We start from the raw sequence: 72,089 nt of genomic DNA, 5'->3' as shown, positions 1-72,089 counted from the left end.
ATTATGCTACACCTTCTTTGTGTTAAATTTCAATTCGTCATTTCTCTTTGTATATAGATGTATATCTGTATCATAATTGGAAATCTATGTATTGATGTATTACAGGTTTATACGACATACATAAATGTTTTTGTTTATGTTATCATTGTATATATTTTAAAACAAAATATCCATGCCAAATGAATGAAGTTTGTTAATAAATTCAAATTCATGCATTCTAATTTCCTTACACAATAGGAGTCAAGAATAAAAAGGTACATTATTTAGATTGACATTTCTTCAGGACGGCATTCTTAATTCAAAATGATTAAGCAAAGTTAAGCAATTGATTTTGCAAGCCCAAAATGTGTTAGCCCTTTGTTCCCTGAGTTTGCTTGGCAGATATAATTCTTCTAGAGAAGATTTGAAATCTTAATCACAGAGAGCACATGAAAATTAGACCACTTGTAGAATATATTATATATGGTTGAATTCCGGTGGGTGGGGGGGGGGGGGGCACTACTGTGGTGGACACAATGCTCAAAGTGGGCCCTAAACAATTAATCATATGATCTCAGAGTACCCAGTAGAAAATCATGTTATTCGTTCCTGGAAACCCTTCATATCATGAAGATAACTTTACAAGTCATCATGTCGGAGCAAGAACGCCCTTTGCAACACTTTGTGCGCACCCCATCATTGCAGAAACTCCCTAATGCACTAGTGCATGAGCTCTAAGGGCGTATTTACGCACATACGATGCGCTGCGTATGTAATTGCGGTTTAATTTTTCGGACCCATCGAGGTCAAGAAAACACATGTTTAGATGGAAATAACTGGCCCGGATGATTTAGGTTATCCATGGTTCGTAACAGGGGTTTGCCTTCTCCAACGATGGTTTTGCCTCATGGGCACACAATTTTCATTCCAGCCTAACTTGCTAGTTTGTTGGTGAATTTTCTTTGTTGAAGGTCAAGTCCACCCCAGCAAAATGCTGACTTGAATAAACAGAGAAAAATCATATTAGCATAGTGCTGAAAATTTCATAAAAATCGGATGTAAAATAAGAAAGTTATGATATTTTAAAGTTTCGCTTATTTTTCACAAAACAGTGATATGCACAACTAGGTGAGTCAGTCGATGATGTCCATCACTCACTATTGTTTGAATTATACAATATTTCATTTTTTATAGATTTGACAATAAGGACCAACTTGACTAAACCACATAGTATTAAACAATACTAATGCCACATGACCAGGGAGGAATTAATAGTTTTATCACTTGACAATGAGGAGAAAATTAGAATATTTCATATTTCATATAATAAAATACAAAAGAAATAATGAGTGGATGACGTCATAGTCTCCTCATTTGCATACCAGCCAGGATGTGCATATAACTGTTTTGTGAAATTAAGCAAAACTTTAAAATATCACAACTTTCTTATTTTACATCCGATTTTGATGAAATTTTCAGTGCTATGCTTGTTCGGTTTTTCTATATTTATTCAAATCAACTTTTTCTTGGGGTGGACTTGTCCTTTAAATATATAATACAATCATACAAAGGAAAGATAATTACAAATTAGTAGAAAATTAGTTTCTTAGACACACCAAAATAATAGTGAGATCCTTCTCTAGAAAGACTAGTTTCAGATGACTGAGATTGTTGAGAAGCTGTAACAAATACACACAAGACAAGGATGAAAATAAATATGTACCGCATGGGTACTAGTATTCAACCCGGCATAATTCAAAGATTTTGACATATTCCCCAAAATATTTAGAATTAGGGAATTTATCTTAATTTCACACCTTTGTTATTTCCAGGGTAATCTGTTGTCGATATTTTCTTTGTCAATCTGTCGACTGTATGCGCGGAGGATCGAATTATGCGGCGATGGCCTTTTGCACTGAATGGTACTAGTATTCAACCTAGTGAGGATTGATAGCAAATCTCAAAAGGGTTTAGATTGCTAAATTAGATCTAGATCTATGTAAATCTCTGGCTTTGATTAATTCCCTGTTTGGTCTCATCTCAAATGGTCTAGTCCATAGTCGGATGGGACAAGGGCAGATTGAGAGATAGGGCCATCTTTCATCGCTAGGTTGAATACTAGTACCAAAATCCGTCGCCGTATAATACGATCGCCCGCGCACACAGTCGACTGGTTGAAGAAAAAAATAACGGAAAAAGAATAACCAGCATTTGCTCTTGGAAATAAGACGGGTCTGAAATTCAGGTAAATTCTATATTTCTATATATTTGAGGAAACTCTCCAAACGGGTTGAATACTAGTGCCCTTACGGTATGCACAATCATTTTTGGACGAAGCAGTACACAAATATGAAGGATGGGACACAAAATATAAATTTGTCTGGATGAAAGCAGGACACAGATATGCATGGGAACAAATAAAAGAAATTTCTTGAGATGCCCTGATGAAAACAGAACACAGATTTGTATGCATGGGAACAAAAAAAAACAAGTACTTGTTTGAGATGCCCTGATGAAAATGTACAGAGAAATACATGTACCTGTAGTCATTAAGCACAATAATTAATATTGTTTGATGTGATTGAGGAAAATACATATATGGAAATGAATGTATAAGACCATATACTTTTCTGTAAGAGATAGAAAGTACAAATATATACAAGCATGGGACCAGAGAGACTATTTCGATAAGAATAAGATCAAAATCAACATTACGTGTAGGATCAAAGCAAAATTACTAGCTTTTGACAGGTATAAAGATATATTACTCATGCTATGGAAACACAAGATTGAGAGGAAAACAATGCCTGCTGTCATTCTTAAGTAGAGAGTAAATAAATAAATTCCAATGGAATCTTGTGAAGTTTTCGTTAAAATTTTTTACAAATAATTAGAGCGACCATCGATCCATACAGAATTTAAGCATTCTGTAAGGTAGTAATATACTACATGTTATGACTAGCTGGTGGCTCATTTAATAAGCAATTGAAAGAGCTCTAGCAAACAGTACATGCTCGGTGAAAGATTGCTTAATTATTGATATTTTTCTGCATGCCCATTAATTTTAAAAGCTTATTTTGCTATCTGGTACATGTAGTCATGGTCTTGCCGCTAACTAGCTTGAAATTTATTTGAGGGAATGAATTCACTATGACCTCTCTCTGAAAATTTTCATGAAACTTGTTAGTCTTTATCCTTTGCACATAATATCGTAAAGAGTCTGCAAGCTTGAAATTTATTTGAGGGAATGAATTCACTATGACCTCTGAAAATGTTCATGAAACTTGTTAGTCTTTATCCTTTGCACATAATATCATAAAGAGTATATTCATTGATTTGTCGGTTGTAATGTTTTACTGGCTTGAAAGATTTTCATGGTTCCATGCTAATATGGAGTGCAAAATATCACATAAGTCCTTCTTGTGAGGAATCACCCATCCATGAAAAATTATACTGAATCGGGACACCTACATGTACATGCAGATAGACTTTGCACTGGAGGCACTCTGCCCCCCCTGACGAGCCACAACCCATGTATACAAAATACATATCACTGCCCCCCCTGACGAGCTTGAAAGACCTTTTATGCCCCCCCCTGACGAGCTTGAAGACCTTTATTGCCCCCCCTGACGAGCTTGAAGACCTTTTTTTTTTTTTTTTTTTGCTTGTCAATTTTTTTTCTGGTACAATAACCTTCATTTTTTATTGAAGACCTTTTTTTTTTTTTTTTGGCCCCCCCTGTGGAAAATCCTAGGTACGCCACTGACAGTGGGTATGGAACCCCCCCCCCCAAGATATGAACAGATTAACCAAGAAAAAATAATTTCAATTGCAAGAGATGAGGCAAATATCATTATTTAAAAGCAAATCTTTCATTTTAGATATAAACCTAAATAATTGATATTTTATCCTTACCACCACCATCACTTTCTGGCTGAAAACCAGCGAGATGATTGTATTTATGTTCCTCTTCTACCGGTAGTGAGATGGGATACAACACGAGATGAGCGATGGAGAAGGATAAATAGATGGTTATGGTGTATACAACGTTGGATGGAAAAGGAAAACAAAGAGTAAATTACGGTAATATTAATGAATGATTATTGTAAAAGGTGGAGTGAAAAAATAATTGTAGGAAGGGGATAAAGAGAAAGAGAAAGAGAGGGAAGAGGAGGAAGGGAAGGAGGGGGAGGAAGAAGTGAGGGTAAAGAAAATAGAGGAGAATGAAGAGGAAGAGAAGAAGGAAGATGAAGAAGAGGAAGATAAGGAGGAGGAGGAGGAAGGAGAGGAGGAGGAAAAGTAGACAAGGAGGATGAATAAGAGGAAGAGGAGAAAGAAAGGTAGATGAGGATGAATAAGAGGAAGAGGAGAAAGAAAGGTAGATGAGGATGAATAAGAGGAAGAGGAGGAAAGGTAGACAAGGGGGAAGAAAAAGAGGAGAAGGAGAAGAAGGAAGAAGTGGAAAGGAAGAGGAGGTGGATGAATAAACGGAAAAGGAGGAAAGGATGGAGACAGAGATTATCAAAATGAGGAATGGGGAAAGAGGAGGAGGGGGTGGGAGAAGAATAGAGGAGAATGAGACCTGTCAAGAATAAATAGGAAAAGAGGAAACTAAAAAGGTAGTAAGAAAAGAAAGTGGAGCTAAACAAAGATCAATATGACACAAAGGATGTAAAATATTAAATCTGTTGATGAGTAACAAAGAAACTTAGCACAAGAAATCGAATAATAAAAAGCGATAATCATGCAAATCTATGAGCAAATTCTAGAAAAGGCCAAACATCCGTTTCAAAGAAAAATACATCACATATTAATGATATGAATATATATCAATTGTAAGTTGCCGAACCTTGGTTTTGGGGTTTTAACACAGTTTGTCAAACTTAGGTCAGAAATTTAATGCTTTTTAGCATGCAATAGAATGTATGGATGATACATGTATGAGAAATTAGCAATTTATAAGGATTTAAGCAGAAAATATATGAATAAATGAAGTCCTTCCTTAAAATGTACATGTACATGTACATACATACATGTATGTAGTGCACGTACAGTGACAGAGTTGCACCAGTTATGTATACCATGTGTCAACAAATGTATAAACTATAAAAAAAAATGGTGAAAAATTGGTTTCTGGTTTGGTTTAATAAATTATGATATCACAAACACCTGCATTGGTAATCTAATTAGAATAAAACAAGTGGAAAACCACAACTTCCTGTAAAATTTATAATTTATAAAAGGGAAATTCCAGATTTTGTTTTAATATTTGCTTTCAAGCAGTTTTATAACAGGTATGTAGGAAGAGCACTGTTGACAGCGCAAACAACTCATAAAGTAAAAATGGTCATAGTATAATATGTGGCCATACTTATGTACATATAGTTTTTTTCTGTGCCATTTTTAATTGTATTCTTTTATTGAAAAGGGATACATGTAATTACAGTCTATCATCATCATCATCATCATCATCATCGTCGTCATCATCATCATCATCATCATCATCACCACCACCATCACCACCACCACCATCATCATCATAATAGTTTTTAACTTGTTAAAAGTTTATTGTAATGGGTATGAGTAATTAGTACATAGAAAAAGTTATGTTGATGGAACACTTCACACAGACAGAAAGCTAGAATGCACTCGGACAATGAAAAGGTTATCTCACCATCTGCTTGGGTGACAGCAAGACCTGACGTTGTTGATCCCAAGGGTTGATAAATGCCATATCTGTAGAGTGAATATAATAAGGATATGATAAACAAGGAAAGGCATGCATTAATGAAGGGAAAGGAAGAAAAGTAAAGGTCGGGGAGGAGAAGAGAAAAGAAATAAGAAGCAAGAAAATAAAGAGGCAAAAGAAAGAAAAACAAAGAGAAGTAGAAGGGAGAAAATAAAATTCTAAAGAAATGGAAACATACAAATATTTACGGGTTGTGTGGTCCAGTGGTTAGAGCATTGGACTCATAATCGCAAGGTTGTGAGTTCAAATCCCCACTCTGCCATTGTCTCTACTTTGATAAAAAGGCCCAAGAGTGATATCCGTCGTCTATAAGGTCAGCCACTATGACTGATTAACCTAGACTTAAAATGTTTCCTACATGTAGGTAATTGGTTATATACCAGCTTGGCGTTTACCAGCAAAACCCTGTCCTGCCAAGTTCCTACTGGAGTTACCATAAACAGGACAGAAACAGAAAAATGAGAGGGGGAATTGTAAAGTACATGTATATGATGAGAAAAGCATTTGCAAATAGGAATAATTTATACTTCAGCTTCAGATTTAAATGTCTGAACATGTGTAAAAAAATCTAGACAATCGATAGAATAAAAGGAGTGCGGGCAGTTTGAAACTCTGAAAGGAAGTTCAGGAAACAAAAGCCATAAAATAAGTGAAACTAATACTGTAATCGTGGAGTGTTGTGGCCCAGTGGATTAGTCTCCGGACTTTGTAACAGAGGGTCGTGGGTTCAAATCCCAGCCATGGCATAGTTTCCTTCAGCAAGAAATTAATCCACATTGTGCTGCACTCAACCCAGGTGAGGTGAATGGGTACCTGGCAGGAATTTACTCCTTGAAATGCTGAACGCGTAAAAGCTGCTTGAGCTACAGCCAGGGTAATAATATCCAAGTCCGATTGGAAGCGCATAGAGATGTTAGTCATAATGTGTTATGCGCTATACAAGAACTGACTATTTTTATAATTGATCTTTGACTTCCTGAAACTGGGGTGATTATTGTTTGTTAACTTACTGTGCTTGGAGATCAGCAGCCGTTATCTCTTCCGAGTCGGATCCAACATCGGTGAAAATGTGGGAGGATCCAAAATCCATTGTAATGCTTTGCTATTTTCTCCCTTATTTGATGAATATTGATTTGTTTTCTGCAGAAACATAAAGAAAGGAAATTTTGACAAATGGACTGATCATGCCTTCATGGAACTGCAGGTATTACACCACTAAAACTTTGAGCCACAGATAAAGTATTGAGATTCCAAAAAAAGTCCAGATGCTGGGCGTTAAGTTAACATGGCTAATTTTTTAGAGCAAAGGTATACAGCTAAATATATAAATAAATAAATCATACACTTCATTTATAAAGCGTCTTTTCATCAGATACAAAGCGCATAACACCATGCTGCTTGTGGCCGGATTAGTATTAATTACCTAATTGCTCTTTTTAGAAATTTTACACTGCATCAAGTAATGACATGGGTTTGAATACCGCTCAGATACGAATTGATAACAATAGTGTTTATTCAGTTGAAATTGACCTATTATAAAATAGTGCAAAAGTTGGCAAGAATTAGAAAACTTGACTTTTCATAAACACTATATAATATCTAGGTCTAGCGGATCATACATGTACTACATAACGGTAGATTATCACAAAAACTTCAGTCTATAAATCTTTCTTCAATAGGCTAACTAGTAAATACACCTGCCAATCCTCAAATTGGCAAGAATTCTACCTAAGGCTAAGATATTAAAAACATAAACTGGAATATTGAAAAGGTACATGTATAGACTTTGGTTTTAAACGAAGGCTAATTTATCTCTATGCTGCAATGCTGTGTAGCAATGGCACAGGTCCGAAACCTGCTCTTTATGGCTTATAAGAACATGAATAATAATATTTTTAGTTATAAACTGATAACAATAAATAGCGTTTATTCTGTTAAAATTATCATGAATTAATTTCGAAAAAAAAAAAAAAAGAAACCTGACCATTAAGACCAAGTAAAAAAATGTATGTGTTCCTCGACCCCGCCCACTTCTATTTTTTAGGCCGCCTCAATTTATTTTTTTTATTAAAAAAAATTCAACATTGAAAAATCCCTGAAGTCATTAGGGAAACATTCATTCTATTCAGCCCATGTACGTACGAGCTAGCCAGCGTTAAAAATACATAGGAGTGAAGAGCGATTTCGCTTTCTGATGTTTAACTGAGTGGACTTTTTAAAATCAGGGGCACGGTGCTTCAGAAAAATATGTATAGAGTTTCAAACTCCGATATCCAGGGTTACTATCTTTCAAAACACTGCGCAGCACCAGTCTCGCTGTAACTTCGATACAGCAAAATTTGCTTTTTAAATGTCATTCTGAAGATACAATCCTAAATTTGCAAGAAAATTAGTTCGCGAACTTGGAACAAAATCACAGATTTTCTTCATTTTAGCGCATTTTTCGGTAACTCAGTGGCTCAGCTGGCTTTGTGAAATAAGTTGACATGTTGACGTTGACAGTTGACAGACCGCGACGCATTCAATATTTCACAAAATAATTTTCAAATAAGTTTTTAAAAATTATGAAAAGGATTCCTCTAAACTAAAGCTTCTGTTTAAATTTGATAAACTTCATCATCCTTCAAGGCTTAAGCTAAAGTATTCAATTTGATGGACAAAATTGTAAGTTAGAACGTCAAGTTAAGTTAATTCACAAGATAGGCCCACAAACAATTAACAATAAATGAACAACGATAAATTAAAACGGTCTAACGTTAGTCAGAGACTGATTCTTGATCCAATAAACTCCGAAGGCGAAGCCAACGGAGGAAGAAGAAGATCGATAGCAATTATGAATTAAATAAACAATTTTATTTTTATTTTTAAATTTTAAACATCAAATTAATTTGTAAACAAGCAGGACAAACTGCGATCAGAAACCATGCATCAGTTTTATATTCTATTAACTTGATAGGGTTTTGTAATTAAAAACATTGTAGATTTCTTAATATGTTCAAGGCTTCTCCCGAACCTCGCATGTTGTGTGATAGACCAAAAGCTTCAGTCTCTGTATTTTGGTTGTTCCGCTGAACTACGTTGGCGCCTTGGCTCCACTCACCATACATAGACTGAAGGGGATGGGGCCCCGTACCTACAGCCAACGTATAGTGAACTAGCGTTTTATAGATCGCGATTTAAAACTGTTTTTTAAGCAAAATTGAAAGTTTCATGGTTTCCATTATCAGGGAAATATAAATAACTTAAGTAATTGCATACCTTGGGCCGGAGTTATTGAAAAAAATCCTCTGGATGATTGAGAAATCTGTCATCTAAGACATTTTCACCTGACCTGACGGTTTTTCTTGCAAGTTGCCATCTTGAATGACGTCATTATCGTTATTAACTTAATGTCTCGAATCGATATATCGCGATTATAACTAGTACTAGTACTAGTATAACTAGTATCGTTTATCTTCGGTTTCGTAATATCGAAAGCAATATCGATATCACATTCGTGATTGTTGACGTTCGTTTGTAAATATTTTATAGTTTGGCTGCCATTTTGACCATTTTTATCGTGTTCAACCCAATTAAACATCGGTAAAGTATATTTTTCATGCCTTTTTCATCTATATCGTTTAAAGTATTTAAACATTGAAATGTCAAGGTTTAAAAGTTTGTTGTTTATACATCCTTAGATTGTAAATTCGATGTGTAAAATTACATCAAACTTTGGACTGACTGTGAATTGACAAAAGGGAGGGAATGAGAACACATGCGAGCCCACACGTACACCCTACCGTCGGTAAATGGGGATTACAGTAAAATGTCAGAAATTGTTGAATAAATCCCCAGAAACGACGGTTATTCCTGTCTAGTTGTGTGAGTGCTCCCGAGTCACACAATATTGAATTAAGATCCAACACAGTTAGGCAATCATTCAATTACTTACACAAATATGAAGATGTGGGACCGATATATTTCCCCCGTCACAATCGTGAGCAGCGTGTTTCGTTTCTGCTTTCTAATTAATTCCCATGAGATGTCTCCGAATGAAACCTATAAAACATCACAGCGATATTAATCACTCTTAAATAAATAACTTGTCATCATCATATGGCCTTGTTCTGCTTGAACTTCCAATGTCAATGAGTTGAATTCTCCGGGTGTGTGCGGTCCGCTTCCTGAAGTTCAAGCTAATGCATATTCATGACACGACACTCCCAAAATAGCGCATGACGCCACGTTGGAGCGTATTCTTAGGCAAATATTGTATACTCATGAATATTCATATTTGCCCGAGAGCACATGTTGGTTACTCGTAGCAACACAACACACAGATCGCTTCCGTATTGACGGAGCTTGTGTTGTGGTGTTTTGTGTAGTGAAAGAACTCGATCATAAGGAATTTGCTGGATGTTTCTCCTTAATATTTGCCTTTTCTGCCAATCCAGGGACTTTTAGGGAACAACTGAGCAATTTTCCAGGTAAAGTAGTGAAAATACTTGTGTGGTTTCATTAGCCGTTCGTGTAAAAGATATTATTTAATGAAATTCATAATTTTAATTTTTATTCATTTTTTTAGCCCGATTGCAAAAGGCGTTTTTGCATTGGACTTTGGAGCTTAGGTCATATTCTCATATATATTTTCCCATGTGTTGTGAATATGATAATGTAGTGAGCCTTAGTGGGTGTTTTTCTATATCAAAGCTCATAGTGGGTTAAATAGCTAGGCCCCCCATTAATAATATTATCATCATGCAGTTTAGGATGTTTCAGGTTTTTTTAAAACTATTATAACTTAGCTCAAGATGCTGTGCAGTGGATTGTCAGTGTTGTTAAATTCATTATTGATTTGATATTGAACAGTGGTATCTTGATAACCGTGGTGTAAGCTAGGCTTTTGACTTGAAAAAAAATCCCAAAATTAAAGAGAATGAAAATGAGAATAACAAGAGTGAGTGCACGACAACAGGAATTAAGAGAAAGAAAATCTGAAGAGCTAGACAAAGAAGAAAAGGGATGGGAAGTATTAATGATGGTGATGATGATGTTACAGTCAGATGTTATGATGATCATGGTGATAATATTAATGAAGATGATGATGAAGATGATGATGGTGATGATGATGGTGGTGGTGGTGGTGATGATAAGTGATGATGATGATAATGATGACATAATGTTGATAATGATGGCATTATGATGTTGATGAGTAGTATTTTGATATTTCATGATAAAGATGATTATATTTTATGATAATAGGCTAGTAATGATTGATGATCATCATTAAATTGATCATCATGAAGATCTAATTTCATCCGAAAGGACATAAGATAATATTCATACATTATACTAGCAGTGGTGATTCATGTTAGGCAGATAAGGATGCAATTTATTAATATTCTCAATATAATATTCTATTTTTTTCTCTCTCTTACATCCACAGATCAACTTCACCCCTCTCCTTCGTCATCCATCCATCCACTATCTAGCCACCATGGGTAGGTTGCCTGTCGGTCAGCCTACTGCCCACGTCTCCGCCACCCAGGGGCCGGACGCTGACATCATGAAGTTCTATTCCACTTCGTACGCCACCTCCTACGGGGCCAAGCACGAGCCGTTCGTGCCTCGGACAACGAGGCACGTCGGGACTGGATATCAGTCAAACTTCAGGCCGGGAGTCTACTACAGTCAACGTCTTGATGAGGTCGATAACCCTGCTATGGGGTAAGTTTGAAGGCTTGTTGGGGTTAAAGTTAATATCATTCTAGGGAATTACTACATGTATTTAAGTATTTATATCAAAATCAGCTTTGATAGAAGAATGGAGCCATAGATATTTAGAAATTCTATTCAAAGGCTAGTATTGTTTTGTTTCCAAATGAGTGTGAATATTATTGCAGATTGATCATGTGCATAAAAAGGAAATTAACAAAAAATTTTAATGCATTTCCATGACAATATATTTTGTTGCTGAAATGGTTTCAATTGGTGATAAAGTGAGAATATAACCAATATTTCTACAAAGAAATTGACAATTTTTTTCATGAAATTTACCTCTGCCCTATACTACATTATTTGGCTATCCATTATCGGTTTCTCCATTGGACTTTTAAGTATTAGAATAATAAGTTGTGTGATGATTTGAGAATGGCTGAAAATATAAGCATTGAAAATGGTTGGGTACTCCTATAAGTTTGTAAAATTCAGCATTGTTACCCGTGAATATAGTATATGCTATGGATAGCTTCATGTTTCCATGGTAACACCATGTTTGGTTGTGCGTTTCTGAGTTACCATTATTTGTATGTTTTATACAGTAGGGCTCTATAGGTATAAGTGGATCCATTTCACAATTGATTATTCATACATGTGTAAAGCCATGATCGTGAGGTTTGATATACTCAAAATTTGAACAAGCGCAGCTGAATATATCCATATAAAAGCTGCGCTATATAAATTAATGCTTATTATATACTCCAAAATTTTGATTAGATTCGGTTTGGCAAACATGAAAATGGAATCTAATTTCAATCACAGTAAAACGAATATCACAGTGAACACTTGATTTTGAATATTGTGCAATGCTTATGAACCCTGTACAAAAATGATCATTTCTTTTTTTAGGTTCTCTTACTGTTATGCATCTGGATTATTGTATTAAACAATTTTTATTCATATTCTATGCATAAATATATTTTGAAAATATATCTTCATTGTGCAATTGAATTTTGAAAAAAATTGAAATCATCAAAATTAATACCTCGGTCACATTTGGTCTACGGCGACCATACAGCAAGTCGAGAACACCCGTTTTATTCATTTTTATTCAAACCACCTATATTTAGCTGGTTTTCGACTCGCCGTACGGCCGCCATAGAACAAATATGACCGAGGTATAACCAATTTTTTATAACTTCATTTGTGCACTTATTTTTTTGGTTATTTGATAGGTCATTATGAACTGATGTTATGTTTTAATTACAAATCTGTTCCCTTTTCTTCAAATTTATCAGGAGACTCGTTGGTGACAACTATCACTCCATCACAACAAAGCATTTTCAGCCGTCGATACGATCAGACGGCAAAGATCGATTCCCTGAGAATCTAAACCAAGTCAAGAGCGGTTTCACCCAACAGGATCCTATCACATACCCAACAGTTGGACAAGTAAGTATACGAAATGATACCACTCTATTATTACACTACCAAACATACTACTTTATTATGTTGTTTTTTAGTAAGGGGAATCATGTTTTCTCCAGAGAGTATATATTTTTCAAGGGATACATGTTTTTTCAGGGAATATATAATTCCCAGTGAAACATATATGTTTCTCAAGGAAGTATATATTTTTTCCAGGGAAACATATGTTTCTCATGGGAGTATATATTTTATCAGGGAAAATATATATGTTTCTCACGGGAGTATATATTTTATCAGGGAAACATATATATGTTTCTCATGGGAGTATATATTTTATCAGGGAAACATATATATGTTTCTCATGGGAGTGTATATTTTATCAGGGAAACATATATATGTTTCTCATGGGAGTATATATTTTTCAGGGAAACATATATAAATATGTTTCTCCAGGGAGTATACATTTTCCAGGGAAACATACATGTACATCTGTTTATCTAGGGAGACATTTCCCTAGGGAAAGATATACATATTCATGTTTCTCCAGGGAAAGATATTTTTATACTTTATAGTATCTTTTTCCAGAGAAACAGATATATCTTTCTATGTAAAACAGTTATAATATGTTTCTCTCTGGCTGGGATTAGACCCTTATTTAATTGAATTTTTATTGAATAAAACCCATATAATACATCATTCTTTACCTTGACTAAAATCATATGAAATATTGATTGATGATATACATGTACAACATTGAATCGCAATGACAGGTTAAGAAAGTATTTGTCAACACACGGGACCACGGACTTGCCCTCAAGATAAATGGCGTTTTACCCAAACACCGCCCTCTCTTGTACAAGCTGCAAGCGAAGGATCCGGTCTCCCTGGAGAACGCAGGACACGGGCCAAACTTCATGAGTACAGAGGGTAGGACCAGATTCACAGGAAGACCCTCAGAGAGAAGTAAGAAAATTCTTCTAAACCTTTCTTCAGTTTTTGTAATTTCCCCAAAAGTATGGTTCACTGTTCCAGTTGTTAAAGGACAAGTCCACCCCCAAAAAATTGATTTGAATAAAAAGAGAAAAATCCAACAAACACAGCACTGAAAACTTCATCAAAATCGGATGTAAAATAAGAAAGTTATGACATTTTAAAGTTTTGCTTAATTTCACAAAACAGTTATATGCGCATCCTGGTTGGTATGCAAATGAGGAGAGTGATGACGTCATCCTCTCACTATTTCTTTTGTATTTTACATAAAATATGAAATATTCTAATTATCTCCTCATTGTCAAGTGAAACAGTGATTAATTCCTCCCTGAACATGTGGAATTAGCATTGTTTAATTCTATATGATTCAGTAAAGTCGATCCCTATGGTCAAATCTGTAAAAAAATGAAATATTGTATAATTCAAACAATAAAAAACAAAAGAAATAGTGAGTGATGAACATCATCGACTGACTCATTTGCATGTCACTGAGTTGTGCATATCACTGTTTTGTGAAAAATAAGCGAAACTTTAAAACGCCATAACTTTTTTATTTTACATCCGATTTTGATGAAATTTTCAGTGTTACGCTAGTTTGATTTTTCTCTATTTATTCAAATCAACATTTTGCTGGGGTGGACTTGACCTTTAAGTATATCATATGAAAGAAACTGTCCTAAAACTGGACACCTCGGAAGAACAGCCTGTGGCTAAAGAGGGCCATCCAGCCCACGAGTGGAGAAGAAATTAATAAAATAAAGAATAAAAATAAAATGTAAGGCCTTATTTCCTGGAAATAATAAAATAAAAACATTAAAGTGAGATGATAAGAAAATTTTGATTGCCACATGTATTCTTTTTCGAAAGGAGAGCACAGTTAAAAGCCAAACAACAAGGACATGTTGTGGTGTGGCAGAAAAAAACAAACTTGTATTGATCAATTGATGTACTTTGCAATTTTACATGAAAATCTAAAAGAATAATATAAACATCACTGAGAGATTGACCGGCATATATTCAAATGTAGAATCAATATTTTTATAAAGAATCAATGGTTGAAATAATTTGACAGCGAGATGCAGATAAATCTAGCATACGGTAACCATGTGTGATAATATTCCATTCTTGTAAAGCATACACCATATACTACTTTATCATCTAGATGCACATCCAAAGGGATTTAGATATAATTACCCTGGCTTTAGCCCAGCACCTAATCTTAAATGCATAAGTCAACTTGCACAAGTTTGAATTTTTACCAATTATTTTTAATATTTTGTCTCTTTTTTCAGAGGATTGTTCTACTCTGACCGTTGGTCCGAAGGAAGGGTCTGGCTACACTCATGCTTACAATGTAGAACCAGTCTCATTCCATCCTGGCTCACCATTCAAAAATGACATACCTGTAAGTTCAGTACAATGCGTATGTGAAATTTATATAGGAAATAATTGCATAAGTCAAAATATATATGCCAAAATACATAAGGTTGAAATGCCTAAGCAAGTTGCATAAGTCAGAATTTCACTCTTACCTCTGATGTAGAACATTATCTCACTTAATCCTGGCTCACCCTTCAAAAATGACATGGCTGTGAGCTATAAGTACTCTGCATATAGTAAAATTGATATAAGTACTTAATGCATAAGTAAAATATGCATAAGGAAAAGAGTATGAGTCAAATTGCATAAGGCAAACTGTATATGTAAAACAAAACATAAAATCAAAGATGCATAAGTAAAATTCATATGAGAAATAATTGCATAAGTCAAAATCCATATGTCAAAATTCTGAAGTCAACTTGCATAGGCCAGAATTTCACTTATACCTACAATGTAGAACCTATTTCATCTTGGCTCACCCTTCAAAAGCATGCCTGTAGGTTCATTATAGTGCAAATCTAAAATGCATATAAGAATTAATTGCATAAGTCAAAATGCATATGTAAAAAAGCCTAAGTCGAAAATGAATAAGTAAATTTAATGTAAGAAATAATTGTATAAGTTAGTATGCATATAACAAAAATTCATAAGTCAACAATGCACATGTCATAAGATAAAGTTATATTGTAATTTATGTCAGTGCACATGTAGAACTTATATTTATACAATTCAACAAAGATTCAAGGAAGATGAAAAAGAATGCTTAAGTCATGTGGTATATTGTAAATCTTTTTAGCGAGCCAAAATCAAGTGAATTTCCTCTTATATTCAATCTCAAAGCAGTATTAGATAAGTTTGCAAATATTCACAGTATGTAACAACATGACAAATAAAATCAATTCTCTGAGTGTCGTTCTAGATATTGTACTTTAATAAAATTACTTTTTGTGGTAGAATTTTATCATAACAGCTCGATGAGATAGATCTAATGATATGTTTAATTTGCAATGAAAGTTTTTGTTGGCATATATGCACAAAAATATCAGTTCACTGGTCTTAGGATACAATAAGGATGTAGTATGTTTATGAACATGATTATTTAGCATTATGACTGTCTATTTATACAGGGAACCTGGACTGGCAGACCAACGGGAACTAGCGTCATGAAGACAAGCTTCCTACCATCACAACGACCAGCGGTAATTACAAATTGCCTTCACTCATTTCTATGATAAACATTATTTATGAAGAAATTTACATTTACGAAAAGTTACACAATTCTTACTCCTGGTGCTTTCGCAAAGAGTTGAGCCCACACACTTGATATGTAACGTGCAATCTTATTGATATGCGGTAGTGCGCGTCCCTTGTGCATGATCCGACCAATGCGGCAATGTGTTATATACGTCAGCAATGTAATATATATAAGTCATCAGTACGATAATGTACTTGACAGTCATGTTTTACTTGATAGTTATCCTCCTTATGGCAATTGGATAGTATTTTTGTTCTTTCTCTTTTTTGGGAGATCAAAAGACAATAAATTATATATTTTATTCTACTCTGTTTAAGAAGTAAAATAAACACATTTTTCCCAATAAGCTAGATCTATGTTTTCATTAATGATAGGATTTTTACTTCGATCCATTCAATTAACAGGGAGATGAAAGACTACCCATCATCACGAACCGTTCAGATCACGAGACCGGCTTCACCCACGAGAAGGCTAAACCCCTGTACGTCAATCGCGTCATGACGGACGCCTACACGAAATGGGACCAGGTTCCGAGCCGGGTCGAGGACCGCATCAAAAAGGAGGATCCAGCCGAGTACCTGAACATGACGAACCCAGACAACCACTCCAGCATCTTCAAGAAGTCGTTCGAGGGCCAGCAGAGACCGTCGCCGAGCGCCAACGAGAAGCAGGGCAGGTTCTTTGTCGGCAACAAGGAGATGTCAGGATACAGCGATAACAACGACAAGCCACAAGTGCAGTTCCCCATTGAGCCATACAGATGGATAACCCACTATGATACCAAGTAAGTTGACTGAAGTAGATTCCTGTGACATTTGTGTCGAGGATAATTTTACCATGAAAATCCCAAGCGTACAGTATATGTACCCAAACATGGAAACTATCCTTAAACCAAATAACTGAAACCTTAGCAGAAATGTACAAGCTTTAATTTGTGGAGATAAATTGAAATTAACATTCAAATTATCTGAGAAAAGAATTATTTCATCATTTTCATTTGTTTGAAAAAGATATTTATTCATGGAACAATAATCATCTTAATTTGCTAGCAACATTAATAGGAATTGCATACAAGTTTTTTTTTAAGAATCTTTATAATAATATCCAGTGATTGCAACAGAATTATTCTCACTTACTCACAGACAAGTAGTATCTCAAGTGCCCTTTAAAAAAATAAGGTTCAATTCATTTTGACATATTTTTTTCTCAGTAACTCACTTCTGGTCTGGCACTAAATAATTCACTGAGGCATATTCAACTGCTACAGATCAATACATCTATTCATGCAAATCACCTGCCTTTCCTAAAGCTCTATTGTCAGATTTTCTACTTGATTGGTTTGGGCCTCTACTGGCTCAGTGCAAATATATATAGACTGCCTCCATATTGATAAAAGTGCATTGTGAATCTTTATTCAATCAAGATTATTTCTTCCATAATATCTTGATCCACTTTTGCAATGAAAATTATGTTATTCATCTCAGATTGTAGTTGAGATACATGTGGCTAACTATCATGAAGCAAAATCAAGAACCTGTTTTGGGAGCGATGGAAAGAAATACACTGTCTGATACCAACTTTCAACAAAAGACTATATATAATCTTGTATCCAAAAGCATTTATTTGTTTATCTCAAGCTATTTTGGATTAAGCTCCTTTTGAAAGTAAAATCAAAATATGTGAAAATAATTTTAAAAGCTCAGGTATGGAGCCAATGGTTATGTGGTCATTTGCGTGACATTTAATATTTAAAAAATTCCCTTTAAAGAAAAATAAATCAGTGTCAAACATACAAACAAACAACGTCATCACACCAACAATGACCTTTTCAACGATGTTTCTTAATATTTTTGCAAATTCAGGGGACCATTTCATTGAAAAGGACTTGGACGTTTTGTCTGACAAGTCTTGTTTTATACAACAGTTACCATAGTAACTGTGCTTCTCAATAGCCAATTAAAATCAAGGAAACATGTCAGGTAACCAATGTTGATGAAACAGTGCTATGCATACACATGGAATCTCCCTTGATAAATCAAAACAATTTCAAAATAACAATTATCCTGTATATTCTGTTTGATAAAGCTATTCTTTTCCATTAACTTATTTTCTAGGTTCTATGACATGAACCCCAAGGGCAAGGCCCGAGCCGGTAGGACCTTCGGTGGCGTGATGAAACAGCTTCCAGACGGGTTCACCAAGAGTACCTCAGTCCACTCCTACGGCCCCGCCCTGGACACCACCCAACAGCTGAGAGACCTACATCCTTATGTTGCAAGGTAAGATACACTGCAAAAACATTGGTGTTGTAAATACACCACAGGTGTACATAGAGGATTACACTAGCAATAAACCAGTGTCAACTCCTTGGTGTTAATATGCAAAACATTCATTTGTGATGTTTCTATTTAAGATGGGGGGGGCAACAATAATTTGTATTCCTCCCCTTTCAAGAAGCATAGGTTTGCTGTTAAAATCTCAGCGAGTGTAGTTCTAAACTGAGTGGTGTTATTGCATGTGACACCTTTGGTTAAAACTTGACTACATTTTGGGGTTCATGTTCAAACTTTAGGGTATAACTTGAAAACTTTATGGTTTGGCCTTTCATTTTTTATCTGACTGGTACGCCTCTTTAACACCCTAGCTCCTATAATGTATATTTTCTTAAGATAAGTTACATAATATTGCACCCTTTCTTCCCTTTTGGTCAACAGAAAAAAATATGCCAAAATATTTATAAGCTACTGCCATGATGTTGTTAATAAAGTTCACTTTCTTTCATCATAATACATACATTCTCTTCTATTCACTTCACAGGAGTATCAAGGCCCGAGATGTTTTCTTCGATGACCACACCCACGATGCCAAGAAACACGTGACCATCAACCCAATCCCACAAGTCCTTGCGGCTTCCTGTTAACTTCTGCCATCGTCAGTTGACATGTCCCATGATATAGATATTTTACCCCCCCACCTTTTAAAGATTTACATATTTGATCCCCCCCCCTTTAATAGATATATTCAAAGAAGATGTCTTCTCTGAATACATTAAGATTTTAAAAATGTGAATAAAAAAGCTGTTATTATATACCCTATTTCAGATAGCTTTTTAACACATACCTATAGGCCTGTATTCTCAAAAGAGGTTTCAATCGTACCATGGCACAAAACCATGAACTATACAGATTTCTTGTACTTGATTACAATTATTTAATCAGGTCCCCTAAGAAAAAATCAATAATATGAGCACTTTTTGCAAAGGGTGCTAAAGAGAAGCTCGATAATAAGTGAAATCTGCATAAACCAAGGTTTTGTACCTTGGTACAATTGAAACCTCTTTTGAAATTGTGGGCCTTGAAGTCAGAACTGCTTTGATAATGTATTTCTGCAGGAGTCCCACTCAGCCTCTTTTCCTTATTAATTCTCCCACTGTTCTCTGTGTATGCTATAATGGAAGGATTAGAAAGAAAAAATAAGCTGAGCACGACTCCTGTTGGAAAACACAACCAACACAGAATCTGACTTTTCTTAAGGTATCTATATAATAACAAAACATTAATGGTAAATTAAAACACGAAGTGCAACATAAAGTATACTATTAAATGTATTTAAGAATGCATAAATACTTTGAAGAAATTGCCTTGTATGTTCATTTTGTGTTTTATCATTTGGTCAAAAGATGTTTTTTATGTCTTTTCTGGGTAATTATAAAATGCGATTGAAAATTTCAAATGGAAAATCTCAATTTATTAATTAGTTTAAACATTTTAGAGAAGAAATGCATACAGATCAAATCAGGATGATGATATGAGTAAATCATGAGATAAAATTGAGATCAAATTCATGGAAATTGCAAACATGCAATTTTCTTTTTGAAATACTAATTTTTGGAGTTTTAATTGATCGAATATGAAAATAAAGTTGAGATACACATTCCTTGCCAGAAAAGATATTTTTTGCATTTAATAGTTATTTTCATTTGGACAGGTATTTGAATGATCGTGCATGCATTTAGATACCATATGAATGGTGTTTGCATATAATTTTAATGGTATTTAAATATCTGAATGGAAGTTAAATCATATTTTATCCATTTGTAAATTATCAAATGTATTTTGTTAATTTCTGATACCTATAGCTTTTCATTCAGAGGGCATTTTTTTTGTTTACAATATATGAAGTTTATGTTATGTTTATTTTTTGCTGCAAGCTAGCTCTACATGTAAGCTGTTCAGTTGAATTTTGCATATAACTGAATTATTCTGTGAAAGAAGTGATAGTTGTAATGGTGCCAAAATGTTTGATGATTATTTTCATTTGGCATTAAGCTTTTAAATTTTGATGTTGGGGTTTGATATTTGAGATTGTGGGTGTTTTCTTTTTACCTCCAAATAATTGGGAATTGATTTTCAATTTCAATGTGTGCCGGTTGAGGAACAGTGGAGTCGGAAAACTGATTATGTGCTGATGTGCTTTTAAAATATTCTGGTAATTCTCAAATCATTAATAGTTTTCATTATAGAACGCTATGCAATTTCAAAATGTAGATATCTAATTTTTTTTTTATACTGAATTCTGTAATATGGAGCGTTGTGGCCCAGTGGATTTGTCTCTGGACTTTGAAACAGAGGGTCATGGGTTCAAATCCCAGGCATGGCATAGTTTCCTTCAGCAATAAATTTATCCATGTTTTGCTGCACTCTACCCAGGTGAGGTGAATGGGCACCTGGCAGGAATTTATTCCTTAAAATGCACCGAGTGCAGGAAGGCTGCTTGAGCTACAGCCGGGGTAATAATATCCAAGCTCTTTGGAAGCGCATAGAGACATTATTCATAATGTGATAGGCGCTATACAAGAACTGTCTATTATTATTATTAATAGTACAACTATCAATAGCAATAATGTCATGAATATGATAAGAAATCAATGACATTTTTCCTTGTAGATATTTTAATGTATGGACACAAATCTTTTTTTTTATTGGAATGGAAAATGGCACTTTTACAACTTGAAAACTACAAATCCTACTTATTGCAGGCAATAAGACTCATATTATGTTCAGCTCAATGTATCTATTGTTATTTAGATGTTTCTAAATTTACTTTGTAAATAGTCTTTATTTTGAGCAATAATGTATTCAGCAATCATTCTCTTTCAATGCTGTAGTAGAATGCTACTTGAATTTTGGAAATGATTATGCATGCATTTACTTATCATGAATAAGTAGTCTAGTGTCCCTTTACACAAAATGGTTGGTGATTACGAATCTAAAAATCGATTGTAACTTGACTTTCAGCTAATCCATATCATGCAGTGAGAACTTATGTGTGATTTTTGGAGTTATGATTAAATCTAATGTTTTGTGCAAAGGGGGTGGAAAGCTAATATTATATCTCGTATTTGCACGAATGAAATACTTTAATACGTCTTCATCATCTATTTTTCTATCATGTTCATATTATATGCCATGAAATATTGTCATTGATGGCAATGTGATTATTTAAAGTGTGCCAGCTTGCTGTACTTTTTTGTAATGCAGAAATCATGAATAATAAAATTGTTTGGATGAAATGTAAAAGCCTTTCTGATTGTCTTTGCAAATTTTTAAAACTCGAGTATCTACTTGAGGCATTTTCAGCGAGTATGTGTGGATACGTGAAGTAGATGAAATGGATTGTGGGTGAGTGTGTATGCTTGTGTAATTTATTGGAGAGGGTTGGCAGTAAGAATAATAATAGTCATTTATACAGTGCGTATCAAAAAAAAGTTTACACTTTGAAAAAGCCCTGGGAATTTAAAAATATACAACATGTGGGTATTTTTTTCACTTATAATCTTGGGTTTGGGTCTCATCTATCCAATGAAAGTACAAGTTTTGACTAAATGTTACACTTGAGTGAGCACTGTCCTTTTTTGTAAAGCTTGTAGAAATCTGTTTGCGCAAAAATGCTTGTTTTAACACTGTGTCAAGGGGAAAGGGCGAAATCAAACTTACCCTGCGAAACATTTCTCATACGTTTCCCTTGCACTTTTAGTCAATTGAAATAACATGGATACATTCAAGCATTTTGTAACAATTTTGCCACCCAAATTGAGATTTTTTACATTTAGTAAGCACAATCTTTACCCTTTTTGTGCCAGCTGGATCTGAGGACATAACTGAATCTGAACAAAAGTTTATTTCAGACATCTCCAGCATTGTTTCACTATGTTTTTATCATTTAAAGTGGGTTTACATTTCATTTTTCATTTAATACTTGTTTCTCCATACTTTTCCCAAACTTGACACTGATTAACTAAATGAAAATCAAGCATAAGCCTTTTCATGTAAATCACAGCTCAGTGTAAAGCAAATAACGTCTCGATGGCCTCGTTGTGTGGGGGAGTGGGGTGGGGCGCAATGCACTCTTCGAAGTCTTTTGGGCAAGGAAACAAGTTTTAAAATGTAAAAGATATCTTCAAATCAATTTTACTAGCTAAATTCCACATGTTCTTCATGATTAAGGTCTACTTTTATTTGCATAACTATTTCAAAGTCCTGCGCAAATCATTTTTCACTAACTTTTCAAAAGTAAGTGGTGCTCACTCAAGCGGAAATATATTTCGACAGTTATATCGTCATTTGTTTAAATGGATCTGTACCAATGTTAGAATGTGGAAAAATCTTCAGGATATTACAAATGTGTAATTTTACAGGATTTTTTCAAAGTGTAAACTTTTTTTTGATACGCACTGTATAGCGCTTTATCAATCTACGACTGCTCAAAGCGCTTCACAATCATTATTACCCAGTCACTGGATTCATAGCATTTCAAGCAGCCTGTTAGGCGCACACTTGCTAAACCAACCACAATGACGGTTGTTTCCAACCGGTACCCAATTAGCACCTGGGTGAGAGTGGCAAAGTGTGGATTGACGCCTTGGCGAGAGTCAGAAGCGCTACACCACGGCGCTTCCACAAGGATGGACATGGAAAGATGTGTGCATGAGCATGTTAATAATATTATAATAATAATGGATATTTAGAGCCGCTAAAAACTAAAAGTACCACAGCATGTAAAACGTATGAATAATAATTTATTTTTGCAATAACCACAATCAGCCATTCGAGATAAAAAAAGAAATTAATTATTGAGGAAAAAGGTATGTCTTAAGGGAACTCACTTGTTTGAATTATACATTATTTCATTTTTTACAGATTTGACAATAAGGACCGACTTGACTGAACCATAAGTTGTTAAACAAAATAAATTCTAAATGTTCAGGGAGAAATGAAACTTTGTTTCTCAGGACAATTAGAATATTATATGAATTTTCATTGTTGTGCTTGTTGGATTTTTCTCTTTTTATTCAAATCAACTTTTCGTTGGGGGTGGACTTGTCCTTTAAAGAACAAGTCCACCCCAACAAAAAGTTGATTTGAATAAAAAGAGAAAAATCCAACTAACATAACACTGAAAATTTCATCAAAATCGGATGTAAAATAAGAAAGTTAATACTTTTTAAAGTTTAGCTTAATTTCACAAAACAGTTATAAGCACATCCTGGTCGGTATGCAAATGAGGAGACTGATGATGTCATCCACTCACTATTTCTTTTGTATTTTATTATGTGAAATATGAAATATTCTAATTTTCTCCCCATTGTCAAGTGAAACAAGGATTAATTCCTCCCTCAACATGTGGAATTAGCATTGTTTAATATTATATGATAATGGTTCAGTCAAGTTGGTCCTTATTGTCAAATCTGTAAAAAAATGAAATATTGTATAATTCAAACAATAAAAAACAAAAGAAATAGTGAGTGAGGGACATCATCGACTGTCTAATTTGCATGTCACTGAGTTGTGCATATCACTGTTTTGTGAAAAATAAACTAAACTTTAAAATGTCCTAACTTTCTTATTTCATATCCGATTCTTATGAAATTTTCAGTGTTATGCTTGTTGGATTTTTCTATTTTTATTCAAATCAAATTTATGTTGGGGTGGACTTGTCCTTTAAAGATAAATACAAGGGTGTGCAAATTCCGGGGGGGGGGGGGGAAGGCTGTAAGACATTGGATGATGATTGTGAACATGTTCATGGGCGGATGTGTATGCCTTTTGGAGTAGTGTGTGTGGAGGGGTGTACTTAACTTGATGGTGTGTACAAGTATGTGAGAGTGTGGGAGGGATATGGAAGGATGCTCTTTTAAACAGGAGGTACATGTATGTGTGTGGGGTGTGTGTGTGTGTGTGTGTGTGTGGGTGGGTGGATATGCTAAAATGGGTGAGCAGGGTGTGATGGTGTGAGGGGAGGACTGGGTGTAAAATGTGGGTGTGTCTATTCATGAGTGGGTGTGTATACAGTGTGCAGGGGGGGGGGTTGCAGTTTTCAAAACATACAAAATAACAATAAGTCTAAAATTATCTTTGGCATTTTTTTTTTATTAATCAGCTGTACAAATATAGTAAAGTGAATACATAATTTACAACAATAAAATATTAAAACTTTTCAATTTATTGCTAATTATAAATTTACATAATCATTAGATTGGTACATACATGTAGTGCAAGATATAAAGTACTATTTAATGAGCAATAATAAGAGAAAATACAATTTATGAGTTGCAAGAAGTAATCTATCCAACACATTAAAAACAATTCAATAATAAATCCCCTACGGTGATCTGCACAAAGTATAACAATTCTCTCAAAATAATCAATGGATGTGAAAATTCACTGACTTGTTAAACTGAATTTCAAACACCACAAAATAGGACAGTAATAAGAGACTATACTTTTTTACTATTAGAACTTTCCATGAAAATTGGCATCTCGTCAACATTTTCCATATCATGTCATTGGCGGATCCAGGGGGGGGGGGTAGGGGGTGCACACCCCTGTCTATTTTGCGAATTGCCCAATGAATATAGCTAAATCTACAAAAAATTGTCATTTAGTGTAGTAGGTTTCACGGTACACCATGTATCTTTTTGGGGCAATCGTTGGTCCTGAGAAGGACCACCCAAACTCGACGTTTCGACAAGTGTGTTCTTATCGTCTTCAGAAGAAAAAAGATACATGGTGTACCGTGAAACCTACTACACTATTCTTCTTCTCCATGGAAACCAGGGCCCCGTCTTACAAAGAGTTACAATTGATCCAATCAATCGTAACTCTATGGAAATCCATCATTGTCATAATTTTTTCTATAGGAAATTGGCACAATCTCCTTTGTAAACAAAGAGAAGCACATTGAATTTTCAAGAAAACAATGAATGCATGAATAAACATGCATTATACATGTTGATGTTTCTGGCCATCCATAGTTGCTATTGATCGCATCAATCGTAACTCTTTGTAAGACGGGGCCCAGAAGTTACATAATTTGTCTCTACGGGGAGCAGACGACAAGAACACACTTGTCGAAACGTCGAGTTTGGGTGGTCCTTTTCAGGACCAACAATTGCCAAAAAAAGATACACGGTGTACCGTGAAACCTACTAAACTAGTCTTCTTCGACATGGAAACCTTCAGAAGTTACAAATTTTCATTTGCCCTTATTTCAAAATCCTGGATCTGCTAATGCACGTTACTTTTTTTCTCATTCTGATGTTGACATATTTTCACCATCCATTTCTTTACCACGTACGGTATTTTATAAGCTGATGTGGTCATTTCAAATTACAAAGTATGAAATATTAAATGGATAATGGTGAAAAGAACAAATGAGAGTAGAGAATAAGAATGATAATTTCTTTCACAAACAACAAATCATGAATAATATCATGTGGTATTTATAACTTATAAAGTAGAGGTGTTGTGGCTCAATGGATAAGTCTCCGGACTGTGAACCACAAGATCCGGGGTTCAAATCCCACCGCAGCACTAGCGTCCTTTGGCAAGGCGTTTATCTACATTTGCCACTCTCGACCCAGGTGTAGTAAATGGGTACCCTATGGGAAGGAATTCCTTGAATGCTCGATGCGCCCGATCAGGGTAGCCGTGCTAAAGCCGGGGTAATAGTATGCAGCACTTAGAAACATTTATATTAAGCGCTATATAAAAGTTGCATATTATTATTATTATCATAACGTACTGTGTGTTTTCATACATCAGAAAAGTTGATATTTTAAAGCATTCTGTCATTTACGATTACACTGACGATTGGCTAAAATGTTTTGTAATTTGTAAATTTGAAGAATTTTCTACTTTTGCAACTATCACAATTCTGAGGGTATACAGTTTTCTTGTCCATTCTTCTCCTTATCACTTATCTTGTATCACTTTTTGTTTCTATTAATTAATTGTTTCTATTAATTAAATCAAAGATTATTTCAGCACAGACTTCCTATGTAAGTTGTAAAGCATTTATCCAACAACCTAATGGTATAGGTGAAGAAGTCTTAGGACATTACTTTGAATTAAAAAAAAAAAACTCAAATGACATGGTAATCAAATTGATACCTTTTCATTCCCTTTCACCTCTCCTCAAATGTAACACAACTTTAGTACACTAAATTATGAGGCGCCGAATGTACCAATATTATATAGAACAATTATTTGTTATATAATCATTATTTATTAAATAATAACTATTATTTATATATAATTTACATTTTATTTGTAAATAACTACTATCATATAAAATATCATTTCTAATTATTTATATATAATTCCAAGTAATACTTCATTATTTGTAAATAATAATAGTTCGACATTCCATTATTTATAAATAATGATTATTTGTTTTTCATTATTTATAAATAATGATTATTTGTTTTTCATTATTTATAAATAATGATTATTTGTTTTTCATTATTTACAAATAATGATTATTTGTTTTTCATTATTTATAAATAATGATTATTTGTTTTTCATTATTTACAAATAATGATTATTTGTTTTTCATTATTTATAAATAATGATTATTTGTTTTTCATTATTTATAAATAATGATTATTTGTTTTTCATTATTTATAAATAATGATTATTTGTTTTTCATTATTTACAAATAATGATTATTTGTTTTTCATTATTTATAAATAATGATTATTTGTTTTTCATTATTTATAAATAATGATTATTTGTTTTTCATTATTAACAAATAATGATTATTTGTTTTTCAATATTTATAAATAATGATTATTTGTTTTTCATTATTTATAAATAATTTGTTGAGTTTTCCATTATTTATAAATAATGATTATTTGTTAAATAATGAAAACGTCTACTTCATTATTTATAAATAATTTTTTCGAGTGCTAAATTATTCTCATTATTTATAAATAATCATTATTTAATGTTCGAGTTTTCCATTATTTATAAATAAAGATTATTTGTTAAATAATGAAATATCTACTTCATTATTTATAAATAATAATTTTGTTTCAATATCCCATTATTTATAAATAATAATTATTTATAAACAATTTTTACAGTTTGCCATTATATACAAATAATCATTATTTATATACAAATAACCATTATTTATTAAATAATGCCATTATTTATTAAATAATGGAAAACTCGCTATAACATGCAAATGTGGGACCGCCCATGATATGAATATTCATGATGCGATTTCCTTTTTCGTGATTTTTCTTCACAAATTTTTGTCCATTTCCTCTTCATAATGACATTTCTTGAAGCAATTTTCTAGGGATATGGTCTGATTGTAATATTCTTCATTTTCTATATAACTTCGTCTTCGTAGAAATATCAAAAAGTGTAATTTTATACGATTTTTCCTACAGTTCACAATCCCCATAGGCGCGCGTGTACCGTAGGGTAGGGACAACCGGTGAATCGACGGAGTGCTCTTCATCGAAATACTACGTTGGTTGGTCCCCGGAAGTGGCGGGCGGAATTTAGCCCGAATCCTCGATGGAAGTCGATCAAGTGCATATGAGCTGAGAGAGTGAAATATCAGTGTACTTGTACAGGCCCTTCTACTTTTTATAAATATTTCTTGTTGCTTTTTTTGTTAAGTTAATTTTTCCTGGTGTAGAGATAAGTTTCAGTTCCAATAATGCACTTCAAATACATTTTGGAGTGTCTGTTTGGGGCGATTTCACCCTGGCCCCAAAATGCTCGCAACGACAATACGGGGGCATGATGACCCCTAAATTTTTAAAAACTTATTTTTCTATTGAAAATTATCACAAAATTCACCAAAAGTGTGCACGAAAGCCTTCGTATTTCACTTTTAAAACTCCAAAAAGTGCCCAAATGACAAGCTTGGTCGCTTCGCTGTGTCGCTTTCAACTTGAGAACGTTTACGCATCTGCTTCCCCCCCCCCCCTCCTCTGAAAGAAATTCTGTATACGGCCATGCTCTAAAGAGCCTGGCACATTGATTTATGTATACTTTCATTTTCATTATTTTTATCTCATTATCAACATGGCCCGTACGCAGAATTTTTTCCAGGGGGGCCGGGGCCGGAGCATGACGCGCGTAAACTTTCTCAAAAAAATCTTGAAAGCGAGACAGCCACGGGACCAAGCCCAAATGACAAGCTTGGTCGCTTCGCTGTGTCGCTTTCAACTTGAGAACGTTTACGCGTCTGCTTCCCCCCCCCCCACCCCCCGAAAGAAATTCTGTGAACAGCCGGCCATGCTCAAAAGAGCATATGGCACATTGATTTATATGTACTTTTCATTTTCATTATTTTTATCACATTATCATCATGGCCTTACACAGAATTTTTACCGGGGGGGGGGGGGGGGGGGGGGAGCAGCTAGGACGCGCGTAAAGTTTCTCAAAAAAATCTTGAAAGCGAGACAGCGACGCGACCAAGCTCAAATGACAAGCTTGGTCGCTTCGCTTTTTCAAGATTTTTATGAGAAAGTTTATGCACGTCCTGCTCCCCCTACCCCCCCCCCCCCCCCCGGAAAAAATTATGCGTAAGGCCATGATGATAATGAGATAAAAATAATGAAAATGAAGTATACATAAATCAATGTGCCAGGCTCTTTAGAGCATGGCCGTATACGGGCCGTATACAGAATTTCTTTCGGAGGAGGGGGGGGGGGGAGCAGACGCGTAAACTTTCTCAAGTTGAAAGCGATCACACAGCGAAGCGACCAAGCTTGTCATTTGGGCACTTTTTGGAGTTTTAAAAGTGAAATACGAAGGCTTTCGTGCACACCAAACGCCTCAAACAGACACTCCAAAATGTATTTGAAGTGCATTATTAGAACTGAAACTTATCTCTACACCAGGAAAAATTAACTTAACAAAAAACGCAACAAGAAATATTTATAAAAAGTAGAAGGGCCTGTACAAGTACACTGATATTTCACTCTCTCAGCTCATATGCACTTGATCGACTTCCATCGAGGATTCGGGCTAAATTCCGCCCGCCACTTCCGGGGACCAACCAACGTAGTATTTCGATGAAGAGCACTCCGTCGATTCACCGGTTGTCCCTACGATACACGCGCGCCTATGGGGATTGTGAACTGTAGGAAAAATCGTATAAAATTACACTTTTTGATATTTCTACGAAGACGAAGTTATATAGAAAATGAAGAATATTACAATCAGACCATATCCCTAGAAAATTGCTTCAAGAAATGTCATTATGAAGAGGAAATGGACAAAAATTTGTGAAGAAAAATCACGAAAAAGGAAATCGCATCATGAATATTCATATCATGCATGTTATAGCGAGTTTTCCATTATTTAATAAATAATGGCATTATTTAATAAATAATGGCATTATTTAATAAATAATGGTTATTTGTATATAAAGAATGATTATTTGTATATAATGGCAAACTGTAAAAATTGTTTATAAATAATGATTATTTAAAAATAATGGGATATTGAAACAAAATTATTATTTATAAATAATGAAGTAGATATTTCATTATTTAACAAATAATCTTTATTTATAAATAATGGAAAACTCGAACATTAAATAATGATTATTTATAAATAATGAGAATAATTTAGCACTCGAAAAAATTATTTATAAATAATGAAGTAGACGTTTTCATTATTTAACAAATAATCATTATTTTTATAAATAATGGAAAACTCAACAAATTATTTATAAATAATGAAAAACAAATAATCATTATTTATAAATAATGAAAAACAAATAATCATTATTTGTAAATAATGAAAAACAAATAATCATTATTTATAAATAATGAAAAACAAATAATAATTATTTATAAATAATGAAAAACAAATAATCATTATTTGTAAATAATGAAAAACAAATAATCATTATTTATAGATAATGAAAAACAATCATTATTTGTAAATAATGAAAAACAAATAATCATTATTTATAAATAATGAAAAACAAATAATCATTATTTATAAATAATGAAAAACAAATAATCATTATTTGTAAATAATGAAAAACAAATAATCATTATTTATAAATAATGAAAAACAAATAATCATTATTTATAAATAATGGAATGTCGAACTATTATTATTTACAAATAATGAAGTATTACTTGGAATTATATATAAATAATTAGAAATGATATTTTATATAATAGTAGTTATTTACAAATAAAATGTAAATTATATATAAATAATAGTTATTATTTAATAAATAATGAGTATATAACAAATAATTGTTCTATATAATATTGGTACATTCGGCGCCTCATACTAAATGAACATATACAGTGTATATATGCAGTTTGTGCTCAAAATACATGTATGTACATGTAAACATGATAGATTTAATATAAAAATGTTCCAACAACATATGTGAATACTTTCTACCTAAATTCTATTGCATAAGGAAGTATATTCTTTTTTAATATATAAATCTCTATACTAAAACTTGCAAGTAGGGTGACTAATTCAAGTTATCCTCACTTGCAGATTTTTACTCTTTATAATAAGCTAGTACGTAGTGTATATAAATTAGTACTGTGTTAAATAGAATATGTCAATGGAAATACACTTCCCAAAATTTTGTATATTACCAAATTACCAACATAATATTAAATATTAACATAAAACCTGAGAAATATGAGACAGGGGGTCTGAAATTAAAAAGTTTGCCATTTTTATTCATTCGAATTTGAATTATGGTACATGTTAGTGAGAATTTTCATATGAAACAGAATAATTGATTGCAATAATGAATTGCTATTGCTATATTTGAATTATATAGAGAACATATGAGATAAACCACTAACAGATAGACAATAAAGCATTTCAATTGTGCAATATTTGAACAATCTTTTGTATTGTCAAAACTTTTGTAATTCGGCTTTATGCCACGATCAAAGTTTTATCTAAATAAACAATTATTTATGTTGATCGTTGTTGACATGGGATTCTAATATGATTCTAATTTTTTTACATGCAAGACGAAATAAAATCATTAGATAATTACTTAGTAATTCAAATGATCATTCTTAATTTGGAAATTTCGTTCATATGCAAAGTATCAAGAGGTGATTCATTTTTACAAAAATCAATAATTAAAAACATTTTTCAATTCCTACTCCCAATGATAGAAAATAGAATAGTAGTGTAGAAAATAACATTTAGACGTTTTTATATTTAAATAGTACTACCGAGTATGAAGAAAATAGGTATATATAATTTGATCATTATACAATCTCTCATTAAATATCAATATGAATTACTTGATTTAATTTTGTATATGAAATACTCTCACTGAATCCACTTTGAATTTCATAACTGAGTGTAGTGTATGCAAATAAGGCATAATTAATAAAAGGATAATTACTATTGAATAATCCCATATCAAATACAAATTGAAAATTCATCAATAAGAATAAGTAACAAATATAACGCATATTTAGCAGGGGCCGCGGAATGGTTTTCAAAGTGGGGGGAGGGGGCTGAGCCAAAAAATTTTTGGGGGGCTGACCATGCAAAAAATCACAATCATATGGTCATTTTTACGTTTTTGTACGCGGATTTGGAAAAAAGCAGGGGGGCTGAAGCCCCCCCCCCCCTGCGGCCCCTGTTCAGTTTTGGCATTTAGAAAATGACACTATGGCCTGTATTCTGATGTCAGGTTTAACTTAGACCACAGTCTAACTCTGTGTTAGAATTATGTTGTATATTTCTTACGTTTACTATTGTGTTTCCTTTTACTTTCATTATGAAGAAAAATACTTCGGTTATCATTCCCAGACAAATATGAACAATTTGGATGTCATATGAGTTGATAAATTGAATGGGTACTGTTAGGGATTTGTGTTCCGATTGGCTCTCCAAAGTTAAACCACAACTTTAAACCAGGTTTAAGTTAAACCCGAGTTCAGAATACGGGCCTAAGTGTATAATCCTTTCCCTGGTCAGCTAATTTGCACACAAAAACAATAAACATTCTGCGTTGATCCATTGTATTTGAAAGCTACAATTAGTGTTAAAAAATATATCACTATTTTCATGTTGTACCGTTCACCACAGGAAAAAATGAACTGATTTATACCTCGGTCACATTAGCTCTACGGCGAGCCAAAAACAGCCCTTTTATTCATTTTTATTCAAACCACCTATATGTAGCTGGTACAAAAAATGTTAAAACGGCTGTTTTCGACTCGCCATACGGCCGCCATAGAGCAAATGTGACCGAGATATAAATAATCCATGACATTATACATGTAATTCTATAATTGCATCTAATTAATAATGTACTGACTCAAATTCCATACTCCTTGGGGTAAACTAGTTGATAAATTATAGTACTACGCCCATGAAGTATAGGTAAGTGAAAACGCAAATATGAATACCCCGGGATGAATACCAACAAAACTTGACAGATGTGATTAATAAGACCATTTTGAATTAGAAGATATCAATAACCACGAATAAGAACGTTAAATAGTTTTTACAATATTACAGAAACAATATAAATAATAGCTACAAAATATTAAAAAGTGTGAAAATGACTTTACCCCCTAATTGGGAGTACTCGGTGAATATGCATCAATGGACATGTATGTACTTCTTGTTTGCTTGGTTATGCAAAAACAGAAAATCATCTGTAAGCATGTTTATAGTCTAGAGCTGGGGTTCCGTAACACAAAGATTAGCGATCAATCGCTAAATGAATTGACTAATCAAGATCAATGTTACATGCGCATTTGGCGCAAAATACTGACCAGGAACCAATCAGAAGTTTTCTTTCATATTAGCTTTTCATCGCTAATCTTTATGTTACGGGGCTCAGGACGTTAGTAGTTGTATGTTTGGAAAACCCTTCACTCACTCACTCACCCACTATCACACCAATACATCAGTCGTCTCTCTTTTCACCTTTAGTAGGAGAAGGTCAAAAGAGAGAGGACTGGTGTATTAGTGTGTGGTTGAGTGTAGGGTTTTCCAAACAAATAACTACTAGCGTCCAGATCTAGACTAGCATGTTTAGTCCTTGGATGAAGAAAAGACAAGAAATGATAAGATAGAAGAAGAAGCAGGAGAAGAAGTAAAAGAAGAAGTGTGATCTGATCTATATCTCCACCTCGGATACAATTTTTGTAATGTAAAAAAAGAAAGAAGAAACAATTTATTTCAGACGAAAAATACTTGAAGGCACTTAGGATTCAAGTTTTGATTTCCTATAAGGCATGCTGTAATCATCACACTCTATGCATGTAGCTCCAAAATACAAACAATCCCATGTTCAAAGGGTTAAATGTTTACTTGTTATTTATGATTAATTTGTTTTGCCTAACTTACTAGGCTATTAACCAAAAATCTGTGCAACAACTTTGAGCAGGAATCCTGCAGTCAAAGGGCTAAGCATGTTTTACAACAGCTTTCCCATACACCTCATTAGGAGGTGCAGCACCAGCCCGAGTTTGCTCAATCTCGAGATTTAAGCCCGATCGGCCCTCTTTGCGATTTATCTCGAGATTCAAGACACCCCATCTCCACCAGCGCAAGAAGGGCAATTAATGCGCGAGCGAGGCATCGATGCATTATGGTCTGACGCCGTGAATACATAATCCCGAGTGCGTCTGCACCTGCGAATTAGCGGGGTAATTCGTAAATAGCGTGCTATTTTGAAAATAATCCTAAGTTGACTTAGGATTGCAATCTCAAGATAAATCCAGCGAACTATCGCGATGATTGCGTCTCCATTAGAAATAATCTCGAGATCAGCTGGATCAGAAATAGCACGATTATTTGAAAACTCAGGCTGGTGCAGACGACCCTATAGTTTTGTCAATGGTGAAATGTAAGGAATATCGATGAAAAGGATTTCTGCAGGGAAAGACGCACCTTTATCTTTTGGTAAGGTTTCATATGGTTAATGCACTGTATGTAATTCAATTGTCTGACATGACATGAAGATTGCATTTTAGTCGGAATGGTGTTTGGACAGACCCATTTTAGAGTAAGAATAAAACATGATGGTCCTGCGTTGGTTGCGGTTGGATGTAAGCGAGACTAAATAATTTTCCCTATAGGTCTTCATCAGGAAATGATGAATTCATTACATTAACAGGATCATATTAATGCAATGCGAATCACACAATGCGTAAAAATCAAGTGTTTAATTAAATTCTTCATTTCCTGATAAGCCCTATGGGCTAAAATTAGATATTGTCTCCCAATACATATAGTTGTTTTATATAGAGTACCTAAGTGATGACGTCACAAAAACTTCTTTTTTTTGCATTTCAGCGTTTTTTTATACCATATTTTGGTAGCGCAGGATGAAAAAACCCCACTACCAAAATTCGTTGAGAATCGGTCCATGGGGGCCTGAAATATGACCTCATGAATACATAATTAGCCCCATTGAAGTCAATGTATTATTGGCCTGGTTCCTAACTTTTAGAACCAGGCAACTAATACATTGACTGTGGGGCAAATTCTGTATTCATGACATCATATCTTGGGCCCCCATGGACCGATTCTCACCAAATTTTGGTAGTGGTTTTTTTTTCATCATGCGCTATCAAAATAAGGTATCAAAAATGCTGAAATGAAAAAAAAGCTTTTATGTGACATCATCACTTCGGTAATCTATAGTTGTTTTATATACTCGTCTTCTCATTTTAAAGTACATGTACATACGCCTAAAATATCTTTAGGAATTGAAAAGGTTACTGACAACATTCTGCATACCTGTAAGGTGCAAGGTCCAGTTTACACAATCCATAATATCAATAGATTCCATCATTAAGGATGTTTACCATTGCAATCTTTCTCTCCTGTGTACACCAGTCAAGTGACTGCTGCTGATATCAGTATTGAACTAAAGTAATATACTACCAAACATAAACACATAAGTATTGGAAAAACTTGTAAGAGTGTCATTATTATTATTAATATATCTCACAAAAATTCCCAAATGTTGAGTCCTTCTGAATCTCTGTCATAGGTCGTCTAAGGAGATAGTCTTTGCCTCTACTTGCCGCTGAGGTGAACTATGTGAACTACCCGACGTCAGCGTCGACGACGACACCGTATCCAAACTCCTCCTCCTCCTCGGAATGACCCCCGGCGACCCTCCCTTGACCCCTAGGTCATCTCCATATGGTGGAAGACTTGATCCGATGGGCAGAGTATAGCTCTTTCTTGATTTTTCGCTGTGGTTCTCGTACAGCCCTGGTCTGAGGGAAGCGAAGAGGGCTTCGTCGTCGATGTCGTCATCGGCATCGGGACTGACGGGGAGGTACTCTGTGTAGCCGTGACCTAGCTTGGCCTCAGGGAGGTATGGCTGGGTAGCAGAGGTTCCCACTGAGGGATAGAGAGATTTTAAAAGAATTATAACTGATAGGCTTACAATATAAAGATAAATACCGGTTGTGGTAATGATCTAAAAATGAGTTCAAACAGAATCCAAATAAAATTACCATCCATGTGTTAGGATATATGTGCCAAATAGCTTTGGAAGAAAATGTGGAACTGATGAGTAAAATAAGCACAGAATTCCAAGCAATATATTAATACACTGTCCCACACACATTTTTTTTTTTTTAGTGATCATCTGAATTATCGGTTTTGAGCTAAGATTTCATGATTTCACAAAGATATAGATATATGACAATTTGTTGACAATTAACCTTGATTGAAATAATTTTTCCTGCAACAACTTTGTTTTATAATCTACCTTTTACAAAACCTTATATATACATATATCTCATTTAATCGGGATAGGATGTGATCGGACCTCTGATAGAATTGAGTTATTATTATATTATATCAATGGCTCTGAATGCAGTGATCCATATTTTGAAAATTATTTATATTATGACAATTATGTAATCATTCAAAGTAATTCTTCATTTTTGTGCACTGCACATTGCTCTAATTTTTATACGGTAAAACAAATCAAACCAATGATACTTGGAAGATATAATTGGTCAAAATATTTTTCAACTTTAAACACTTTCACTTGATAAGCAGCATACTGTGGACTTGGTAATTGTTTAACAGTTAGGCAAAAGTTTGTAATGAAGAATCAAAACATATTATAATACTACTAATAATATCAATAATAAATCATTTATAATGGGCCTAGTTCTTTGTAACTAGACATGGTAAAAATGTCACCACAATCATTTACAACAAATGTGAAATAAAGTCCTGAAGGCCCCCATGATGTATATTCTGTAGTCATTTCTTTGTAGTTTAAAGCTATTACGAACTAAACTTATTGTTACTAAATAGGTTCATTATTGCGGAATGAAATAATCGCTAGAGGGTATTCATTTGTCTCGCAATCTACTATGGTCAACAAGGAAATTCGTGATCACTCTCGCAAAGAGTGTTCACTAGCTTTCTAGGAAATTTGTGATCACTCTCGCAAAAAGTGTTCACTAGCTTACAAGTTGCAGCGGCACTCGAAAGCTCGTGAACTTGTAAGCTAGTGAACACTTTTTGCGAGAGTGATCACGAATTTCCTTGTTGACCATAGTAGATTGCGAGACAAATGAATACCCTCTAGCGATTAAACTTATTGTTATTTAATATTATTTCATTGCACACCATTCAAAATGAAACGTTCAGGTTATCATCCCAAATGGATGAAATATAAGTCAGAAAAAAGGACCACAAGCTTCTTAAAACTAGTATTCTAATTATTTGAACCTTGGCCAGACCGGGTCATTTCACCGAGATTTTTTTATAGCTAAGATACTAGTTATTAGAAAGTTATTTAAGCATCCATTAGAAAGAAGACGGTTTAAACTGCATCGAAATTCATTTTCTGCTCTCAGCTGAAGAAATATGTCAAATGAACGCTTTGAGAGCTTCATAAATTTTCCTTTGTAGAGAAAGTGTTCCATCATTGAGATAAAATTGTTAAAAGTTTGAACATTTTTTTCCTACCTACTTTTTTCTAATTCCAGAGGATATTATTGTATAATATTTTAGCACAATGGACTTAAATACATTTCATTTCTTAGTAAATGTTAAACTATAGCTCTAGGTAAAAGATGCTTTGAAGTTCTTACATTGTGGTAGCCTATACTACAAGTAAATTGGCAAAGGGGGAAACTCAAACTTTTTGTGATACTAATATTTCATTAATAATAAACTATATGGCCCATATGTATTACTAAGTACACCATTTGGTTTCTTTATTGCACTTTTTTTCGGAAGGGGGGAGGGGTTTACACCAAAATATCCCATTTATTTTCTTGAATAAAGGTATTAGTAAAATGCATGATATAATCAAGTAAATATTAGAAGTCAGAGTCTCAAATTTACCCTTGGAAACAGACTCTTGACATGGCAATTAAATATAAGAGTTTTATTTCAATGTTGTTGTTTTTTTATTAATATTTTACTTTGGGGAAAATTTGAATAGAATACTTAGCCTATTTAACGTTAAGCACCCAATTCTATCAGTCATGCATCTTATTAATGGCAAGTTACACGTTCCTTTTATTAGCTACTATAATACCTCAGCTCATAATACATTTTTGGATGAGAGAAACAATTTGTAATGGTCCAATCAAATGTTTTTGATAAAAACAAGTTTGATAAAAAAAACATAAGGGATCCAAAGCATGCATGATGTGAAGTCTACAGTGTACACTGATGATGTCACACTGAAAAACACACATTCAAATAAAATTCCATGCATAGATATTCATAATAAATGCATCACAATAGTTAAAAACCTAATCATTCATATTAAATAAATACACAATGAATTCAAAGTTTTTACCCTTCTTAGTATCTGTTTGAAAGAGGATGAAATTCAATGTGAAATAAAAATGTGATTCATGCAAACACAGCATGCAGGTCTCCACAAAAATAAATAATGAATCACAAACCTTCCAAGAACTTTTCTAATCTTTTCTATTAAAGTGATAAGAACCAATATGCTCATATCCCTATGTTTATTAATAAGTAATTTAAGCAGGTACAATGAAGACTGCAAAACTTGACTTTGCATAAGTCAAATAACAACCCAAGAGAAAGCATGGTCATATGCAGCACGGGGGGAGGAAGGGCAGTTGCCCCCCAGAAATTTTGAAAATTTACATTTTTTTGCTGAAAATTTTCACAATAGTCGCCAAAAGTATGCGCCAAATCCTTCAATTTAACTTGACAAAATGCAAATATGCCCCAATGACAAGCTTGGTCGCTTCGCTCCCTCGCTTTTGAAAATTCTTTTTAAAAAGTTTATGCGTGCTGCCCCCCCAGCAAAATTTTTGTTCGTACGGCCATGAGTAGACGCAAATTTTCTGAACAAAATATACAATACATATTTCCATCTTGTCTGTTAAATTTTGCCTTAGCTTGACAAATTTCTGTGGTACTAAGAAAGATTTAGGAAACTTCCACTTATCAGGGGAGGAGACAACTAGTTTTAAAAAAAAAAGGACCCACACAATGTATTAAGGACTACCTTCAAGTTAACGCACATGCACCAACTTTATTTCTTTATTTAAATATTGAGATAATTATAATATCAAATAAAATTCAATATTTCACCATGCAGTAACCGTTATGAAACCTCTAAAAGCGACTAGACCTACATGTATGCATGCATTGTGGAAAACCCCCAAACACAGTCCTCAATAAATGGTATAAACTATAATGTTATTTCAGTTTATTTCAGTATGACAAATTAGGGGAATGATATCAAATTAGGATATATAATTTTAAAAAAATATATATTTGTGGGATTTCAACTCAATGTGATACATCAAAGTGCAGATAAAACTATGGGACAATCTACCAAATATGAGTGTAGGAACATGTATTGAGTCACACCAAAAATGTGAAATGTGATATAATATGCAGTTGTATGATATCATATGACATCATAAGTATGGCATGCACTAAAAATTCAAAACCACAACATGTACATTCCGAAAATCTATTCAAGAATTCTTACATAAACTTCATAGCCTGCAAGAACGGCAAAGTAGAAAACGTGGAGGAGAAGAAACGCAGATGATTTCAAAGCGAAGATCAAGAAAAGCAACATACGTTAATCAGAAATTGCATTCTAAAAGCACTCTAGGATTCAAAGATTTTAATTCCATTGCCCCCCTAATCTCTGGCTTTGGTCGATCTTTGATTAATTTAGAATGCATTGCTTTTAGAAAGTCAAAATTTAAAATTCAATCAGTAAGTCTTGTGCATATAGTTGGAAAGCGATTACCTTTGCTCCTTTTCATACTAGTTTGAATGAAAAAATATAAACAAAACAAATCACTATATGTCTTTTTCATAAACAAAGTGGCAAATATTTGTTGCATCATTAAAAAAATCAAAAATAACGATGAAATAACATTTCGACTGAGCTCAGCACATTTCAGTAATAAGAAATATTTATTTTATATTTTTCAAATGGAGGCCAAAACCCCATAAAGTAAAAAAGACATACATTTCTTTGGGGAAAACAGGCGTGAAATTATTTGTGAAATCATAAAAACAAGATGCATCAATTCAGTGCTCAATAAAAAATTCCAATGGAAAAAGATTCTGAAATGCAAGGTCATTAATGAATATCAATCACATATTTTGCCATGAATGATTTCTTAAATATGAAAAAATACATTTTTTATAATATCTTTCATTAAATATTATTCATCTATGCAGTACGTAATAACCTGACATCTATATAGTGAAAGCTAACATGACAAGACTTCACTCTACAGTACATTGCCCAAGATCAGTTGGTCTGGGAGAGTGTGTTTCATGAAGCAAATAAAGAGTGATTTTTCACCGATTAAGTTGCTCTGAGCCAATCAGATGCTAGGATTTCAGTAGCTTATAACAGTTGTTAGTGAAAAAATGACTTTATTTGAATCATGAAACTCTCCACAGATGCACATCCTAGAGAGAATGAGAAACTATAACTTAAACAATTTCCAGTTGACCAGTTCTACATTTGAAGTTGATAAGAAAATTTACTCACCATTGGATTGAGGTCTTGAGGAGAGGGGTGAATCCGTGCCCCCCTCGCTACCGGTATTAGGATCCAGATCCATCCCATCATAGGTTAAAGTGTACCTGTCATCCGCGGAGGTCCGCCCCTTCACGTTACCCTCTTCGTCAAACATATGACTGTTACCCCCACGGAATAAACTCCAAGGTCCGACTAATGGTGGTGACGTCTTAACAGGCGCCTCAACCTTGTTGTCATGGTTACACGGCATTGATTCAATGGTAGCTGTAGTCCTTATAGCATTTGGTTTCTCCGAGTCGTCCCCGGAATCTTCGGTATTGTTATTCACGGTCGATTCGGACTCGTTTGTGACGTAGTAGCAGTAGCCTTCATCTTTGGTGGTTGGGGACGTCTCGAAGCGGTTGAGAACGGAAGAGTAGCTGGTGGAGGAGATGGAAGACCTTGCGGATTCCGTCTCCGTGTAGGATTCGCTGCTGGCCAGTGGGGCTAGACGCTCGTGCACTGCAGCACCCTCGCTTGAAAAGTTTGAGGCAAGGTTCGTAAGAGTTGTTTTGGGCCATTCGTTTTGGGAATTAGTTCTTAGTTTATCATCAGGAATAGACTGTTCTGCTTCGTCAATCAGCATCCATTGGTTTCCAGAAACACAAAATCCAGGCAGGGACAATGTTATTACCATGTTCAGAAGAGGATGATCCCATAGAAAATAACCAGGATAGAATCAATGAAAAAAAAATGATAATAAAGAAACATGAATAAAATATTTCTAACATAAAGAAATTACAAGGTTTAGAATGAGCTAGGATGACTTTTGCCAATTATATTATTGTATCATATTATTTGAAAGACGAAGTCTAATTTTCATATAGGCTGTATCTCACCAGCAAAGATTCCACTGCAACATCTTCCATTTTTGTTCTAAGAAAGTCTCTGAGATATCACTGCAACAAAAATGGTTTGAGGTCTCACACAGGTGCAACTTGCAGGAGACTAATCAGAGATGTCTACAAGCCAAGCATCAATCAGCTTTCTTGAAAATCTTGGGGAAGTCACCAGTAGTCTCCTGTAGTTGCAGCGATGTCTCAGAAGCAAAACTGGAGATGTTTGAGACAACAGTCTCAGTTCTTATTAGGTCAGTAACAGATCAGTTCTGGTACCTCCATACCTGAAGCATGAGGCAAGAACAGTACCTGCTCTTCCGGCGATGAGGGGAAACTTAAAGCTACTAGATTGTCATTGGATTTGAAGGTTTCAGGCCCAAAACTAAACCTTGTCAGCATTTCAGTATCAGATTGCAATGAAATTCCTATCACTTAATGAATGGATGATGATTAGTTCCAATACCTACGTACCTGAGGCTTGAGCCAAGTACGGTACTTGCTCTTACGTCACTGAGTTGTCATGAGATTCTAAGGTTTCAGGCCCAAATTCAGGTGCCAAATTGCAAAACAGAATCACTATTACCAAATGAATGGAGATCAGTTGTAAGACATATACTTGAGACAGGAATGCCACCTGCAGGGCACCGTCTTACAAAGAGCAACGTCAACATCCGTTATGCATGTTTGTTCAAAATATTTTCTAGCTATGATGTTTATTCATGCATTCATTGTTTTCTTGAAAATTAACTGTGCTTCTCTTTGCATACAAAGGGCATTGTGCAAATTTTTCATAGAAAAAAATTATGACACTGATGGATTTCCATAGAATTATGATTGATCGGATTGTAAGACGGGGCCCTGTTCTTCCAGCATTGAAGGGAGACTCAAAGGCACTCAGTCTTCATTTAATTTGAAGTTTTCTGGCCTGAATTCAGTTGTCAGAAGTCCCTATCAACTCAGGAATGGAGATCAGTTCTAAGCTCTACATACCTGAGGATTGCGGCAAGAATGGCACCTGCTCTTCTGGGGTTGAGGGTAGACCTGAAGGCAATAGGTTGTTGTTGGATTCTGAAGCTTTGTTTCCCCATCCTCTGGTAGGTGAGGATTTGTTGGAAGACCCTGATGATTTGGAAGGAGAATCCTGGAGATTTGTGGAAAGAGGAAAAAAAGAGAAAATGGAAATAATCAAGGATTTCAGACAAGAAAAGTGATCTTTGTTAATATGTTTACGGGAACCAGTTAGTTCTCGGCACTCCTCAGTTTGTTCATCAATGTGAAGAGGATCATTTAATCTTCTTGGGGTTTGGAGAAGTTAGGCTGGGTGGGTCAGCAGATGGCCTGTCAGGCCAATCTATGCCCTAAATAGGCTCTGGCAGCGTGGTAAGGGAATACTGGCAGCTGATACAAGGTTGGTAGTCCTTGCCTTCCTAGCCTGTCTGTGTTCTACAGACACTGCAGTCCTGTTGGCCTCGCATATTTTGGCACCGTCATGAATAGCTGTTCACAAGACCCAATACCACTATGCCACTATGAGAGAGATATATTATTTCAAAAAGGTCCCATATATAACGTATTTCATAGACCTGCCCAAGAGTACGTAGGTAAACTCTAACCATAACTAGGTGTTTCGAAAAGAGGCTGAGTGAAACTGACCAGTCCATCGGTGACCGACAGATGGACGAGTCGCAAACGGACAAAACAAAACGGCCATGTCCACACAACAATACATAAATCTAGATGAGGAAATATATGTCTTAAAGTGGTCTTTAGTAACACTGAATTTCTTATGTACTTTTTAGTTTCAGCGGTTCCCGGCCTCCACAGAAAAATCATCGACTTTCCCCAGTAAAAAACAATATATATTGACTCAGCACTAAAACCACAGAGAAAAATTCACACCTAGTTACCAAGAATGCGTTTAGCATTTTAATTTATTTGAATGCAGGATAAAAGAGCATTGCTGATTAAATGCCCTGCTCACGGGCATAGGTGCCTCAGCCGCGGATCGAACCTACCTGGAAATGTACAGTGTGAGTGCCCTCTCTTGTTGATCTCGCTGGTTTCATCTGCAGGTATGATGAATGAGATGACGATGAAGAAGGTGGTTGGTTGAACTCTTGACTTGGGGATGGGGGACTCATGGGGGCCCTCCCGACCTGCGACCAGCGCTTTGGTAGACCGTGTCTCTTCCCGTACTCCATGCACTAAAGATAGATATAAATACATAAATGACATAACAGAATACTAGACAGTAATCTGGACGCAGACCAGGGATTAACTTCCTCACAAAAACATTACAGGCCTATTCTGCCGTCATAGTCAAAACTATACACTGACAGCAAGATCTAGACTAGTTACTGCACCGTGTTTAGAGCTCTCATTAAACTTTGGGACAGATGATCCTTGGTTAAATGATGACACCACAGATTAGTTAAACAATATACACTTTTATAATCTAAGTTGGTGTTTTCTGCCTTACTAGTCCAAAGAAGTAATTGAGACTAAGATCTAGGTCTTGGACCATGTACAGGCCTTGTCTAGAGCTCTCATGACACCCTCCCAGTAGGTAACCCTTGAATTATCTCTTGATGACTTCTTACATCAATCAAATAATACACTTTTTAATATCATTTTCTTCCTCACTACTCTTGACTAGTAACTGAGACCAAGACATAGATCTTGGACCAGATACGGACCTTGTCTAGAGCTCTCATGACACCACCTGGTAGATAATCCTTGGTGAATTATCTCTTGATTACATCATACATCAATAAAATCATACAATTTTTACACCATTACATGACCTTTTCTAACTTACTAAACATCTAAACTAATAATTTAGACCAAAACTTGGTCTGGACCAGGTACAGACCTTGTCTAAGGCTGTCATGACACCTCCTGGTAGATGATCCTTGATGATTACAGGTGAAATCAGAACCTCACTGAAATCCTCGAGGTCCCTCCAGATACCATAGTAAGCACAATCTTTCTTACTGATACTGGGTGGGAAGAGAGATAGATGGAAATATAAATAGAGGATTATAAATTAAATTGTTACTTCATTGGTATGGCATTGCTGTTACAGAAAATGTGCTGAATGGTGAAAATCTATGGTATATTGCACTGAAAAGACAATTTCCATTGTTGAGTTGGCTTGCTACCCAGGACAACAAGCAGAGTATAAATCAAAATATCTGGTTTGCACAATATAGAGTCACATTTCAGTCACTCCCTCATTTTTTCTCTCAGTGTATCAATCGGGCCATTCTAAAAATAGATATTCAAATTTAGGATTAGATTTATATTTTTCAATGAGATGGGGATATTTGCTTTGCAATGATGGAATGTATAATCATATATACGTAAAATCATCAATCAATTCTACACTGGTGAACTAAAAAAAAATGTATCCTCTTTTTAGACTTAATGGTGGCAGCGGTGGGATCGACCTTTTCACTGACAAATTTGCTCTGAGCCAATCAGATGCAAGGATTTCACTAGCTTACAACAGTTTTCAGAGAAAATCACTGACTAGTTGTTTCATGAAATGCTCTCCAGGGGCCCGTCTTACAAAGAGTTGCAATTGATCCAATCAATCACAACTATGAATGGCCAGTAATGTCAACATCTATTATGCATGTTCGTTCAAAATATTTTCCAGCTATGATGTATATTCATGCATTCATTATTTTCTTAAACATTCACTGTGCTTCTCTTTGTTTACAAAGGACATTGTGCAAATTTCCAGTAGAAAAAATTATGACACTGATGGATTTCCATAGAGTTACAAATCACTGGATCAATCGTAACTCTTTGTAAGAGGGGGCCCTGATGTTCATGAGGGTGACCTAACATTTGCTCCTGCTATAAATGCAGGTGTCATAATCATTTCTTTGTAGAGGTAGAAACTGTGATGCAGGTAATTTTATCAGCTACTTACCCCTCTCTCTTGTGGTTATTCCTGACAATCTGCAGCACCCTCCCTGGTAGGTAGAGGGGGCTGTGCGTCGACAGCACCAGGGCGTGGTTTGTGGGATGGAAGGCTTTGTCAAGTCGACACGGAAACGGAGACGGGGTGTCCACATCTTCGACGGGGGCCAGGTTTTTGGAGTGGACAGTGCAGCAGCATAGGAGCTCACCCATTATAACTCTCCACTGGTTTGAAGGAAAATATATATACAGTTAATAAAGTGAAATGCAGTCTAATATGTGAGTACCTTTCAAACATCAAATACCCATCTTTTATTCTTAAATCAAACAATTATGATTTTTCATTCTTTCTTAACTAGTGTCCTTTTCCTATGAATTCAATTGGGGTTATGGTAGCTGTCCAGACAAATCCTAAAGCTTGTTATGTAGCAATTTTACTTGTGTCATTTTATATTTATCATTATAATAATATTGATGCAATTGTATTGAATCTTGATCATTATATTTATACACGTTCATGTTAGTATTCTATGGAATAGATTGAGATCAAGTTGATTTGAATTAAAATGAATTGATATATAAAAATGGCTGAGCAATTTACCTTGGGATCTCTGCACATCTTGATGCAGTTAAGAAGATCAGCCCTGAGGAACTCCATCTGAGAGAGACCTATCCTGGCAACAACATCCTTACCGACCACTAAAGAGGTTACAAACTCAGCAGCATACTCTGATGATTCCTTGCTGAAAGAATAAAAACAAAAGGAAAAATAAATCATTATCATCATCAACATCATCATCAGCTAGCAGCAGCATCATCAGGCTCACCATCACCATCACCACTATTAATATCGTCATAAGCAGCAGCCGTATCACCATCACCATCGTCAATTCATCATCATCGTTGTAATCGTTATAACAAATATCATCCTCCTCATCATCATCACCAGCACCACCACCACCATCATCATCATCATCACCATCATCACTTTCAGTATCAGTATAATCACCATCATCATCATCATCACCACCATCATCACTATCACTATCATCATCATCATCATCATCATCATCATCACCATCATCACTATCATCATCATCACCATCATCACCAACATCACCACCATCATCATCATCATCATCACCACCATTAATCATCATCATCATCACCATCACCATCACCATCATCATCATCATCATCATCATCATCACCACCATTCATCATCATCATTATCACCATCATCATCACCATCATCATCATCATCATCATCACCATCATCATCATCATCACCACCATTCATCATCATCATCATCACCATCATCATCATCACCATCATCACCATCATCATCATCATCACGACCATCATCATCCCCATCATTGTTACCAGCACCATCATCATCATCATGGAAGAGCCGTGGTGTAGTGGTTCTGACTCTCGCCTTGTAAACAGCGGGTTGTGTGTTCGAATCCCACCGCGGTCTAGCATCCTTTGGCAAGGCATCAATCCACACTTTGTCACTCTCGACCCAGGTGCTAAATGGGTACCCAGTAGGATGCGAAAGTTATTGTAAGCTTGAATTTGCCAGCGCCATTATGAGGCTCCGATGAATGCAAGGAATACTCCCCAGGGAGTTGAAATTGTGCACTTTTTGTGCGGGATTGAAATGAATCCAATGACCGGGGTAATAATATGCTGTGAAGCGCTTTGAGCCGTTCTGGGAAAAGCGCTATATAAAAACTGGCTATTATTATTATATCACCATCATCATCATCATCATCATCACCACCATCATCATCACCATCATCACCATCATCATCACCATCATCACCACCATCATCACCACCTTCATCACCATCATCACCACCACCATCACCATCATCATCATCATCATCATCACCATCACCATCTTCATCATCATCCCACTCACCATAGCAACCCTCCCGGAGGCGAGTATGCATAAACCTTGAGAGTTGGGTAGTCTGGTCGTAGCATGATACCCAAGATGGCCGCCGTACCGGCTCCCAAAGAATGACCAACCAACAGCAATTCATAATTTTGCGTTCCCCTTGCCTATACAAGTTGTTAAACAAGAATATACAGATGTTCTTATTTCAATCAAAAGGAAATTAAACTTTGCCAAATTCAACATCCTCAATAATATATAAAAAGAGAAATCAGAAATGAGGGAAATCAAAGATTATTACTTTCTTATTTACAAGCCTGACAGTCAGCAAGCATAGCCATTAAGTTTCAAGAAATTCTTGTTTTAGTGACCAAGGCCATTAAATACACCTATTAGAACAATTTGAAGTTGAATAATTTGGTGATGAAGGAAAATGTCATAACTAGAAAATATTGAGCACACTTCTTACCAATATACAATGATTAATTCATATTGTAAGATATATTTGAATGATCATCTAAATTAATCATCTTATGACAACACCGGCGGGTTGGCTCAGTTGGTAGAGCGTCCAATTCACAACCAGGAGGTCGGGGATTCAAACCCGGCCGTGTCAGACCAACAGACATTCAAAGATGAGAATTGCTGTTTGGTGGTCAACGATTAAACGGTAAGAGCCTCGTTGATCTGGCGCTGCACGGGCCCACGATAAATTGGGCAAAGCAAATTTTCGGAGTATTTCATTTTTTGTTTATTTCGAACAATTAAATATGGATGGACTATCTTTAATTATGTTTTATAATGTTCAGAATGAGAATTAAATGTCAATCTTACCTCATCAGATGTAAATGCTTGGTGTAGTAACATATCATCTATCAATCTTCTTTTGATGTAGTTAGCTGCTTCAACCATACCCTGGCAAAAACAATGAAATTCTATAAGATTTCAAAATCAGATGGATTCTTTACATAGATCCTCCAGAACAATAAGTAAATAATTCAATCAGTAAATTCTAGTTTTGCTTGATGCATCATCATAAGGAACAATCTCTCCAAAGAGAAGGGGATTCAAATTCTCCCTCAGATGGAAAGATGGTGACCTTACGTGTAGTCTCGTTATGTAATCCAATGACCAGGGGTGGTATTCTGGAACACTGTATAAATTTTGTCATTTTTTCTCCGAGATATTGTCACAAATCTGCTATTTGCTTGACATTTAGCCGGCAGGGTATCGGGATATTTGGTACTAAAAGATATGACAAAATTTGTGACTGCTACCCATCTGTCATAACTTTTGTCATATCTTTTGCTTGTATAAAAGGATTACGCGCATTTAAAGCCGCGTATTTTTGGTGCGCGTTAAAGAGAAGAGATGAAATTTATGACAATTTTTGTGACAAAAGTTATGACATCCACCAGAATACCGATTTTGTCATATCTCTGAGAAAAGATAAAATATGGAGAAAAGACAATGTTCAGAATACCGCCCCAGGGTAATAAGGATCAAATGTTTAACGTGCTTTATAGAAGCATTGTATTAAGCAGTTCAAAACTGTAATTCTCAGATATACATAGTTCAAAATTCCATCAATCAAAAAGCCACCTATTAAAGTCGACACAATTTTTCAGACTAGATTATGCAAAGCTTGTGTTATTTGCATCTTTCAAGTCGAATTTCTTTTAAGTCGAACAGATTTCTCTGGTACCAAAGAGATATGCCTTTTCACACATGAATCTTGAATCATTGTAATAGTGATTGCAATTCGTCTTTAGAATCGTCGGACCTTTCACTCACTCGCAAATTGTGATTTGAATTCAAATTCCCGAGCGAAGGCGGTATGTGTCCTTGGTGACTTGTCAATCAAAGCACTGCATCGAAAATGCAAACTAAGATGAGTGCATGACAATTGTATTATCTGCGGAAGTGCTTGAAAGGTCACGTAAGCTCCGCCCCCAAAAGATGTTGTGGAGGTCAAGCCTTCCACACGGAAAATTCGTACCGTAATATGGGTGAAACTTAACTTGAATTCACCTCCAGAGTAGAATTTGAATTCGTGACTGTGATTAGCGTTAATGATTCCAGTTTGGTTTCACACGTGCTAAAAATTTGTCATTAGCCTTATTTCTCACTGGAATCATCGTTCAAATTACGATTTTTTTTACTGTGTGAAAGGGCGGTAAGGCAGATTATTCTGCACAATGTGTCTTTTGTAAATTTGAATGGTGCACATTCACATCTCAACCCACACTACCACTCCCGAGCTTACCTTATGGCCTTGGTATGGTGATGATTCGTCTTGACTGGAGATAGGGCTTGTGTCTGCACTCAAGTCTGTCACTATGTCAGCGACAGACAGGGTACCCCTGATAGAAACGACCACTCGTCTCCTCTCATGATCAAGAGCAACAAAGAACGGTGTCTCCCATACCTGATGATCAAATAGAAAAAAAAAAAAAAAATTGCAAAAATGATCCTGTTGCCTCCTCAAATTGGCAATATAAAATTTCATTTTTTTTTTCAATTTAATGACAATTAGATTGTCTGGTATAAGTCATTCTGAATCAAATAAATATTTAAAATATTTATTTCATTCAAATATTCCAAATTTCCAAGCAGTTGATTGAAATAAATTGAATATATGGCACAACATTTATTTCATAAATCTCTTAATGACATATTCCAAATATCTGCAAATTATGTGAAAAATTAATTCTCATGCAAACATTATCATAGAGCTTGTTTTGGCAAAATTAAAACTTGCTGAGTGCATGTTAGAAATAACAACAATACTCTTATTCATTTTTCCTCAAAATATTAAATGACTACCTCATCACTGCGAAACTAGCAGAAAAAACAGGTTTTATAATAACAATAATATACTGATATGTTAAATTGTATTAATAGATTCAATGGCTCATATTATTAATGTTTGCACATTTATCAAATTAATACATCTATGTAAAAAAGTATGTGTTTCAAAAAGCTGATGTTAAGCTACACATGACTTTATGTCCGACTAGAGATGAGTTCTTTGGTGCATAACAAGATTCTCAATCATTTTGTTTCCCAATCAGCAAATCTGGGGCCCGTCTTACAAAGAGTTACAATTGATCGGATCAACCTCAACTGTATGGAAATCCATCAATGTCATCATTTTCTTTTCAGGAAATTTCCAAAACGTCCTTTGTATACCAAGGGAAGCACACTCAATTTTCAAGAAAACGATGAATGAATTAATATACAGCATATCTAAATAAAAACAATTTAACAAAGATGCATTTTAGATGTTGACATTGCTGGCTTTCCAGAGTTGTGGTTGATCGGATCAATCGTAGCTCTTTGTAAGACGGGGCCCTTATATTGGAAGATTAATTCTCATTTTAACAAGCATCTGACAGAAAGATTCAATATGTTACAAAGATTTTAAAGGGATTATAGGGAAATGCACTCCCATTTTTTAAAACAGGGAACATTCAGGGTATCTATTTTAGCACCAAAGAAATGGTCACCAGTCGTGTGTAAAGTCATGTATAACTTAAAGGGATACTCCAGGCTGAAAATATTTATATCTAAATAAATAGGGTAAAATTCACAGAGCAAAATGCTGAAAAATTCATCTCAATTGGATAACAAATAATGAAGTTATTGAAATTCAAAGTTTAGCAATATTTTGTGAAAACAGTTATATGCATGTCATCATGAATATTCATTAGGTGGGCTGATGATGTCACATCCCCACTTTCCTTTTTCTTATGTTATTACATGAAATCATAACTGCTTCATTTTTTCATACACGTGTAAATGATGTGTCTCCATTATAATGAAACGAGTTGCAGCAATAAATAACTAATGCACTTAATCAGTTTTCAATCCAATTGTTTTAGTTCTTGGTAGAAAATTTTTGAATAAACCTTATTTCATATACCGTAATATAAAATACAAAAGAACAAGTGGGGATATGACATCGTCAGCCCACCTAATGAATATTCATGAAGACATGCCTAGAACTGTTTCACTGGAATAATGCAAATATTTAGATAACTTTGTTATTTTTTATCAGATTTTGATCAAATTTTCAGCATTTCGCTTTGTGAATTTTACTCTATTTATTGAGATATGAATATCTCCAGCCCGGAGTATCTCTTTAAAAGCAGCTTCATGAAATGGCCCCTTGGATATATAACAACTAAAGCTGAAAAGCCTGAATGCGGGGTGACACATAAATGGATTATTGGCACTGTGTGAATCGACCAATCACGATGAAGCATGTGAATGGCTAACCAATCATCTGCAGGAACCAATTTATTCATTAAGGCATCAAAAATTAGGAGTGAATATTCAAAACAAAGTAAAATTTATGCTACACAAAGTAAAAAGTAAAACAAGATGCAAAATATAATTTTTAACTTGATGCTAGTAATGGTTTATCAAGGTGCTCTTTTGTATAAAAACAAGATTTCTAAGGACAATTTGATATCCTTTGGCAAGGATATTATATCAATTGTTAAACTTTCATTTCATTCATCCTTTGATTTTGCTGGGCATTAAAATGTGAACAAAAGAAAATGAAAAATAAATCCAAACAATAACTCCTTTCTGCACTGTAAGGCAATGAATCTAAGTACTGTTCAGATTTGAAACTTTGACTATCTCTTTAAGAAACTTCAGGGGGCTACATAAGTATGAACGGCATAAAAAAATTCCACTATTCTTCATAATCTTTCCTTACGAATCCGGCATATGTTCAAGACTCTAATTCAATTTTCATTTTAATACAGAAATGGAATGGTTGCTTAGAGAACTATAATGCAAAAACGATATTATGCCCATGAAAGGATGTGCCAAAAACGACATTCAGCAAAAAATATTAGCCCGAATTCACGAAGGTGGTTTTGAAAACCCACGGTTGAGTCCATGGTTTATGCAGATTTACTGGATAAATTACGCTTATTTTACCGCATATTTAAAAAAATGTCCACTGCTGATGCAAGCTTTTGTCACAGTACGCCAAATTGAAGCCTGTTGCCGTGGTTATCCATGTTATTTTATTCATGAGTCCACTGTTTTGAATTAATGAGTCCACTCTCTAAACAGAGGACTCATGAATAGAATAGCGTATCTAACCACGGTAACAGGCATCAATTTGGCGCACTGTGACAAAAGTGCACATCACAATTGGACATTTTATATGCACACGCACCCGATACGCGCCAAATTAAGCGTAATTTATACCGGAAATCTGCATAAACCATGGATTCAACCATGGGTTTTCAAAACTACCTTTGTGAATTCGGGCCATTGTGTCTCAACATTTTACAAAGACTTGGTAAAATTTGTTTATCCTTTCTTAATTCAAATTGCACCCCACCCCCAAAAAAATAATAACATTAGAATATTTTTTACTAAATTTTCATGATCACATCATGGAAAAAATGTGGACCATATAAGGGTAACCAAAACTTTTGTAATATGGGTCAGAACAATCATCTTTGTTACCGTTTCTGTTATCATTGCTACCATCATTCATCCTAACTCATGCATAAAATAACATTGTATATATCAGCAAAATAATCGTGTGAGTTAGTAGCCTTGGTTATGGATGTAAAAAGGCATTGTGAAAACTTCTAAGTCAAAGCCATTCAAATCTGTGCAATAATGAACTCAAGATCTCATATCAATTAATGATAACTTGTTGAAATAACATAAAAGATTACACTTTCATTGTATGAAATGTCCATGAAATTAAATAGAACATCTACTCTCTTCATTAAAACTTGATGATGATAAAATGATTTCAGTGTTACCACCTCATTACTATATGTAAATACATGGTGAAAGGTCCCTTACAGATCAAAAGCAATTTTCTTACAGATTTGTCTTTTTCTTGGTGTAAACCTCTGAGTATTCCCCGATATCCAGATAATTATTATGCTTCACAACTACCAATTTCGGGACTACATATTAACCCTTAACTTGACCTTGGAAACAACACTTCAAGATCACCATGCATTATAATTTCAACCATTGCACCTCAAAGCAGTCAATATCAATGCATATCCCATGATATGTAGATGATAGCACATATTACCCCATAGGCCTTGTGGTGCATCAGCTCATGCCGATGTACATTGAAGCAGTCATCATTGCAGCAGTCGTAACTGTTAAAAACCGTGCCGTCTAAGCGTTAGAATGCAGTTGTTACTGCACGAGTTAGTGTCGTGGCGTGCGGCAAACCGTGCATTGATATATAACACAGATCATTTTACCTTTGAAGTAGACGTTCGTTTCGCAATCTTTGTCGTCATGCGAGGTTGTCTAACTACCTTACGTGCATGCTACATGACAAATCACAACACAGATAACTGGTCACACGATTATGATTGGTTATAAATATTGAATATCATATCATTTGTATAGAAATCAGAAGGGCATTAAAATCGTGCTTTTTGCAAAAACTTACCATAGAACTGCAATATATGTGACTACTTGTTAGATAAAAAGATGGCAATTTTTCTAATTCTTTAAAGACTCTGAAACTACAGAGGCAATGTATCAGATAACTGTTGAAAGATTTTATATGTACATGATGTACGTGATAAATCATTTTTTCTGGGGTCGGGGGCAAGTGGGTTTATAAAATGATAAAATCCCTTGTCTTTTAGAAACACATGGAGAAATTATGTGCTATGTATCAAACAAACGCTTGTTAGCTGATGCCAATTTTTTTTCTCCCATCAAAGTTTTAAAAGTAAAATTTTGATGAAAAAGTCATAACCCAGATAATGATTTTCAACAGAAATTAATGCCCTTCCTTTTTCAAACAGACTTTCTGTTTAGTGATGAATTACTGAAATACACAAAAATGTATGCTAGTAAACACTTAAAAAACATCAAGCTATAAAACAAATATATATGGGATATTCTATTATAAAACATGTATCCATTAACTAAGATCCTCTGTGATATGAAATTGCATAATTTGATTTTTTTAAATCATTATTTCAAAAATTTTGATGAATTCTTCACTTTAATTTTGTGTCATTTTGGAATGATTTTAGTGCAAAATTATGTCCCTTGTAATTGCAATAGTTTAACACCATCTTGTGTTTTACTCTCACTCATTGTGTGGCTATGTGTGGTTCAATTCTTGACTCATCTACTTGTCTAACATTCAACATTTACAGATTGACATCTATCTTCCCAGACCCCCTTTCACTTAATACAGAACCACCCGAATCCTAACGCCAATTGCTAAACTTCAGATTTATATTTGGTTCCAATTTGATCCTATTTCATAAAACTTGTCATCAAGTTAATATATGACATATTTGCTATTATCTAAACAAATTACATGGCTTTAGTATTACATTTCAAGATATTGCCCCTCGATGATGATAAGACAAATGTAAGTTTTATGGTAAGATCATAGATTAATGAAGATAATTAATCATAAGAACTGCAAGAAATCTCTGAAAAAATGTGTTTTTGGCCAATTATAATGCTGTGCTTCCTTGCCTCATAACAGTAGCTTGTAATATGCCATTGATAACAAGCTTTATGAAAAGCGGACCTTTACATCTTGTTGCATGTATCCCAACGCTGCCACCATTGCTTATGGACTTTATTATCAATAACTGTTGGAAATATATGATAATTGCAGGATTTCATTAACTTATGACAGCTGTTTGTAACTTGCAATTGATGACAAGCTTTATAAAACAGGGCCCTTTATACCTACTTGCACTTATCCCACCGCTGCCACCATTAATCACACAAGAGCAGTGTTTCACTTATGAGTAATCTTCTCTGACAAATTTGTGCTCAGCCAATCAGATGCAAGGATTTCAGTAGCTTATAACAACTATATATGACAAATATGTGAATGAAACACTCACAGGATGTTCATTTGAGAATAAACTGAACTCTTTTAACATGGCAAAAACCAAAGCCATAGCCACACAATGAAGCAGAGAGTACATAACGTGAAACACCCTAAAATTAAATATGAATTGTAAAAAAATGTGTCCTATATGAATCTAATTACACCAAATGAAAAGTGAAAGAAAATCTATCCATTCTTGAGTGCTCATTAGCTATCTTTAATGGTCCCACTTGTTTGAAATATGCAACACTGTGAGTGTTTATCTGTGTTTAATGTATATCTTCAATACAGTATGCCGTGTGTACATGATCTTTTGTAATAATTAATACATAAATATATGTGGTATATATATAGTGGTGGTATATTGTGGAGGGGAAAAAAAAATCAATTTTATAGATATATATGTAAATATAGAATATTAGACCTATATGTCCGGGGTAATAATATATCTGTAAAGCGCTTAGACACGTCGTTCCGATGTATTAAGCGCTATATAAAAACGGATTATTATTATTATTATTATGTGTGATATAGGCCTACATTTAAATCACAGTGACACAATGTCAACGTAACATGCAATATCAGATTTCGTGTATTAAAAAAATATATCAATTACAAAAAACATTACCTCAAACACTTGACTCAGTAAATGTCTAAATACGTGTGTGAATTATTATTTCATATCATATTTTTCTCTTTGAAACTGAATATAAGTAATATGTGTAGGGATAATAATGCAAGGCATTGAGCATACACATTAACCACACATTGTATGTATCCGTACTGATGGTTCGATCAGAAACCGAACCTGCTTTCAAAACAAAATTTTCAACTGATTGTATAAATAATCAAACAATAAAATATTTAGGAGCTTTCAAAACTAGGAGAAAGAGTAGAAGAATCTTACTGCCATCCAGTTCTTCTGTGTGATTTTGTTTATTTATTTGTAATCAAAATAATAACTTTTTGTTTCTGGTTTTCAAAACTAAAGTTGGTTTTTAACACTAACGTTTTAATTACCCTCTTCAAGAGTGGATTGGTTTTGCTTGTAAGTTACTCAAGAGAACATACTCTGACAAACATTTATAATTTAAAAGTTAGTTTTCCCTAAGTTACAAGCAAAACACAAAATACTCATTCTGAAAAAAAAAGAAAACCATATAGTGCATCAATACCAACATTCAAGTTATGAAAATATTTTAGCTTGCAAACCACTCTTTCAATCATAACATATTTACCTGTCACCATAGTGGAATATCCCAAGAACACAAAAGCACAAACCCACACTGATGTTACAGCTGGATTATTCTACTCCACTCAGAGGGGGGGGGGGGAACACTCTAACAAACACAGGGAGGGAAAAGCAAGAAACTATTAAAGAGCACTGCAGAAGTAAATCCCACCGTACAATGTCAGAAGGGGGCAAGTGACAAATGGTGATGTTTCCTGCAAATGAACAAATTGTACCTATTATCGATTCAATATCATATTGGTTTGCCTGACATATCTCTGAGCAGAATGAGTATTCATGGAAAAAAAAAATTTCAAGAAAAAAAATACAAAATGACAAATATGAAAATATCAACTCAAATATTCTTATTTGTCACTTGCTCCATTTGGCATTGTATTGCAGAAGAGTATAGAAAAGACAAGTTCGCAAGCTCGTTGCCATCGAGTATTCATCTGATGAAAATAGAAAAGCAGTACAGAAATTCTACAAGGCGGGCGGAGTTCAGGGAGATATTTGTGTGTAAAACACCACACAATATCAAGCAAGTTAATAAAGAAGCAAAAGGGAAATAGATGCCCTAAAAGAATTGCACAATGTTTTGGATGGGTGCATAGGCTGTCCACATACGCATATTACATCATGCCTCAATGACGAGCAAGACATGTCAATTAATGTTAATGTCATGTAATGTTAATTTCAAACGTTATTCAGGCAAAATATCAAGCGCTGTCACATATTTCCGGGGTCCAGATAAAAGTTCTAAAATGAGGCGGAATGATAAGCATGCAAGAGTAAAGGGCAAAGCGAAGCAACAATGCAGAGCAATCTTCAACTACGATAGATTCTGCTATGATAGGCATAGCTCATGCAAAGACTATCCAAGCAAAGCTGTAAAGTTATATCAGATTAAAGGGAAGTCCAATAAACTTAAATAAATTTACATAAACCAGAAAAAAAATGTCTGAAACCAATCAAACAAAATATAAAAAAAGCTATGTAATCTGTTTATAACTTACAGTGGCAACTCTATTATCTCATTTCATATCAGTTTTATTTCAATGATTGAACATTTAATATTTTATGATTTTCTTACATCTTTTTCATGACAAAATATTAATTTAAACTCATTTCATACTGGAGGATATGTAAAAAGAGGCTATTTGTGGAATAAGTTGTTGTTGTTTTTTTAATTATAAAAATAGTATTCTATTATTCATGACCTTTTAAACTTAATGAATCGCAGTTGACTTTTAATAATTCTTCTCATATTGTCTACTTTATTTCAATTTTACCTTTGAAAATAAGTCTACAAAAACCTATTAAATATGTATCCAGAAAATTTTGATTCCTCACTACCTTTAAAAAGTCATATCAGGGGTGCCACTTGAAATTGAATTAAAAAGAAAAAGATGAAAATCATCTAAAATGAGCCATTTTGGCTAAAAATAAGTTCAAAATGCATGAATTTTGACTCAAGTCTGAAGAGTGGAGTCTCTTTTTCTTTTCAATCAAATTGGACTTTCTCTTTAAACCTTGAAATCGAAAGCTTCAAATCACGCAACACTCGGAAACTAGATACTGGTAGTAATACGAGAGTGAAGAAAAAAGCCAGGCAGCTGGAGAATATGGCATAGAAATGTCCACTTCAAATTGGCATAACATAACCAAAACAACCAACAAGTTACAGAAATAGCAAAGCTTAATATGCTATAGTGAAAAGTAGATGGGGAGGGCCGGAGGGGACGGTAGTCGAGAGAGGGGGATGGGGGCGGTAGTAGAGAGAGGGAGGGGGGCATAAAACTGTTATGTATGACTTCATTGTTGACTGTAATATGAAAGGTAGGTTGTTTTCCTGGCATTTTACTGAAATTATAGCAAAGATACTTTTCCCCCATATATATATATGTATGCAGTGACTGTGAGAATTTTAATAATATGCATATTACAACTAAAGCTTATGTCATTAAAAATGATTGAAAAAAGAACTTCTTCTTTGATGTACTCCAGTTCTTGAAGTCATGCATAACATGAAACAGATTGATACAGGGGAGAGAAAAGAGATAGATACAGAAAGAAAGAAAGAAAGAACGAACAAAAGAAAGAAAGAAAGAGAGCAGGGGGGAGTGAAGAATGAGAGGGGGAGGGAGAGGGGTCCTCATACACACTGACCAACCCAATTTAATATCGGGTGTACAATGTTCTTCCTAAACTAGATTCAACTTTTTGCAACCAAAAAAAAACAATATATTTCATACTAATCTATCAATTTTTTTAAACTAAAATAAATAAATTTATGAACACCTAAAATGCATTATTGCTCAGAAAAAATGTTTTCTTGCAATAAGCATATTTTCTATAAATAATAATATAAGAAGTCCAATAAGATATACATATATATCTTTTTATTGTTTTTTATTAAACTGATCTTGAAATCATGCAAGAACATCAAATTCTTCTAAATGAAAATGAATGTATTCCTATGTCTAGGAGACAATTATGATCTGTCATGTGACAAATTACAACCCATAAAGAATGTCTAAAGATACTTGTATCAACAACAGATGATGAAAGTGCTTCTAATCTGATGTGTTGATTGACTCAATATTAATTAAAAAACTATTATTATTATTATTTACTAATAGACAAGAACTCTAACATGTAAATGGTGATGTACGTGTATTCATGGACAACAGTTACATGTCCGTCACCGACATAAATACTAGTGATTTGCTTTTGTTCTACTGGATTTCAAAACTAAACTGAAAACTAATGGACAAATTATTATCTTCTAATTAATTCTATATTTTCTTCTAAAGACATAGATTTTTATTTTTAACTAAAGAATGGGGATATATAATGTAAGTGTTATGTATTCAACAGAGATGACTCTCTATGTTGTTGGTGGACACAAGTGGGTTTAATAGTTTCCATACAAAAAATGAGGGGTTGCGTTAGGGGAGGGGAGGTGGAAGGCAAGGAGAGGGGAGGGGATGGCAAGAGGAGGGGGAGGCAAGGGGAGGGGAGGGCAAGGGGAGGAGAGGGCAAGGAGACCCAGGGCTTGAAGTGGGCAGGGAGAAGGGGGGAGAGAAGGGGATTTCTAAGAAACATTTGTGACAGAAGGGCAACAAGACTCAAAACTTGCAAGCATGCCATGCAACAAAACTGAAAGGCAAAAAATGAGACTACAAAATGAAAATAAAGATTGGAGGAAGAGAGAAAAAAAATAATAAAATAGCATACCAGGTTTTCTGACTGTGACAGGCTTGATACACTCCCAGCTGATAAAACATCAGAATCACAACAAGCTTGGCTGCAAGGGGAAAGAGAGGGAGGCAAGCAAGAACAAAAACGACCACCACAAGACAATAAACCATCATCAAAGACATCGGAAGACCCCAACGACCCCGCGTCAAAGGTCATCATGCGGTCATCCATCTCCTCTTGGAATGAGAGGCTCGTCGTGAGGCAGATGCCTGATTCCGGGGTCTCAGCATCAAGTGGGGTTTTGTCACCCCTGGAATTTGGAACGTCCCTCTTCAAGCCCCCCTTTTCGTTGGTCCGCCCAACCAGGACCAAGCCCTCGGTATCTAACCCATAGCTTTCGGTGACAGAGGAGTCCTCTTTATTGCTACTGACCGAGACATGGAATGTTGCGTAGATGATGTCATTGTTGCTCAGGCCGGACATCTTCTTCAGGGCGGCAAAGTTGCACATGCAGCAGTTGTCGGCATCCGGGTCGGACGTCTCGTCTAGGTGGTAGTGACGTCTTCTTTTAAAACAACAGCATCTGAGGAACGAAAGGATAAGAACAAGCTGGTTGAATGAAATATCACAGTAACAGTTGATTAATTCTCACAGTCAACATTTATGCCACCGCCGCTGCCAGACCAAAAATATATCATAATCATGTATTATATTTATGCATATTAATTAACACGAACAGTTGACTCATTAATTAAAAAGATGGGATCATTACTGCTGAAACCCTAGTAACAAGACTCAATTTAGTGCACTTTGATGAAATTATTAGTATTATTATTATTAATTTGGCCATAAAAAACATACAAAAATTGTACATTGTAATTACAAAAATAATATGGATAAGTAGAAACGAAAGAAAAGAAGAAAAGAGTAAGAAAATGTGTTTTCCATGGGCCAGGGCTCGCAAAAGTAAAATTCAGTACTATTGCCCAGAGGCATGCAAAGCCCTCACGGAAAAAAACATTGAGAGAGTATTGCACATGCCGGTATATAAAATTACACATTATTGAAATTCAAATAAAACACATTCAACAAACATTATTAACAAGTATGTAACACCAGGCAAGATAAAAGAAATAAAGAGGGGTTTTGGGAAGAATTTGAACACCCATGCCGGACTGACTAAAGAATATGTGTAAAGAAAAAAGTGTGCATTCATCAATGGATACTCTCTCAATATACGCATCAAATTAAGTGTAATCAATGTAAGAAATCTGCAGAATCCATGGTTTCAAACTAAAAATTTAAAGCCACCTTTATGAATAATGATAATAATAATATTCAGTTCTTGTATAGGGCATATCACATTATGAATTATGTCTCTATGCGCTTCAAAAGGACTTGGATATTATTACCCCAGCTGTAGCTTGACAGCCATAATTACTAAGATTGCAGCGCACACACATTTCAAGGAATAAATTCCTGCCAGGTACCCATTCACCTCACCTGGGTTGAGTGCAGCACAATGTGGATGAATTACTTACGGAAGGAAACTACGCCATGGCTGGGATTTGAACCCACGACCGTCTGTTTCAAAGTCCGCAGACTTATCCACTGGGCCACAACGCTCCATTTGGGCCAAAGAGCTGATGGTAAGACTTACCTGCATTCTCTGGTCATTGTACAGCATCCTTCAGCACCGTAGACCATCACATAGCCCTTCCAACCATAGGACGCAGCAGCAAACTTGAAATAATAATGAAGCTCTTCAAACAGATCCATGTCCTCCTAAAGTATCAACAAGGTAGAAAGAAAAATGAATTCAAATATGCTTCTATCGATCAGCTGTCAAAAAGGGTAGGTATTCATGAAAGGGCCACCCATTTATAACAGCAACTTTCTCCAAAGACTATCCACATCCTCCTTCTCAGACAACGGGAACATTAACAGCCATCTCTTAAGACCACCCTTCAACTAGGACCATTTGCCAATAAGGAACGACTCATCTTGACAACTGGTCTATAAGGATCCATACCACACATCAATAAGAGACACCCTTCTACAAGGACCAGTGGCCAATAAGGAACCACCCATCTTGACAACCAGTCTACAAGGACCCATACCACCCATCAATAAGGGCTACCCTTCTACAAGGACCAGTGGCCAATAAGGAACCACCCATCTTGGCAACCGGTCTACAAGGACCCATACCACCCATCAATAAGGGCTACCCTTCTACAAGGACCATTGCCCAATAAGGAACCACCCATCTTGGCAACCGGTCTACAAGGACCCATACCACCCATCAATAAGGGCTATCCTTCTACAAGGACCATTGCCCAATAAGGAACCACCCATCTTGACAACCGGTCTACAAGGACCCATACCACCCATCAATAAGGGCTATCCTTCTATAAGGACCATTGCCCAATAAGGAACCACCCATCTTGGCAACCAGTCTACAACGACCCAAACCACCCATCAATAAGGGCTACCCTTTTACAAGGACTATAGCCCAATAAGGAACCACCAATCTTGACAACCAGTCTACAAGGACTCATACCGCCCATCAATAAGGGCTACCCTTCTACAAGGACCATAGCCCAATAAGGAACAACCCATCTTGACAACCGGTCTACAAGGACCCATACCACCCATCAATAAGGGCTACCCTTCTACAAGGACCATTGCCCAATAAGGAACCACCCATCTTGACAACCGGTCTACAAGGACCCATACCACCCATCAATAAGGGCCACCCTTCTACAAGGACCATTGCCCAATAAAGAACAACCCATCTTGACAACCGGTCTACAAGGACCCATACCACCCATCAATAAGGGCTACCCTTCTACAAGGAACATTGCCCAATAAGGAACCACCCATCTTGACAACCGGTCTACAAGGACCCATACCACCCATCAATAAGGGCCACCCTTCTACAAGGACCAGTGGCCAATAAGGAACCACCCATCTTGACAACCAGTCTACAAGGACCAATACCACCCATCAATAAGGGCTACCCTTCTACAAGGACCATTGCCCAATAAGGAACCACCCATCTTGACAACCGGTCTACAAGGACCCATACCACCCATCAATAAGGGCTACCCTTCTACAAGGACCATTGCCCAATAAGGAACCACCCATCTTGACAACCGGTCTTCAAGGACTCATGCCACCCATCAATAAGGGCAACCCTTCTACAAGGACCATTGCCCAATAAGGAATGACTCATCTTGACAACTGGTCTATAAGGATCCATACCACACATCAATAAGGGACATCCTTCTACAAGGACCAGTGGCCAATAAGGAACCACCCATCTTGACAACCAGTCTACAAGGACCCATACCACCCATCAATAAGGGCTACCCTTCTACAAGGACCAGTGGCCAATAAGGAATAACCCATCTTGACAACCAGTCTACAAGTACCCATACCACCCATCAATAAGGGCTACCCTTCTACAAGGACTATTGCCCAATAAGGAACCACCAATCTTGACAACCGGTCTACAAGGACCCATACCACCCATCAATAAGGGCTACCCTTCTACAAGGACCGTTGCCCAATAAGGAATAACCCATCTTGACAACCAGTCTACAGGGACCCATACCCACCATCAATAAGGGCTACCCTTCTACAAGGACCATTGCCCAATAAGGAACCACCCATCTTGACAACCGGTCTACAAGAACCCATACCACCCATCACCCTTCTACAAGGACCATTGCCCAATAAGGAACAACCCATCTTGACAACCGGTCTACAAGAACCCATACCACCCATCAATAAGGGCTACCCTTCTACAAGGACCATTGCCCAATAAGGAACCACCCGTCTTGGCAACCGGTCTACAACGACCCATACCACCCATCAATAAGGGCTACCCTTCTACAAGGACCATTTCCCAATAAGGAACCACCCATCTTGACAACCGGTCTACAAGGACCCATACCACCCATCAATAAGGGCCACCCTTCTACAAGGACCAGTGGCCAATAAGGAACCACCCATCTTGACAACCAGTCTACAAGGACCCATACCACCCATCAATAAGGGCTACCCTTCTACAAGGACCATTGCCCAATAAGGAACCACCCATCTTGACAACCAGTCTACAAGGACCCATACCACCCATCAATAAGGGCTACCCTTCTAAAAGGACCATTGCCCAATAAGGAACAACCCATCTTGGCAACCGGTCTACAAGGACCAATACCACCCATCAATAAGGGCTACCCTTCTACAAGGACCATTGCCCAATAAGGAACAACCCATCTTGACAACCAGTCTATAAGGACCCATACCACCCATCAATAAGGGCTACCCTTCTACAATGACCATTGGCCAATAAGGAACAACCCATCTTGACAACCAGTCTACAAGGACCCATACCACCCATCAATAAGGGCTACCCTTCTACAAGGACCATTGCCCAATAAGGAACCACCCATCTTGACAACCAGTCTATAAGGACCCATACCACCCATCAATAAGGGCTACCCTTCTACAAGGACCATTGCCCAATAAGGAATAACCCATCTTGACAACCGGTCTACAAGGACCCATACCACCCATCAATAAGGGCCACCCTTCAACTAGGACCATTTCCCAATAAGGAACAACCCATCTTGACAACCAGTCTACAAGGACCCATACCACCCATCAATAAGGGCCACCCTTCAACTAGGACCATTTGCCAATAAGGAATAACCCATCTTGACAACTGGTCTACAAGGACCCATACCACCCATCAATAAGGGCTACCCTTCTACAAGGACCATTTGCCAATAAGGATCCACCCATCTTGGCAACCAGTCTACAAGGACCCATACCACCCATCAATAAGGGCTACCCTTCTACAAGGACCATTTCCCAATACGGAACCACCCATCTTGGCAACCGGTCTACAAGGACCCATACCACCCATCAATAAGGGCTACCCTTCTACAAGGACCAGTGGCCAATAAGGAACCACCAATCTTGACAACCGGTCTACAAAGACCCATACCACCCATCAATAAGGGCTACCCTTCTACAAGGACCAGTGGCCAATAAGAAACCACCCATCTTGACAACCAGTCTATAAGGACCCATACCACCCATCAATAAGGGCTACCCTTCTACAAGGACCAGTGGCCAATAAGGAACCACCCATCTTGGCAACCAGTCTATAAGGACCCATACCCACCATCAATAAGGGCCATCCTTCTATAAGGATCATTTGCAATAAGGAGTTGCCCATGTACTAATGAGACAACCCTCCATCAGTAAGGACCAACCTTCCGGGAAGACTACCATTCTATAAAAACCATTTGCCAATAAGGAACCGTCCAATGACTAAGACAACCTGTCCATAAGGATCATTCCCACCCTTCTATTGGGACCATCCTAAAATGACCATCTGCCCATTTAATAGGACTACTAGTCCAGAAGTAAAAGTACCGCTCTACTATGAAAACCCCCTGTCAATGAGGGCAATCCACCATTCAGGACCTGTATGTCGAGTTTTACAAAATAAAGATTAATCAACAATTTCAAATTGGTAGTTTAATACAAACTTTATGAGGTAATCAAACTACACTAGGAAAATAAATGATTGTCATGAGTGGAGTCCTACATACCGTTCATTCCACTTATTATCAAATGCCTGTTGCAAGATACTACAAGAAGCAATATAGTAAAATTGTGGCATTTAATTGGCTGAGGGATAGATTTTTAGAATTTGCCATTGATCATAAGGTTTGTGAAAGAGAGACAAGGGATTAAACATACAGATTTATGGAAGTCCAGGAACTTGGTCTCAGGTGTTACAGCAACACCTGACAAGAACTTGAAGACACTGTTCTGAGGCGAGTTCTCTATGGCTCTTCTCCGTTGCTTCTGCTCTTCCCTGAGGAGCATAAGACCCGCCAGGACGTCGGTGGGAACGACGTCCAGGTCTCGAAAGAACTCGGAGAAGAGGATGGCAATGTCTGAAAAGGCACTCTGTTCAGGAAGAAGGGGAAAGAATTCGGTGTTTAAAGGCCAAGTCCACCCCAGAAAAATGTTGATTTGAATAAATAGAGAAAAATCAAACTAGCACAACACTGAAAATTTCATCAAAATCGGATGTAAAATAAGAAAGTTATGACATTTTAAAGTTTTGATTATTTTTCACAAAATAGTGATATGTACAACTGAGTGACATGCAAATGAGATAGTCGATGATGTCCTTCACTCACTATTTCTTTTGTTTTTTATTGTTTGAATTATACAATATTTCATTTTTTACGAATTTGACAATAAGGACCAACTTGACTGAACCATATAGTATTAAACAATGCTAATTCCTCATGTTCAGGGAGGAATTAATCGTTGTTTCACTTGGCAATGAGGAGAAAATTAGAATATTTCATATTTCATATAATAAAATACAAAAGAAATAGTGAGTGGATGACGTCATCAGTCTCCTCATTTGCATACAGACCAGGATGTGCATATAACTGTTTTGTGAAATTTAGCGAAACTTTAAAATGTCATAACTTTCTTATTTTACATCCGATTTTGATGAAATTTTCAGTGTAATGTTTGTTGGATTTTTCTCTTTTTATTCAAATCAAATTTTTGTTGGAGTGGACTTGTCCTTTAAATCTTACTGAGAGTTAAATCAGAAGGGATCAGGTATCTTAATGAACACCAAGACCCAATAATAAATAATAATACTACATATGATTTATATAGCCTCTTTTCCATTTTGATTAAATGCTCAAGTTTACAAGTGGTTTTGAATTTGTAGTCTTAAGCCGTAGTTTGTACAGAATTCATGTACTACTTATGCATAATTCAGCACATATCTTGAGAAAAGAACTAATAATGAATGCACTCTTTTATAACAGCAGGCTAAATTGATGCTTGTTACTATGGTGACAGCATTAATGAACTCACTGTTTTTATTTAATGGGAACATGGTTTATGTTACTTAATTCACATGAATAGTTCGCAATACTTTTGGTTGCTGTTAAAAAAAAGGTACATGTATATGTAAGCTTTCATTATTGGACGTTTCTCAATAAACATACTGAATTAAACATCATTAATGCATGAAATCTACATAAAATATGGTTTATGAATCAAAACCACCTTTGTAAATTTGGGGTCCATGTCTATAGTATCAAGATTGCCAAATACCCTTCCCATATTAGAATGCATTGAAGTAGAAGAGGATGATCTGAATTTCAAAATATAGGATCAGCGGGAGAACTACCAATCCCTCCTCAGGAATACATACATGTATGATGATTAGGAAAACCCCACTGTAACCCACTGAAGATCACTGTTAATGTTCTATTTACTCCATTTAATAGTGCACATACTATTTTGAATGGGAATTGGTTGAACTGGATGAGAAGATACTTAATAATGAAATGTACTATAATGATTTGTGGAATATGAATATGAATAAATAAATAAACAAATATATTGCATGTATCTGCAGGTAAATCTTCATTAAATCTGCATAAGTAGAATTTAATAAGGTCTTGTTCAGCTATATGACAAAGCTCTGCATTTCGTTTTGGAAGTATTCAGACATCGTGAGACAGATCACCACCTTTCACTTACATTTCGTTGACTTTGAACACAAATCTATTGTTCAGTTTTATTGCTGAGTTTTGCCACGTGTGAACAAGCAATAAAAGGGCACAGGGGGGGCCCGCTTTATAAAGACTTCATGGCAGCTACCATGGTAACGGGGCTCAGCAGTCCATCACAATCACATTTTCCATGGTAGTTACATAAATAACAATTACATCTCCTTGTGAAACCAGGGCCCCTGAATCCAATAAAACTGGATCAGCGGACAATCGGCAAGCCCTGGAGGCGAAGGTATCAATGACTTACATCTTGTGTTTCTCCCGAGGAGGTGCAGCAGAACCAGAATCTCAACCTCTTATCCCAGTTCTGTTCATACTTGGCACGAGTTCTCCTGGAAAGGGGAAAATGAAAAAAGTTCATTGACTGTTACCCGAGTGTGACACAAGTCCAGTTCACATTGGAGTAAATGATCTTGTTCATAAGGACTTGCTTTGAATAGATACTTGGAAATAAAAACCTTCTGTAATATGGGTCTGAGAGTTAATAATAATAACAATAATAGCTAGTTTTTATATAGCGCCTCTCCAAGAATGGCTCAAAGCGCTTTACAGCATATCATTACCCCAGTCATTGAATTCATATTCAATCCCACACGAAAGTGCACAATATCCACTCCCTGGGGAGCATTCCTTGCATTCATCAAAGCCTCATAATGGCGCTGGGATCCTACCCGGTACCCATTTAGCACCTGGGTCGAGAGTGGCAAAGTGTGTATAAACGCCTTGCAAAAGGACGCTAGACCGCAGTGGGATTCGAAGACACGACCCTCTGTTTACAAGGTGAGAGTCAGAATGACTACACCACGGCTCTTCCTCTTAGTTGAGAGTTGAGAGGAATTGTCTCGCTGAATATCTTGGCATTCATAATATTATGTTTTACAAGCAAAGTGATTTCTATTCTAGTAATAGGCTCATTATTATCATAGTTATGATAAAAAAATAAGTTCTAACAAATCAGAACTACATCTAACACTTTGCAGATATAACAATAGCCGAGTCATCGGATTCTGGCTTTACCAAAAAACAATGTACACACTTTCTCCATATCTTAAGGGGTATTCCAGTAAGAGTTTTCATGCTCAAATGCTACATATACTACATTTTCTTCTTACTGGGCACCCATTCCACACCTGGGTGGAGAGTGGCAAAGTGTGGATTGATGCCTTGCCAAGGGACACTAGGGACCAGTGGGATTCGAACACACCACCCTCTAATTACAAAGCAAGAGCTAGAACCATCACTAAACTGTTTTTCTTTCTTGTAATCAGTGAAAAAGATGGCACGTTGAATCTGAGAAAATGTCAGAAAAAAATCTTGGAATCGAACTAGTTATATACCACTTCTGCCCAACAAGAATTCCTACATTATGTGTTTTTATTTTCATCATGACCAAAGAAGCTGCCAGCCAAGCAGTACATGTAGATGACAGCTTCAAATTCCAAAACATGGTTCAAAGATTTTTTTCTGACTGATTTTCCAGATCGAACCTTGCGTGATTTATTTCACTGGATGCAAGCCAGGAATATCTTCACATTAAAAACAAGTTTGTCCACCACTTCAAGGTTGATTTTCATAAGCAGTTTTTGCTGGTACAACATGACAATAAGAATGTAAGAAATTTCAATGATTTGATCTTTAAGGTCGCAGTAGAAATGGAACCGACTCAACACCTAACACCTGGGAGCACACCCAGTCCATACCCCCCCCTCCCCCTTTTAAAGAGCCATCACAAATATTTAGGGGAATATATGTTGTGCATACACGCAGAACCTGTTTCGTTCATCAGGACCTTCCTGTTTTTTGTTGCTTGTCATTTTTTCCCTGACATATGAATCGCCATCAATTGGAGGTGAAGACCTTTTTTTGTGGCAGGGGGGGTTGGCTTGTTAATTTTTTTCTGTACAAAAATGCCCCCCCCCCCTTGGAAAATCGTGGATCCATCCCTGCAACACCTCATGTACACTCTAAAAACATAAAAGGCGAAAAGGGATAATGAAGGGTGGAACAGGGCCAATAAGTGACAGTGTTTTTCACCCTTATTAGGCCGTGTTTATGCTTCCACTTTTCAGGCCAGAATCAGCATTTCCATACGTGATTAGTCCAAAACACGGTTGCGTCCATGCTTACTTTCATTTAAACGACGTTTCAAAACGCCGATCGGCAGCTCACAAAAAGGTGCGTTTGTAAGCGTAGTTTTGCCAGAATCAGGCTTTCTGGGGAAGTATAAACAGAACCACGATCGTAAACGTGTTTAAATGACGTCATTTATTGGTACATGCTTCCGGTGAGATGAAAACCCGCGGGCAAATACAGTCGCATTGCTCCATGGTCCCATGTTACCTCCACGGAATTATCACTCCCAGAACCACGTTTACGATCGGCATTTTGAAACAACGTTTGAAAACGCTGATTCTGTCCTCGCAATGGAAGCATAAACACACCCTTAAAAAAAACACTGTCACTCCTCTGCCATTTTAAAGGGTGATTCACCCCTTCCATCCTTTCATTTTTAAGAGGGTACCAGCATGTCTGGGTTAAATATCCAAGGACGACTCGACATACATCATCCAGCATGTTATTTACATAACTGCAAGGTGTTCGGCGATCTAATAACAGGCCTTTCCTCTCAAAGCTGAGAAGTTGCAGGCATTCTTGTTGTCAGCTGTAGGCTATGTACAGCTACAGTGGTGCTAAAAACTTAGTGAGTCCCATTAGAAATTAAAAATTGAAATCAAATCAAATTCTGCCATCTTTTAGATATTTAATTGTGAAGTCAGGTGATAAAATATTCCATTCAATACAGTTTGTTTCTCTGGGCTCGTCAGACATTGTAGTAGTGTTGTCTCCATTCAACACTCAGCAAGAAGCCGTTCATTTTCTGGTGGGGTTCACCAAGGAGTTACCTTAGGTTCACTAACTTTTTTAGCACCACTGTATAAGCCGTATGGACAAATTTTCCTGGTGCAAAGATATGCAAACATATTAGAAAACAAGCAGGTGAAGAATTAAATGAGAAACAAGAACATATATTCCCACTTTCAAAACATGAATTGAGGAATCGGGGAGGTGGTTCACAAAGATATTAGTGTAACTAAAACTGCACTTAAATTACAAGTTGTGTATGGTAAATAACGCACCACCAAATTGGTCAGATCAAGCGCATGAGAGATGCACTCTACCGCATATCAATCTATGTGATTCCAAAACATATATCGTGTGAACATTGGCACAGTAACAGGACTCTGTGAAATATCCCGTATCACCTCTTTAGGAGAATCTAATGGATAAGATTCAATCAGAATAGGGCTGTCTGCACCAGCCCGAGTTTTCAAATTAGCGCGCTATTTCTGATCTGGCATATTATCCCAATCTGAACAATCTCGAAATTATTTGTAATGGAGACGCAATTATCGCGCTAGTTCGTGGGATTAATCTCGAGATTGCAATCCCAAGTCAACTTGGGATTATTTGCAAAATAGCGCGCTATTTTACTAATTATCCCGCTAATTCGCAGGTAAGTGCAGACGCTCTCGGGATTATTTATTCATGGCGTCAGACCATAATGCATCGATGCCTCACTCGAGCAGGAATCGCTCTTCTTGCGATGGTAGAGACAGGGTTTCTTGAATCTCGAGATTAATCGCAAAGAGGGTCGATCGGGCTAAAATCCTGAAATTGAGCAAACTCGGTCTGGTGCAGCACCGCCTTATGTAATGCATGATATCTTTTGGATGGCAAATTACAAAACCACAGAAAAAAACAGTTGCGGCTTTCAGCGATAGTCCCAAGAAATAAACTGACTCCTACACACAATCACTCTTTTTACCGGTAACTTTACAGCTAGCCAGGGGCCCGTTTGGTGACCCTTTCTTGTGCTATATGATATATCCCTACGTAGCTAACTTATGCATTAGAACATGCTCCAGTCGTTCGTAAAGTTGTGCGTAACTTTACGAATAGCTTTATGAAACACCACCCAGGGAAAGTAAAGAGCATATAAAACTATTTTTAAACACAAGGGCTAAGGTATTTTTGGTGTGTGAGTGAATTAAATTTTGTGTGAGCAAAATGGGCAATATTTTAATCTTATAGCCTTGCAATAAAGAATCAGAGTATAAACTATAGTATGGTATAATTTTTTTCCTATGTGAAAGATCCCATTCATATTTCAGTTCTTTTTATAGACCAAGTGATCTTTTGAAGTGCTTTGTCAGTATTGACTGTTATAAGTTACTGAAATCCTTGCATCTGATTGGCTGAGAGCTAGGTAGGTTCATGAAAAGCTACCCTACCCGAAATCCAATACATGTATGCAAGAATAGTTCATTCACCGTAGAAAGCTAGATGCACATGAAATCTATCCCATCTGTTTTCCACCCACTTAACCACGCTCCCGCCCCATTATCTGTTCACATAGCAATCTATTAACATGGTGTTGAGGTATCACTGATATGGAGAAACTGGGTTGCTTTGATTGAATGGACCACGTTAAGGTGTGACAAAGTAGTTTACTACGGCGATTTCTCTAGTTCGACTGCCATTGCACATGACCAGGACCCATAAAGCTTAGCGATTGATTGTAATACATATGATTATTTGCCTTTGTTTA

General features: G+C 35.8%; 3 protein-coding genes across 5 annotated transcripts in view; 1 reads left to right on the top strand and 2 right to left on the bottom strand.

Moving 5' to 3' along the window:
- Positions 1-9,921, bottom strand: part of LOC129282899 (circularly permutated Ras protein 1-like) — a 36,085-nt gene extending 26,164 nt beyond the window's left edge. Inside the window, exons 1-3 of one of the 2 annotated variants that reach the window (XM_064114816.1) lie at positions 9,663-9,921; positions 6,739-6,868; positions 5,654-5,715 (exon numbers count right to left, since the gene is read on the bottom strand). In XM_064114816.1, coding sequence (XP_063970886.1) covers positions 5,654-5,715; positions 6,739-6,818 — 142 coding nt within the window. In that variant the 5' untranslated portion in view covers positions 6,819-6,868; positions 9,663-9,921. The remainder of the gene's footprint in view (positions 1-5,653; positions 5,716-6,738; positions 6,869-9,662) is intronic. The other variant, XM_064114815.1, reaches the window with a different exon arrangement.
- Positions 9,922-10,044: 123 nt separating this feature from the next.
- LOC135157846 (stabilizer of axonemal microtubules 4-like) lies at positions 10,045-22,060 on the top strand. Of its 2 annotated transcripts, XR_010296776.1 has the most exons (10): positions 10,045-10,197; positions 11,157-11,437; positions 12,727-12,880; positions 13,627-13,819; positions 15,139-15,251; positions 16,354-16,425; positions 16,886-17,265; positions 18,596-18,760; positions 19,299-19,470; positions 19,807-22,060. XR_010296776.1 is itself a non-coding variant. In XM_064114894.1 (9 exons), exons 2-9 carry the CDS (start codon positions 11,208-11,210, stop codon positions 19,399-19,401), a joined length of 1,410 nt encoding a protein of 469 aa, XP_063970964.1. In that variant the 5' UTR covers positions 10,045-10,197; positions 11,157-11,207; the 3' UTR covers positions 19,402-22,060. The 2 variants fall into 2 exon arrangements, 1 of the variants encoding a protein (XP_063970964.1); XM_064114894.1 differs by having other exon boundaries at positions 19,299-22,060.
- A 13,670-nt stretch (positions 22,061-35,730) lies between these two features.
- LOC135157923 (diacylglycerol lipase-alpha-like) lies at positions 35,731-68,603 on the bottom strand. The gene is made up of 15 exons (XM_064115121.1): positions 68,593-68,603; positions 67,728-67,812; positions 65,622-65,834; positions 61,504-61,628; positions 59,880-60,426; positions 49,793-49,954; positions 48,361-48,441; positions 47,551-47,693; positions 46,224-46,365; positions 45,633-45,847; positions 44,565-44,691; positions 43,708-43,896; positions 42,683-42,833; positions 40,824-41,420; positions 35,731-36,178 (listed from the first exon to the last, which is right to left on the bottom strand). Exons 1-15 carry the CDS (start codon positions 68,601-68,603, stop codon positions 35,814-35,816), a joined length of 3,153 nt encoding a protein of 1,050 aa, XP_063971191.1. The 3' UTR covers positions 35,731-35,813.
- Between the last annotated feature and the right edge of the window lie 3,486 nt (positions 68,604-72,089).

The sequence above is a fragment of the Lytechinus pictus genome, unplaced genomic scaffold (genome assembly GCF_037042905.1).
Source record: "Lytechinus pictus isolate F3 Inbred unplaced genomic scaffold, Lp3.0 scaffold_20, whole genome shotgun sequence".
Taxonomy (NCBI): Eukaryota; Metazoa; Echinodermata; class Echinoidea; order Temnopleuroida; family Toxopneustidae; genus Lytechinus; species Lytechinus pictus.
Note: the sequence above shows the minus strand (reverse complement) of the source record. Positions and strands in the feature narration are given on the sequence as shown.

What these genes read in the sequence shown, in the direction of transcription:
- LOC135157846 (XM_064114894.1), top strand. Translation starts at nt 11,208, where the DNA reads ATGGGTAGGTTGCCTGTCGGTCAGCCTACTGCCCACGTCTCCGCCACC. An exon ending in TACCATCACAACGACCAGCG is followed by an intron (nt 16,426 to 16,885) that starts GTAATTACAAAT and finishes TTCAATTAACAG; the next exon opens with GGAGATGAAAGACTACCCAT. An exon ending in CTACATCCTTATGTTGCAAG is followed by an intron (nt 18,761 to 19,298) that starts GTAAGATACACT and finishes TTCACTTCACAG; the next exon opens with GAGTATCAAGGCCCGAGATG.
- LOC135157923 (XM_064115121.1), bottom strand. An exon ending in ACAATGACCAGAGAATGCAG is followed by an intron (nt 60,427 to 61,503) that starts GTAAGTCTTACC and finishes TTCGTTCCTCAG; the next exon opens with ATGCTGTTGTTTTAAAAGAA. An exon ending in AGATGTGCAGAGATCCCAAG is followed by an intron (nt 45,848 to 46,223) that starts GTAAATTGCTCA and finishes CCTTCAAACCAG; the next exon opens with TGGAGAGTTATAATGGGTGA.